The sequence below is a fragment of the Lepidochelys kempii genome, chromosome 5, assembly GCF_965140265.1.
Source record: "Lepidochelys kempii isolate rLepKem1 chromosome 5, rLepKem1.hap2, whole genome shotgun sequence".
NCBI lineage: Eukaryota > Metazoa > Chordata > Testudines > Cheloniidae > Lepidochelys > Lepidochelys kempii.
The window spans coordinates 32,785,626-32,857,714 of NC_133260.1; the positions used below are offsets into that span (position 1 = coordinate 32,785,626).

Sequence of the window (72,089 nt, forward strand, 5' to 3'; positions counted from 1 at the left end):
GGTGAGTATTTTTACCAAACCTTTCCCAGGAACTGGGGTGCAAGGGTTGGGAGGATTTGGGGGGGAAAGACGTGTCCAGACTACGTTTCCCAGTAAACCCAGTTTGAGTTTGGTGGTGGCAGTGGATATTCCAAGGACAAAGGATAAAATTAATTTGTACCTTGGGGAAGTTTTAACCTAAGCTGGTAAAAGTAAGCTTAGGAGGTTTTCATGCAGGTCCCCACATCTGTACCCTAGAGTTCAGAGTCGGGGATGAACCTTGACAAACCCAGTTATACTTTTGGCCTTCACCACATCCCTTAGCAATGAGTTCCGCAGGTTGATGGTGCATTGTGTGAAAAAGTACTCCCTTTTGTTTGTTTTAAACCTGCTGCACATTAATTTCTTCCGGTAACCCCTAGTTTTTGTGTCATGTAAAGGGGTAAATAACACTTTCACTTTCTCCACTTCATTCATGATTTTATAGACCTGTGTCATCCCTTTTGTAAGCCAAACAGCCCTGGTCTTTTTAATCTCTCCTCATACAGAAGATGCCCTATATCGCTATCTATCACTTTCCTAATGGTTCTTAAAATTCTTGTTATCTTTTTTGACTGCTGCTGCATATTGAGTGGATGTTTTCAGAGAACTGTCCATGATGACTCCAAGATTTCATTCTTGAGTGGTAACAGCTAATTTAGACCCCATCATTTTTTATGTGTATTTGGAATTATTTTTTCCAGTATGTATTAATTTGCACTTAAAAACACTGAATTTCATCTGCCATTTTGTTGCCCAGTCATCCTGTTCTTTGACATCCCTTTGTAATTTTTCACAAGCAGCTTTGGACTTAACGAACTTGAATAATTTTGTACTATCTGCAAATTTTTCCACCTCACTGTTTATCCCTTTCTCCATTTCATTTATGAATATGTTGAACAGCACAGGTCTCAATACAGATCATTGGGGGAACCTTGCTATTTAACTGTCATGACTGTGACAACTGACCGTTTCTTTCTACCCTTTGTTTTCTATCTTTTAACAAGTTACTGATCCATGAGAAGAACTTTCCTCTTATCATATGCCTGCTTACTTTGCTTAAGTTCCTTTGGAGATGGACCTTGTTAAAGGCTTTCTGAAAGTCCAAATACACAATATCCACTGGATCACCCTAATCCATGTGTTTGTTGACACACTCAATGAATTCAAATAGATTGGTGAGGCATGATTTCCCTTTACAAAAGCAGTGTTGATTCTTCCCCAACATATCATGTTAATCTATGTATCTGATAATTCTTTCCTTTACTATAGTTTCAACTAATTTTTCTGGTACTGAAGTTAGATTTACCAGCCTGTAGTTGCCAGGATTGCCCCTGGAGCCTTTTTTAATAATTACATTAGCTATCCTTCAGTCATCTGGTACAGAGGCTGATTCACATTTGGTAGTTCTGCAATTTCTGCAATATTTGAGTTCCTACAGAACTGGTCACCATCTGGTCCTGGTGACTTATTAATGTGTAATTTATCCATTTGTTCCAAAACCTTCTCTACTGACACCTCAATCTGGGACAGTTGCTCAGATTTGTCACCTAAAAAGAATGGCTCAGGTGTGGGAATCTCCCTCACATCCTCTGCCATGAAGACCAGTGACAAGAATTCATTTAGCTTCTCCACAACAGCCTTGTCTTCCTTGAGTGCTTGTTTGGAACCTTGATCCTCCAGTGGCCCCTCTGATTGTTTGGCAGGCTTCCTGTTTCTGATGTACTTAAAAAAAAATTCTATTAGTTTTTGTGTCTTTTGCTAGTTGCTCTTCACATTCTTTTTTGGCCTGCCTAATTATGTTTTTATGCTTGACTTGCCAGAGGTTTTGCTGCTTTCTGTTTTCCTCACTAGTATTTGACATCAAATTTTTAAAGGATGCCTTTTTGCCTCTGTCATAAATATAAAGGGAAGGGTAAACCCCTTTGAAATCCCTCCTGGCCAGGGGAAAGCTCCTCTCACCTGTAAAGGGTTAAGAAGCTAAAGGTAACCTCGCTGGCACCTGACCAAAATGACCAATGAGGAGACAAGATACTTTCAAAAGCTGGGAGGAGGGAGAGAAACAAAGGGTCTGGGTCTGTCTGTAGTCGTCTTGGCCGGGGACAGAACAGGAATGGAGTCTTAGAACTTTTAGTAAGTAATCTAGATAGGTATGTGTTAGATTATGATTTCTTTAAATGGCTGAGAAAAGAATTGTGCTGAATAGAATAACTATTTCTGTCTGTGTATCTTTTTTGTAACTTAAGGTTTTGCCTAGAGGGGTTCTCTATGTTTTGGAATCTAATTACCCTGTAAGATATCTACCATCCTGATTTTACAGGGGGGATTTCTTTATTTCTATTTACTTCTATTTTTTTATTAAAAGTCTTGTAAAAAACTGAATGCTTTTTCATTGTTCTCAGATCCAAGGGTTTGGGTCTGTGGTCACCTATGCAAATTGGTGAGGCTTTTTATCCAACATTTCCCAGGAAAGGGGGGGTGCAAGTGTTGGGAGGATTGTTCATTGTTCTTAAGATCCAAGGGTCTGGGTCTGTAGTCACCTAGGCAAATTGGTGAGGCTTTTTACCAAACCTTGTCCAGGAAGTGGGGTGCAAGGTTTTGGGAAGTATTTTGGGGGGAAGGACGCGTCCAAACAGCTCTTCCCCAGTAACCAGTATTAGTTTGGTGGTGGTAGCGGCCAGTCCAAGGACAACGGGTGTAATATTTTGTACCTTGGGGAAGTTTTGACCTAAGCTGGTAAAGATAAGCTTAGGAGGTTTTTCATGCAGGTCCCCACATCTGTACCCTAGAGTTCAGAGTGGGGGAGGGGTACAGATGTGGGGACCATTTAAAGAAATGGTCATTTAAAGAAATCATAATCTAACACATACCTAGCTAGATTACTTACTAAAAGTTCTAAGGCTCCATTCCTGGTCTATCCCTGGCAAAGACAGCATATAGACAGACCCAGACCCTTTGTTTCTCTCCCTCCTCCCAGCTTTTGAAAGTATCTTGTCTCCTCATTGGTCATTTTGGTCAGGTGCCAGCGAGGTTACCTTTAGCTTCTTAACCCTTTACAGGTGAGAGGAGCTTTCCCCTGGCCAGGAGGGATTTCAAAGGGGTTTACCCTTCCCTTTATATTTATGACAGCCTCTAACCACCTCTTTTACTCTCTTTTGCCATGGTGGCATTTTTTAGGTTTTCTTGATGTTGTTATTTATTTATTTGTAGTATACATTTCATTTGAGCCTCCATTATAGTGTTTTAAATAATCTCCATGTAGTTTGCAGGCATTTTATCCTGGTGACTATTCCTTTCCTTTCCATTTAACTAGCTTCTTCATTTTTGCATAATTTCCATTTTTAAGTGAAATGCTACTGTGACAGGTTTCTTTGGCATTTTTCCCCCTCCAAGGATGTTAAATTCAATTATATTATGGTCACTATTACCAAGCAGTTCAGCTGTGTTCACCTGTGCTGCATTTAGGAAGACTTGCCTCTTCACTTGTGGGTTCTAGGACAAGCTGCTTCAAGAAGCAATCATCTATGGTGTCTAGAAATTTTATCTCTGCATCCCTTGCTGAGGTGACATATACTCAGTCAGCATGAGGATAGTTGAAATTCCCCATTACTATTGCGTTTTCTACCTTTGTAGCCTCTCTAATTCCCTTACCGTTTTACAATCATGTCGCCATTCTGGTCAGGTGGAGAGTAATATATTTTTACTGCTGTACTCTTATTATTCAACTATGGAATTTCTATCCATATAGATTCTATACATTCATTTAAAACTTTTACTATATTTGACTCTATGCTTTCTTTCACATATAGTGCATGACCTACTCTCTGTCATTCCTGTATATTTTGTACCCTGATATTACCGTGTCTCAGTGATTTTTCTAATCCCACCAAGTTTCCATGATGCCTATTATATCAATATATTTAATATCCTTGTGCATAGCAGACCCAAACTTACAAACTGTTATTCACATGAATAAGGATTTGCAGGCTCAGGCCCACAAAGCCAATACCCACTACTCTTCTCAAATTTCGGAATACTGTAAATGTCAAGGATAATCTTAGCTTTCATTTAATAGGGAGGTCCCGTTTCTTTGCAGTGATAGCCTTGAAAATGTAAGCCAGTGAAAATCAATGTAAACTGATAGCTGAGGCTAGAAGTTTGTCACTGTGATTTTTCCAATAACTCATGTGTTACAGGGTTACTCTTTGTTGCCCTGTGAAGATCACAACATCTCCATTTTTGGAGGGAGAGGGAATGGAGAGGAGTGCCAGACTAACTGGTGGCTAGAGTGGACTCAGGGCTGCCTAGGCAGCCATTAATGGTGCTAAGGTCAACAGTCTCCCTCACGGCTATCAGGCCACAGTTGAACTACACCTCTGCTGAGCAGTGAGTGATCCTCTGATCAAATAAGGCACTGCTCAATAATGTCAGAAGCAGTGTAGACTAGGAGTTTGGAAACAAGGGACACCTGAATTCTAGTTTTGGCTCTGCCACAGACTCCCCCAGTTGCCTGGACCTAACTTCTCTGTCCCAATTGTTCCATCTATATATTGGAACTAATAATTTGTATCTACCTGACAATAGTGATATGGCTAGTGAGTGTTAAATACATCTGAGTAAAGTATTAGTATATTGGGGGGGAGGGAAGTGATTCAAGAAGACTTTGAAAGACAATGGTGACCTAAAGACAGCAGCTGCTCTAAAGTTGGCATAAAGGGAACTTAGGTCAAGCGTGAGGCCACTACAGTGAATATCGATACTGCACTCCCCTTGCAGTGACACCCCCAGTGCAAGGGGCATTCAAGGGCGGAGTTAAGGGATGGGCAGGGAGTGGAGGGAGATGCAGTCCGGTTATCCCTCCCCCTCATCTATTCCCTGTTGCCTCAGTATCCATTCAGATGATAGCAGCAGGGGTTGCAATTGAAGGTGGTCATTAAGGCTGCCCAAACCTGCATCAGGGACTGAGCCAGGAGGCCACCTCTTCTCTAATCCTGCGTAGTGCCCTGCAAAACCCATACCTAGTCCAAGAGTGAATTTAGCTGAGAGAAAATAGTACAAAAAGTGAAAAGAAAGAAAATAGTTTAGAGATGGACTGAACAGGCAGGATTCCATTAAGATGATCCAGGGCCATAGTCAGATCCCACACAGAGACCCTTGAACCTCTCTCCCTTCCCCCATCATGGCCACATGCTCCGCTTTAGGGTGTTGGTGATAAGGGCCTTTAACTAAAAAATCATTGAGGTGGTGAGGGGATCCCACATCTCTTCTTCAGGCAAGCTGGGGGCTCCCACTTCCTCAAGCCCTGGCTCCTTGTCTTTGGGCAAGCTGAAGGATGGAAGCAGAGGACTTTATGTGGGGGGAAGGTGTTGGGGGTGGTTCTACTGTCATCCCAGCAGAGGACTCTGTTTTGTGAAAAAGGACAAAGAAAATCTGAAAAATGTAACTACACATAAACTACACACACACACAGTTACTGCATATAACTGCCTATATAGGTCCATATTGGTTCCCAATGCAATTACAGAATATCATTATATATACTTAAATTAGTTACATGGTCATCCTTCGTTGTAACACCAAAACAGAGATGCTGTGGCTTGTTTAGGATGTCTTTTAACACCTTTCCAGTTCCTGTCCCACCCCTACTGCTTTTCCATCTTTTTTTAGTGCCATCATAGCTTGAATGAAGATGACATTAAAGAATTCATGAAATTATACTTCATCTTTGTGATATATTTTAAGCCTAAGAATTCCATTCTCAACAGTATTTTGACTGTATCTGAGTCATTTCCAGTCCTCATTTTCTTTTCTGAAAAACCACTTTTGTTAATTGTCAGAACAAATTGGGTTTGTCTTAAGTACAATTTTAAGTAGCTATTATAAATTTTGTTTCTGAAACCAGACACAGTTTAAAAATACACTCAACTAATGCTGGAGAGAAATGCTAATGATAGCATTGTGCTTTGGTTTGTGACTTCTTGAAAAAGATTTACATTTGTAGCGTATATATGAAAAAGAAAAATATACATATCAAGGGCTTTGTCTTACAACCTTTCTTCACATAAACCTTTACAACAAATGGCTCAGTCCCATGTGAATATACCATACATACCATTAGCCCCATCAACATCAATAGGACCACTCACATGAATATGTGTTAGCCATCAGAATAAGGATCTCCAAGCTAAGGCCCAAAACTAGGTCTCAGTACAAACCTGGACCTGGCACAACCTTACTCATCCAAGTACTCCATAGTCATGCTTTTGACACAGTCCTACATTATAAGCAAACAAGGGAAATGTGGTCTAGATGAAATTACTCTAATGTGGGTGCATAACTGGTTAAAAGACCACACTCAAAGAGTAGTTACCAATGGTTCACTGTCAAACTGGGAGAGTGTATCTGCTGGAGCCTCACAGGAGTCAGTCTTGGATTAGGTATTATTCAATATTTTCATTCGTGACTTGGATAATAGAGTAGAGAGTATGCTTTTAAGAGTAGAGGGTGATCCCAGGATGCGAGGGGTTGCTAATACTTTGGAGGACAAGATTAGAATTCAAAAGGACCTTGACAAATTAGAGAACTGGTTTGAAATCAACAAGACGAAATTCAATAAAGACAAGTACAAAGTACTTCACTTAGGAACAAAAAATCAAACGCGTGACTACAAAATGGGGAATAACTGTGTAGGCGGTAGTAGTGCTGAAAAGGATCTGGGGGTTATAGTGGATCACAAATTGAATATGAGTCAACCACCTGTTGCAATTGTGATAAAGGCTAATATTATTCTGGGGCATATTAAAAGGACTGTTGTGTGTAAGACATGGGAGGCATTGTCCTGCTCTACTCAACACTGGTGAGGTCTCAACTGGAGTTCCTTGTCCCTTTCTGGGTGCCACACTTCAGGAAAGATGTGGATAAAATGAAGAGAATCCAGAGGAGAGCAACAAAAATAATAAAAAAAAAAGTTTAGAAAATGTGACCTATGAGGAAAGGTTAAAGAAATGAGCATGTTATATTTGAGAAAAAGAAGACTGAGGGGGGACCTGATAACAGTCTTCAAATATGGTAAGGGCTGTTATAAAGAGGATAGTGATCAATTGTTCTCCATGTTCCTGAAAGTAAACAAGAATGCGTTTAATCTGAAATGAAGGAGATTTAAATTAAGGAAAACTGTAAAGGTAGCTAAACTCCGGAATAGGCTTCCCAGAGGGGGGTAGTGGAATCCCCATCATTGGAGATTTTTAAGACCAAGTTGGATGAACACCTATTAGAGATGGTCTAGGTTTACTCGGTACTGCCTCAACACAGGAGACTGGATTTGATGACCTCTTGAGGTCCTTTCCTGACCTACATTTCTGTGCAACTGGGCCCTGAAATCTGTTTGAATATGAATTATCCACACAGGGAAAGGTTTGCAGGGCCAGGTTTACAAACAAGGGCCAACATCCAAAAGAACCTTGTCTGATTTCTGATTAATATTTTATGAAGACCATGCAACGTTCAGCTGTTTTACAGTTATTCCCCTGAAACCAGGCCAAATTTGCCAGTTCCAGAAACTCTTTGAGTTCTGGAGTTCACATGAGCCTCCAAATTCAAAATGAACTTAAGTACTGCAGAACCACACAAACCAACTGCCTCGTTTCAAAAACTGAAAGCAAAAATTCACACAGATCCCAGCAAATTGATATCAAACAGATTCAAACAGCCCTGTTAGACTTTGTTCTTATTGTCTCATTGCTTAGACTCTTTGAGCCTGATTCTCCACTCATGTACACTAAGGTAAACCCGGAGTAACTCCAAGGAAAGCAGTGAAGTTATTCTGGAGTAAAATCATTGTAAATCAGGATACTCAGATAATCTGGATAATCAGTGCCCTTCCTCTTCATGTGTGGTAAGAGGTTACCTAGTCCAAATGTGCTTTCTCTTGGACAGTAGAGGAAGTCTACTGTTGAAACAGTATTCTATTGTCTATTCGACATTGGTGAGGCCTCATCTGGAGTACTGTGTCCAGTTTTGGGCCCCACACTTCAAGAAGGATGTGGATAAATTGGAGAGAGTCCAGCGAAGGGCAACAAAAATGATTAGGGGACTGGAACACATGAGTTATGAGGAGAGGCTGAGGGAGCTGGGATTGTTTAGCCTGCAGAAGAGAAGAATGAGGGGGGATTTGATAGCTGCTTTCAACTACCTGAAAGGGGGTTCCAAAGAGGATGGCTCTAGACTGTTCTCAATGGTAGCAGATGACAGAACGAGGAGTAATGGTCTCAAGTTGCAGTGGGGGAGGTTTAGATTGGATATTAGGAAAAACTTTTTCACTAAGAGGGTGGTGAAACACTGGAATGCGTTACCTAGGGAGGTGGTAGAATCTCCTTCCTTAGAGGTTTTTAAGGTCAGGCTTGACAAAGCCCTGGCTGGGATGATTTAACTGGGAATTGGTCCTGCTTTGAGCAGGGGGTTGGACTAGATGACCTTCTGGGGTCCCTTCCAACCCTGATATTCTATGATTCTATGATTCTATGAAACAACGATGGTCAATGGGATTCCCTATTAGAACGTTTCCAAAAACTGCATGTTGTTACAGGGACATACCAATTCAGCTCATCAGTGAAATAAAAATAATGGCTGCTAAAAACACAGGTCCAAATTCTGCCCTCACTGGCCTGAATTGTGCTTTTTGAGGATAGTGACAGAGAGAAGCAGGGAAGGGTCCAAATCAAGGACTCAAGTGGACATGATCTGCTGCTACTGTGGATATTCACACTGCTTCTTTTCTAAAGAGCAGCAGGGTGGCTCTCGCTTTTCATTAACACGCAGCTGGTTATGCTCTGTTCTCCCTGCTTCTTTCCCCAGTGTGGGTCCTAGGAGTAAGGGCAGGATTTCACCCAAAGTCACCCAATAATATGTAAGCAACCTTGTAAACATGTAAAGATGATAGATGCCTGGGTTCAGAAAGGTACTTAAACATTCACCCTAACTTTAAACTTGAATGTAATCCCATTGACTTCATGGAGACATGACCTTAAAGTTGGGCACATGCTTAAGTGACTTGCTGAATTGTGATCTAACTGCACAAGAGTCCACTGGCACAATAACCACAGAGTCACAGGTTATTTTTTACACTGTAAAGAAATGGGGAAAAATCAGAAGCAGGAAGCCTGCTAAACAATCAGTGGGGCCAGGAGACGACAGAGGTGCTTATGGAGCACCCAGCGAAGACAAGGTCATTGCGGAGTAGCTAAATGAATTCTTTGCATCAGTTTTCACTGCAGAGGATGTGAGGGAGGTTCCCACACCTAAGCCATTCTTTTTAGGTGACAAATCTGAGGAACTGTCCCAGATTGAGGTGTCATTAGAGGATGTTTTGGAACAAATGGATAACTTACACAGTAATAAGTCACCAGGACCAGATGGGATTCACCCAAGAGTTCTGAAAGAATTCAAATATGAAATTGCAGAACTAACAATATGTGGTATGTAACCTATCACTTAAACCAGCCTCTGTACCAGGTGACTGGAGGATAGCTAATGTGATGCCAATTTTTTTTAAAAGGCTCCAGAGGCTATCCTGGCAATTACAGGCTGGTAAGTCTAACTTCAGTACCAGCAAATTAGTTGAATCGATAGTAAAGGACAGAATTATCAGATACATAGATTAACACAATATGTGGGGAAGAGTCAACATGGCTTTTGCAAAGGGAAATCATGCCTCACCAATCTATTTGAATTCTCTGAGGATGTCAACAAGCACGTGGATAAAGGTGATCCCATAGATATAAAGTACTTGGACTTTCAGAAAGCCTTTGACAAGTCCCTCTCCAAATGATGTTAAACAAAGTAAGCTGTCATGGGATAAGAGGGAAGGTCTTCTCTTGGATCAGTAACTGATTAAAAGACAGGAAACAAAGGGTAGGAATAAATGGTCAGTTTTCACAGTGGTGACAGATAAATAGCAAGGTGCTCCAAGGATCTGTGCTGGGACCTGTACTGTTCAACATATTCATAAATGAGTTGGGGGAAAGGGTAAACAGTGATGTGGCAAAATTTGTAAATGATACTCAAGATAGTTAAGTTCAAAGCTGCCTATGAAGAGCTATGTCGAAAAGTGCAAAATAATGCACACTGGAAAACATAATCCCAACTAAACATACAAAATGACAGGGTCTAAATTAGCTATTACCACTCAAGAAAGAGATCTTGGAGTCAGTGTGCACAGTCACTCAGTGTGCAGCGGCAGGCAAAAAAGCTAACAGAATGTTAGGAACCATTAGTAAAGGGATAGATAATTAGATAAAAAATATCATAATGCCACAATAAATCCATGGTACGCCCACACCTTGAATACTGTGTGCAGTTATGGTTGCCCCATCTCAAAACAAATATATTCGAATTGGGAAAAGTACAGAAAAGGGCAACAAAAATAATTAGGAGTAAGAACAGCTTCCATATAAGGAGAGATTAAAAAGGCTGGGACTGTTGAGATTAGAGAAGAGATGACTAAGGGGGAATATGATAGAGGTCTACAAAATCATGAATGGTGTGGAGAAAGTGAATAAGGAAGTGTTATTTACTCACTCACATAAAACAAGAGCCGGGGTCACCCAGTGAAATTAAGAGGCAGAAGGTTTAAAACAAAATAAAGAAGTATTTCTTCACACAGTGCACAGTCAACCTGTGGAACTCATTGCCAGGGGATGTGGTGAAGGCCAAAAGTATAACTGGGTTCAAAAAGAATTAAATAAGTTCATGGAGGACAGATCCATCAATGGGTGTTAGACAAGATGATCAGCAAGGCAGCCCCATCCCCTGGGTGTCTCTAAGTCTCCAACTGCCAGAAGCTGGGGCTAGACAACTAGGGATGGATCATTTGATAATTGTCCAGTTCCTTCCCTCTGAAGCATCTGGCACAGGCCACTGCCAGAAGACAGAAGAACCATTAGTCTGATCCAGCATGGCCATTCTTATGTTCTTATTTTCTTAAATAGAGCCAAGATTTTTGTTTATACCTACCTGTTGATCAACATATACATAAATTCAATATCCTGTGAAGTTCATATTTACAGATGTTGATGAATCTCAGCAAAAAATGTTTGTACAATAGCTTTGCTTTTATTAGTGCTCAATTGTTGAAGCTCATATGAAAGCATAACATTGTAACAAGTTCTAATGCATATATATAAGTTCAATGCGGGTATTTATTTTCTAGAATTTATCCAATGTCATATTTAGCAATAGTGGAAAAGCAGTACTGTTTAGTTATGAAAGGTGAGGAATCTGCCACTGATTAACTGTGTGACAGTAGTCAGTACACAACCTTGTTCCATTTCAATCTGTGGCAAAACTCCCATTGACTACAATTGCAGTAGAACTGGGCCCTTAACTTTTTGTGATTTTACCCATCTGTAAAATGGGCATAATAATAATTTCCTGCCTCACAGAACTGTTGTGATGACTAATCTAATGTGTCCCAGTCCTGCAATCCTTATTTGCGTGAAGGCCCAGTCCTGAGCACCTTCCATTCCTAACCCAGTATTAAGGACTGGGGCCTTTAATATTTAATTAAGGTAATAAATGTTTAAAGTACTTTAAGATAATCTGTTGAAAGGCAATGTGTGAGTGCAACGTATTGTTATCGTTAATGCCAATAATTACACCATTGTTAAAAAGTGAATGTTGATTTTTAAAATCCTTCTTCAGTGATTCCTATAAATGAATGTTTTCACTATATTTAAGCTTTGTGCATATCAAATACATGATTTTTTTTGAAATTTCTGGGCATAACCTTTTGCTAGATTTATGGACTGAGAGGGCCAGATCCGCAGGTGGTATGAAGAGCCATATATCCATTGACATCAGTGAAGCTACATTGATTGACCCCAGCTGAAGATCATAGATTTTAAGGCCACGAGAGACCACTGTGTTCATCTATTCTGACCTCTGGCCATTGAATTTCACCCAGTAATTCCTGCAGTGAAGAGATTTCTGCCCCCCCTCCCCCTTTATAAGTGAACACTATCAAAACCCCTAGTTTCAATGTCCGTAGAATAACATTTATACTGCAGCCTAATTAGACGTACAGGAGGCTTATAATAAATGAGGCTGACCCCAATTATCTTTGAAAATCCAAGTATTACAAAATATAGCAACAAATAAAACCATTCATATCTTGCCACACGTGGATGGGAGATGGTGCAGTGCAACATGTGGTGCCAGTCTTAGGGTTTCTGGTGTCATACAGCAAATCAATTTCTAAATTAAAAAAGAAAAGTAATTTCAGGTTTTAAAAAATCTGATAAGAATTCTCCATCTGCCATGTGCCACAGTTGACAGCTGCTTCCTTTTACATAGCTAAGATCAACCTGACCTTAGCCAATCAGTCTGTGTGGGATGTATGTTCATTGTTGAACATATTAGTAGAGAAGTATTAAAGCTTGGCAGAATTTTCTGTTCTGTTCCTTCTGTCTTTTACACTGATTAATACTTATCCCCCTCTATATTGTTCCTGTCTGTCTCATATTTCTTCTCCATGGTAGATGCCTTTTAAAACTAGCTTGATTCTGGCTGTCGTTGACCTTTTATGGGGTAGTGCTGATTCACATCAAGCTTTTATAGGCCTGTTAGTTTCTGCACATGTGCAAACCAGGGATACTCTCTGACCTACAGAGAAGTTTTCTGAAACAAGAGTATTTTATTTTATTTATTTTAAATCCATGTTTAGGAAAAGAGAAAATGCTATGCAAATCCAAGCTTGACAAATAAATGTTTATACTTAGGTTTTGTCATTTGTATTAGGAGTGTTTGTTGAAAAGAATCTAAACAGACAAATGCTTTCTGTTAGAAGGGAAATGGGGAAACTTTTGCTGTCTAATGCAAAAAAAAAAAAATCAGATTTGGCACAGCCTCAGATGCCAAACCTAAACATAAACACTATCTCCCATTCCCTGCCCTTCCCTCCCTCTTTAATCCCTTGATCTCTCCCCATCTCTTCTCTCTCCATTTCTTATTCTGTCATCCTCATTCCTTTATTTCACCCCTCACCATCTGTTTCTTTCTTTTCTGTTCCCTTTGGCACTGGGATCAGTTTAAGATCTTAGTTCACCTTTTCGCCTTTCTGGTTCTACTTATTCCACTCCACCCCTTCCTCTCTTGTTTTCCCTACTTCATTCATCCCTTTTCCTTTCCTAGTTCCTCTTTCTTAAATCCTTATTCTCTATACCTTTTTACTTCTCCATGCACACAAGCTTCTTCCCACCACACAGCACACACACATAGGTGTGGCCTTCTGATCATTACCACCTTTCTTACCTCCCTTCAATTAAGCACTCCCGACTACAGTGAGGATGAGACACATTTTACCCCTGCCCACATCAGCAGCCCCTTTGCTGGTTCTACTTGCACCACTGTCTAGAACTGGATTAGAGCTACACACTGTAGGGAATATCATCAAGTACCATTTGGCGCATATCTTCCTGAGGTTTGCCATTTACTGACCAAGCTTATGAAACACATCTTGTCTTTTTGTGCCACTCTGGAGACCATTTCTTCTTGTTGTGGGGCTAACGATTCATACTGGATAATGTCCAATACACTATTAAATCAGTTCCGAAAATAGAGGTGGTGAAAATAGCACAGTGACCCAAATCTGAAATTCAGACATATGATAAATTCTCATATTAACATCATAGAATGTAATTATATACAGTTTCCTGGTTTGCAAAACACTATGATCCCATAACATATTTCACGCTTAAAGTTTCCTCAGATGCGGAGTTCATCCTTTAATGTTTGTTTACATGGAAAACAGAAGCTGTATGCAATAGAAATTGATGAATCTCTAGATATGTATGCAAATAACCATACACATACAAATGTACATCATATACAGACAGAACAAATGATGACAGGCAGCTTGAGATCTTCCTGCACTTATCTCTCATACATTTATTTTCATGAGGTTGGGCGGAGCACAGAATTACAAAGAAACAAAGCCACAAGTGGCTCTGATAATGGTTATACATTCCACATTAATGTTATAAATGTGCAACATATGTATCAGCTGTATCTGTTGCCCTAATGTTCATTCCCTTTCTATATATATACATATCCATATAGAACACAATATGGTGATATGATATACCTTTCATCTTCATAAGTAATGGATGGCATATGTCCCACTAGTGGGGAAAAATGCTAAGCCATACGTATGTTGTGCATGGCCATTCCTAATGTATGATTTATGATTTATTGAAGGCTTTTATTTGCCGCTGTTCCGAACAAAGACCACAGAACAGTGGACAGTACATAAAACTACACTTTTTATTTTCATGAATCAGAGATGGTTGCATGAGTAGCCATTGTTCATCTCTAGTTCATAAAGATAACATGTTGATTACACTTCTCACTCTCAGGATTCTTCTTTACCTCTTCATTTTGTGTTTAGCTATTGTAGCAAGTTTGTGTTTTCCAGATGTACAGTTTAGAAGCTTCTAATGCTGGCATTAGGTAATTTTGTCTTCTCATCAGAATATAATAAACTTATGTAATGCTGTTGTGTGTGAGCTTGTTTGTGCCTAACCTACACCAATATATACAAATATATATACACACACATGCACCCTTTGTATGTACAATATTGGTGTAGGTTAGGCACAAACAAGCTCTAACTGTTCCAAGTCCAAACCTTAAGATTCTCACTAACACTTACTTGGTCTCTGATTTTGCAAGATTTATGTTTCCAAGCTGTAAATCAACAGTAGCCAATTTAAAGGGGCAACATTTCATGATTTTATACATATTTTTATTGCATGAACTCAAATAATTAATTTTAACCTATCTGTCTAAACTGTGAGGATAAATGTGTGTTTGTTTGAAATAGGTAAATCAAATAATTCAGAAAGAATTAGAAGGCTACAGATGCTAATTTTATTTTATTTTATTTTATTTTTATGCAATAAAATATACCTGTATAAGGACCAAATCCCAGTGACTTATGTGATATAAGGTTTAAGGCAGTATAACAGATCAACACCTGTCAATCAAAGATCCCATAACCAATTATCAAACTGCTTGTCTTGTTTCATATACAGATATATTCCTTTACTTATAATGTCCTTTCTGCCTTTTTTTGTTTCCCCAGCTTTAAAATGTATTAAGAAAAGACAACTAATGCATTGAATAGGAGAACGATCATTTGGAAAGCAAAACTGGGAGTGCTGCTTTCAATAGGGATGGTTTAACAAAGATTTTGGAAGCTCCAAAAATCGGTGTCTAATTGCTTAAAGTAAAAGCATCATTTGTTTAACTAAAGAAGCTCTTTGTAATGCAACAGGCATAGATATGAATCAGATAGTTTATACACTTTCAAAATATACTCTCCACTTTGATAAAATCAGAAACTATCTCCCTTTTCCATCAAAAATTCTGTTATGCGGGATGTGGAAATTATAAGTACTAATAAGGTATTAAGTTTAGCTTTCAAATTCCCACCCCTGTAAATTATGGCTCATTGTCTAAGAACTGAGATATTTTCCTATCAACTTCATCCCCGATCTTCTCTGCACTCTCCCTAAAGCTCCCCAATTCCCTCCCCATACACACTTGTGTGCAATGACTTATTGCACACCACAGTGGACAAAGTATACACCAATGTTCCAAGATGCAATAATTGCAATATGCTGTTATCCTGGAAGGGCTTCTTAAAGCTGGCTTTCCCGAGCCTATGGTCACGCTTGTTTCTGAGAAAGCAGAGATCATTATTTAGCAAATATATAAGGACGCAGAATTATCATACGTTTCCCTTTAAAAATTAAAGATTATATTTTATCTTAAAACAATGAGTTCCTTTTCTTTTGTTAATTGACTGATTCAAAGCCCCGTTTTGGAAATTGTTTCGGTCCTTGCGCGTCCAGCATCTACAAAGATCTCAAAACAAACTTCTTTGGTCATCGACTCAATAACAGTGGGTCGGGATCTAGAATTCACCTTTTGTACCTAAAGCCATTCTCAAGTGCTTGAGTTCTCACGGTTTTAAAGGAAGGAGAGAGATGGCTCATGTACTTGAAAAAGTGACCATTTTATAAACAGCACTTAGCTAGGGATTGTGCGTGGGGCTGTTATGATGAAGCATGTTTCAAATATAACTGTACATGTTTACAGACCCCACCCCACCCTTCAACCCACAGGAAAATGGATGAGACTAGCTTTTCGCGTTTTGATCCTTCCCTCTGTTCCTTAGGAGTTTCTCCCTACCTATCTGTACATCAGTTGTTTTACAAGCAGGGATGTGGTTTCAAAGGATTTTTGTCTAGTTATTAAGCAAAGAGTTCATCAGTTCGAGTTGATGTATGTCTTTGTGCCAGGGACTAAGATGACAAACACCCATGCTTCTCTCCCTCTCTCTCTCGCTGGTATATTTAAGCCACAAAAGGGCCCGATCCCGCGGTCCTTAGTTCCCTTGGAGTCACTGGGAATCTGTCCTAAGTAAGGACTGCAAATCAGACGCTAACATCTCACACACACGCTCTTTCCACGTATTTCTAGGCAAGGTCCCCGATTTATTTCCTTTACTCGTACACTTCCTGACGTGGAGAAGGATAACAAAGGGGAAAGTTAAAAGCAATCAATATCAAAGCTACGTCCCCACGTCCCTTATTTTTGGCTCTAGCCCTGCTTTTCGATCGCGTTCAGTGGATACTAAGGTATAGGTAACGCTTAACTGACCAAATCTTTGTTTTTAAACCTTTCCAGGAGATTATCTAATTTTAAAGCCTTCACTTCTGAACCGGTCTCTTCTTGTAAAGGCACATTTTTGGATGAGGGCTTGCTGAATTTTCTTGCCCGAGTGCAAGATGTTGCTTTCCTCCATGTATTTTTGTTTATAGATTTCCCGTTTCTGCCTGAATTAAACCTAGGGACGCTTTAGCTGCCCTGTTTAGTGATAGATCTAATGCTGTCAGATATGGCAGGGAAGGGATGTTACTTCTTTAAGTGGTTGGACGATTTAATAAACCGTATTGTATTATTAACTCGAGAAGGCTCTAAGCTTCCAGAAAGCCACTGACAGTTTTTCTTGTGTTTTGATAGATTTAGTACTGATATGGTACATTTCTTCTGAACGTTCAGCAGCCAGGACTGGAAGATTAAAGATCGCACCCCTCTGGAGAATCAAGCCCTATTCTCCGGAGAATCTAATACATTTCAGGATTGATTTCCCCGCGACATTGTTTTGTATTTCAATATTACAAAAACCCTTCCTCAGCATATTTCATTGGCACAAACCTGATTCCCATGCCGGATTCCGTGATGCAATTAAAATAAATTTGAATCTTCAGGAGTCCAAAGCCGCTGGACAGATTCAATCCGCTCTATTTTAGAATCGTCTGTCTGGTCCGAAGCGTTACAGAAAAGTTTTAAACTGACCTTAGTCCACCCTGTCAATTCTTAAGGCTTGAATAAACTGTCGGATAACTCTCTCCGCGTGTGTATTTTACGGGAGTGTTGTAGTGGAATACAAATATACCCCACCAGTATCTAATCTATAGAGAAGAATCAAACGTTGTCTCTGCGGAGACTTTCCTCTACTATCTGAATAAAATAGAATGTCAACAGAAACTTTAGTCTCGTAAATTTACGCCGAAAGACTGAATTAGATCCGGTGATTGGTCTAGCCTTTTAAAAGGCAAGTCTCATTCATTAAAAATATAACAAGGATGCAACGCAGTGCCTGCACAATTCAAGTTCATGCTCAAAGTCCAGTTGTGATCTAAATTACCGCATCCCTTTACTAAAATCAAAATGACTGGCTGCTTTTACATTCGTGGATATATATAAAATATATATATTAAAAACAATAATTTTGTCTTAGGAGACAGTGCTGTAATTATTTTGTTCAGTGGATGAATCTTCTGCAGTTTTACCGCTATCAAAATACATACCTGTGCCTTTGTATTATCAATAGAGAAATAGTCTTTATGGAATGGAAAGGGTTAATCACTGCTTCTTTTAAATGCACATAATCTCAACGGAGTCCCTGACCGTGGCGAAAGCTATTGATTGCTTGTATTGCCATACACTTGTCAGAAGACGACCCCTCTTCCCCCCCCCCCCCCCAAAGTAAATAAATAAGGAAAGAAAAGTACAAGGAACAAATAGAAATACAGATTTTCGGAAGTGTCTACAATACGTACAAATCCCGTTTTATGTCTTCCCCATCACATGTCTATTGATATCATAAAAGAGATCCTGCTGCAGTCTTTTTCTCTAAATACCTTACTCATTGAAACTGGCAGTTCCACTCATTATTCCACTCCCTTAAACCCGATTCTGATGCTGGCTAAATATAGAGCTTTGCCTTCACAGGAACGCGAATCGAATACACAGTAAGCAAATCAGTAGCTGGGGGGGGGGGGGGGGGGGGAGGAAGAGAGAGAGAGAGAGAAGCTTGATCAAAGCCTCAAATCCCTCCTTTCCTTCCCAATCCTGGTTTGTTGGGGCGGAGACAGGTTTCTCGCTTACTGCACTGCACATCATTTGCAAAGATCAAGCTTAAAATTCAGTCACCTCCGCCAGAAGTATATACAAAAAGGGGGGGGGGGGTTGTAATAGAATTAAAATCAGATTGAGTTATTTTCAAACAAACAATGGTGGTCCAATGGAAAACAGAGGCAGTCTTTCAGAAATGGACTCCTGATTGTAATCCTCCTCGTGTTTAGGCAAATGGAGAAGAATACAGACCATCTCTGGGAAAAGAACACATGGGCCTGGAACAGAAAAGACCCCTCTCTATTAAAGTCACTTGTAACCCCCCTCGATGTTTATAATTAAGATCGGGCACATTTTTAAAGTTACACGTATTTGTGGGGGGGTCCATCGGGGTCTTCCATTCATTTGCTCCTGGAGGAGGTTCATTAGTATGCCACGTTCAATAAGGAATTATTTTTGACCCGACGTAGAAATTCACAAAAGGTCAAAAAATGTGCCGGCGTTTGTGACATTAGGGGGGATAAATGCCTTTTTTGAACACAAGAGGTCGCTGCTGCGAGCGTGTATTGAAAATGTCTAAACTGCTAATCGCAGCTAGATTTAATCTGCCACAGCCACCTTTACAAAGTGTGTGAGTGGGTTTTCTTGGTTCGTTCGTTTCTTGGCTTTGGTTGGTTTGTTCATAGGTGATGGTAGAAATGCCATAAGGATGGAGAAAGAGAGAGGTCTGAAAAGGAGAATAAATCAGTGATGAGACAAAATGTGAGCGTAATGGTTATCAGATGAACGTGTTAGTATTTTTAGTGCGATATTTCCATGCTATACTTTTTTATTTTACAGTGGCTAACTGTGCAATGGCCTGATATCTCCCCAAAAGTGTCCCGGACAAAACTCTCACAAACATTCCTCCGTGAGGATGACTCTCTCCACCTTGAACTGACTATCGGTTTGAGGTATATATTTAATATTCAGTTATGCAATGTCTCCTACCAGATCTCACAGTGGATGATCTTTGCTTGCAATATGTGTGAGACTTGTGCACAATATACGTATTTAAGTGTATTAATGTGAAATTGCCCATTATTAAAAGTTTGCCCCAGCCACATGCCAGCTTGTTTCTTTGGAATTGCTATCATCAGCAATAATTCTTGGTCATTGCTTATTGGGTTGCAGAGCGAAAACACCGCAACGTGTGTGTGTGAGAGTGAGAGAGAGAGACTTAAAATAAGTAAGTAAATAAATAAATAAAACCTCGCCGGTTTCAAGAAGAATTAAATGGTCACCTAGTTGCAACTTCTACTGTCCATGTAAATGTTAAATATGTAAGGTGTGTGTACTTGCAACATCTTTGTCTCCTGACATCTTGAATTCGTATCAAGACCGGCATCTTAATATCTTTACAGGAACCTCCGATTCCCTTTTTATTAGATATATCTACACCCCTGCACATTGCAAATGAAAACATCTTTCAGACTGTAGTTAGGAGTGCTACTAGATCTTTTGCTTTGCAGTAGCATAATAATTATCACATTTAAATTTAATAACTTTTTGGCCATTCCAGCGCAACACAATTTCCGTGTGTATATATAGTCTAGTTGGACTGTTTTTTTTTTTCTTTTATCCAAACTCTTGCCTTGTCAGTTTCCTTTAAAAGAAAGGGACACTGGGAAAAAAAAAACATTTTACTGATAAACATTGTTTAGAAGCCTCCAGCTGGAAGGCGCTAAAATAATAAGGTGATGACGGCGGTATAAGAACCCATATAGAACGAGACAGAAGCGGGTTCCAAAGAAACCCTAAAAGAATTATGCAAGGTATTGTTTCATTTTGCTTAGCGGAGTTATAACGGTATGTGGAGGATACAGCTTCACATATTTAACAGCTAAGAGAGGTTCAGGTCATAGTGTGATCAAAGCCTGAATGTTGCAAAGATATAAAGAAATGGGTACCTTAAACTTTAAAAATGTGCATGTGTTTTACTAGATTGGAAAGCTTTCAACAATTGAGAGTCAAATTATTAAGCCAGCAGCCCCTTAAGGGGTCACTGAAATTGCCTGTGCAAGGTTTCATGGCCCTAAAGTTACAAGGACTTTAGTTTTAGGAGTACCCGTGTACCGAAATGCATAACTGAAAAATCACAAACAATATTATTGGGGACCAGCTACACAATATTTTCTTATATTTTAGTTCTCTGGAGTAGCTGAATGAAATTCTCCACATTTCTCAAAAAAGAGGTACACGCAAAGACGTATATTACCTCCAGCATTTGCATTGCTGTAAATTCAGACAAAATATAGTAAAAAAGAGGGTAGAATTACGTTGGGGGTGTGTGTATAAATAAATTAGTACGTTTGCCATAAAGAGAGACTCTTTGAGCTTTACTGTACGTGTATATCCATTATTGTCGAACCGATGAAAGTTGATAGACCTCAACTTCGGCTTAAACTAAAGGAGACGTAAAAAGGGTTAGAAAAAAAGGGGGGGAATAGAATGGAGAGATTTTGAGGGGCAGTTTAAGGTAAATATTTGTATCTTCTTCGATCTCGTGTTTAGCAGAAATCCATAAAGCCGTTATTCAGTTTCAAGAAGGAAAAAAAAAAAGGAGAATCGGAAAGACAAACAATTAAACCTTGTATCTGTGACTTTATACAGCGAGTATTTCTTTTTATCTTTTTAAAAGTAGGTTACCCCCTCATCTAACCGGGGCAAATTCTGCTGCCTAGCAAAGACAGATACCAAGGAAGGAAATAGCTGAAGCCACCCCAAAACATGGAATTATAAATACCGAAATGTAAATAGCCAGAACTCCACCCCCCCCCCAAAAAAGAAAAGTTCAGTGGGGAGGGGGATCTGACAAGCGCCCAGCAAGAAATGGAGCAAAGACAGTAAAGTGGACGGTGCCAGGGGCGCTCGGAAGGAGCCCTGCAGAAGAGTGGCAAGAATAAAGTCGAGAGGGGTACACAAATGAGGAGTGGGGAAGTTGCCCCTGAACCCCAGAGCCGCCGCCGCAGCCTTGCAAGGCTGCGGCGACTGAAATATGATAATCAGAACAGCTGCTCTGCGCTCCCTTCCACCAATCGGCGCGGGACAGGCTTGACGTCCCCGCGCGTTACGTCAGGCCAATGGAGATCTAGCCGAGTTGGAGCAGAGAAGTTTGAGTAAGAGATAAGGAAGAGCCTAGCGCCCGATCAGCGCTGAGTCCGGCTCCGCAGCGCCTCTTCCAGTCCCAGCACACGGGCAAAACTGGACTGCCCGGCAGCGCGAGAGAGGGCAGTGCCGCCCGGCCAGCAGCGCCTCTGCAGCCCGGCTGCTGCCCGTATCTCACCCTCTGCTTTTTTTTTTAGCAACCGCTTAAAAACCTACTTTGGGGTCTTAAAACGAAAGCGCACACCACCATTCCACTGTGGACAATACCCCCTCTTACAGATATGGGAGACATGGGAGACCCACCAAAAAGTAAGGAGGATTTTTTTTATTTTTATTTTTATTTTTTTTTACCGTTTTGTTGGAATCAATGTGCTGTCTGTTGAAACCGTGTGAGGCAGGGAGCTGCTAGGAGCTGCTCATCTGAACTTCACTGGAATGGTAGAGAAGGTGCCTTTGTTGCCATGCTTGCATGCTTGCTGTGTTTTAACCTCTTATCCTTAGCCTTGGGTCCTGGGTGCCTTTAAAGTTTGGGGCGCAGGCAGGATTTTAATGGTATCTCCAGGCTGCCCTGGGGATTTAGCTGTCTTCGCGTTAGACTCCAGTGGGTCTTCCTGAATATACAGCACCTAGCCCATGTAGGCGAATTAGCATTAGGCGTGCGAAGGAGAGCCAGTGACAACTGTAATGCTGTCTATGCTTGCTCACAATATCGAGCCCAGTGTTATACGGGAGAGGGGTTTAAACATCCACTCGTTCAGTTCCCAACGTTTCCAGCCAAACCCATATATATATATATATATCTCCCCTGGAGCGAAGAAAAAATGCAAAACGAGGGAGTTTGGGTTGCGTGCAAGGCTTGCAAAATTAGAAGCTTCACACCGAAGGCTGTTCACATCTGCATTTTAACATACGTTCCGCCTCCTTTCTAAATGAGGCAAGGTTTTGATGGCACACTTCAATTACCATCCGAAAGTGCAATGCTCTTTTTAAAAAAATCTAAACCTCCCAGAGTATGCCCTATAAGGGATCGACACTAAAAGTGTGTTTATCTCTGTAGGAGAGTAAACGGTTAGTCAATCATGTATTTATTTTCATTTCAGAAAAACGTCTGATTTCCCTATGTGTTGGTTGCGGCAATCAAATTCACGATCAGTATATTCTGAGGGTTTCTCCGGATTTGGAATGGCATGCGGCGTGTTTGAAGTGTGCAGAGTGTAATCAGTATTTGGACGAGACCTGTACGTGCTTTGTTAGGGATGGCAAAACCTACTGTAAAAGAGATTATATCAGGTACGCCATTTACGCTGTTTGATTATTTGGTTAGATTTTACTGTATATAGAGACAGACAGAGGGAGAGGGTTTTTGTTTGTTTGTTTGTTTGTTTGTTGTTTACAAAAAAACAAGTTAATTCTCCAAAGGTATAAGGGGAAAAGTTCTAGTCAAGTTTATTCCATAAATTAAAAGGAAAAATATAAAGCACTCAAACTCAGGAATAGCTAGAGTTTGTAAGGACTTCTCCTGGTAAAGCACAATTCCTGCAATATGTGCTGTGATCCTAACAAAGCAGGATAGCATATAAATATATTTTAATAGTATAGCTATTCTGGCACAGAGCTGGTCGCTTTTAAACACATACCTGAAAAATGCAGCTCTGTGTGTTTGTTGTACGAGTTACAGGAAGGCAAAATCAGATACAGAATGAAGACACTTCAAACATGTATGCAGTAAAAAAAGAAAAAACAGAGCGGACAAATAAACCTATTTACAGTAGGGCCTATTATAAAAAAAAATAAGATGAAGTTTACAGTTCAGTTCTGAAGGAAGAGCCGTTTATTATAAGGGTAAAAGATAGACTACAATGTTTCTTTGCTAAAATAACTGGCATGTACTCTTTTTAAATATTAACCCCTTCGTGATACCTGACTGCCTTTTCTTTCTTATCTTATCTGTGCTGATGAATTAGACAGAGCAGATCAAATTGCCCATCATCTGTTCGCGAACAATTGGGTATATTTAGATAATGGAACTGCTTCCTTCCTCACATTAAAATCTGGTAACTGATAAAATGTGAGAGTTGCCAATCCTAACACTATAGCGAAACCAAAGCAGAACTCTGGGGATGTTTATTATTTGTGCTCTTGGGTCATGTTTATCTATTGCTAGCCTTTGGTGTCATCTGCTAGGTTTGTGTATAGCAGAATTTTGGATATTAGCTATGCTGAATGGCCAAAACATAGTTACAGAAAGTTTTAGGAATAAATATCACCCATTTAAGATACCTTTGTAGATTCATTTTATTTCCGAATCAGAATAAAGCACTTGAGTTCCTCTAATGCAAATATCATAAATAGTTTGTTCCTTAAAGCCACGTTGTGAAATTATCCTCAAAGTTTTGCAATGTTGAGAACAATCCGCTCCGTTCTTAGCTTTACCTTTAAACGCATCCGGGAGCGGTGTTTTTATTTGATTTTATTTTTTAACGTTCTTCTTTGACTCTTTCCCCGTTTCAAAAGAGAGAAAATATTTGGGAGTGTGATCTGGTCATTCCGTTCCTGTGTGAATTTCATTGAGTAGGGGAAATGAGCAAATAATTGCAACTTTGAAAAGTTTCTGCAAAACAAATTTCATTTGTTCAAATTATTTAAAATAAAAGGTGTACAATTTGTGCTAGGCGACCTTGCACTAGACTCTGAGCAAATATAAAATTGTCAAGCATATGCCCAAAAATAATTCGTACCTATTAAGCTATAATATTTGGAGATCTTTCGTTATTTTTCCTGAGATCTTATTATTCAGAAGTTTTAGATCTGAGTAGAAATTGAATACATTGTGTGTGACACACACCCTGCTATACATACACACACAAATACGGTGTAAATATGTGTGTGCGTATAGACATACACACAACACAGAGACTGTGTGCATTACAAAGGGTATTTGGGAGAACATATGTGTATATGCATGTGGTAAACTATTTAAGAGTGTGTGAGTGAATACGTATATACCTATGTGTGCATATATGTTTAGAATTAGAAAGAATACTAACTTGCCTTGTTAATCAAAGAGGTTAGCTAAATAATATTCAGTCTGAGCCGATACACCGTGGAGCTGTGAAATATGACTCCGAACTACAGCTAATAGAAATGTATCTCTGTCTATGTAGATAAATATTGCTACCTGAAATATCTTTCCTCTTTCCGTATCGAAGAGGACTCAAGCTCCAACACAGTAGCTATTAAAGATGTATAAAACAAAGAGGCGAATTATTTGCTCTGTTGAGATACCAGTAAGGAAGTTTTTCCTTTCGTTTGTTTGAAGGCTTAGCGTTCAGCTTAAGGTGGTGCTGTTGGGGGGGGGGGAGGGGGGAGTGGAAAGGTTGAATTAGGAGAAGGGCTGGAACGCCGCATCCTTTAAAACGCACTTTAATAGAAAAGTTACGCTACAGAAAGAAGGCGGAAGGTAGAAAGAATCTTGAGACCTGTAGTTCCTAGAAAAGTTCCTCCTTCGGTGTCCTGAGAAGGGAGAAGTAAAACTTTAGCTACTGGAAGCCCTAGTGTGCAGGAGGCGGCAAAACTCCTGAAGGTTTCATTCCAAAAAAAAAAAAAAAAGAAAGAAAAAAAAAAAAAAGGAGGCTAATAGGTTTGTGTTTGTGCAATGGATGTCACTCTCTGTCATCGGAGCCAGCCTTTATTTTACATATTATACACAAGCGGCTTGCTATAGCTCTGGAGCAGCGTGGGGGCAGCCAACGTGCCCTGAGCCCAGTGTGAGAGCGCCCGGTGGGCCCCCCGCCGCCCCCTTTGCTGGGCGACTCAGGCTGTAGGGCAGGAGAGGGGTTAGGAAAATCCTCCCGGAGGTTTTGTGTTTGTTTCCCCCCCCCCCCCCCTTCGCCCCCGTGGTGCTTGCGGGAGCCGGGGGGGGGGGGGTCGTCTGAGCTCTGCTGCCTTTTACAGCGGCGAGATCTGGGCATTGGCGGTAACTGAATCCGTTTTATTCCTTTCCCCTTCTGGCTTCTGTGCTGTAAAGGCTTGTTTAACTAGCGGGCGGCGTGTGGCGAGTGGAGCAGGGCCGGGGGGCTGCACACGACTGGGGGTGAAACCTCTTTTCTCCTTCTTGTCTCTGGGCCGGGCCCTGCTCAGGTTATACGGCATCAAGTGCGCCAAGTGCAGCATCGGCTTCAGCAAGAACGACTTCGTGATGCGAGCCCGCTCCAAGGTGTATCACATCGAGTGTTTCCGCTGCGTGGCCTGCAGCCGCCAGCTCATCCCAGGGGACGAGTTCGCGCTGCGGGAGGACGGCCTCTTCTGCCGAGCCGACCACGACGTGGTGGAAAGGGCCAGCCTGGGAGCGGGGGACCCGCTCAGCCCCCTTCATCCCGCCAGACCGCTGCAGATGGCAGGTACTCCTCCAGCCCACCGGGGAGGGGGGAGCGAGCTGCTGCGACTGCAGGCCACAGCCACTCTGTGCATCAATCGGCTCTGCAGCGAGAGCGGCCAGGGCTTTGTTCCAGTCTTTCCTTCATTCCTCTGCCTCTGTGTGTGTGTGTATTGTACAGCCCTGTAGACATATATGTGTATGCATGCGTATGGCGTGTTCTGCAGGACACGTGTGCTGTGCAGAGCCAGGCACAGCTATAGATCTCTCTCTCTCTCTACGGGTGAGCCTTCCTATGGAAATGCTATAACCACACACATACTATCATTATCCATATATACACCTATAGATGACAATATAACGGCAACACCTGGCACATATGACAATAGAAGACACACACCTGGCTATATGTATGTACACACATGTATATATCCGAAGGCATATCTTTAGATCTATCTCTAAAACATTATATGTGTGTATGTATTTATATAAACACACTAATACATTATAGCTGTATATAGATTTATATAAATACGATATATATATGTGTGTGTAATATAATATATGTGTAACACGCATATATAAGCCAGTATTAAAACCATGAAATCTAGTGGTGCACTGGAAGTACATACCTCAGGTATTGTATGTGCATTTGTCAAATGAGAGGCCTGGGAGAACCAGTGGACCCTTTGGGGCATACATTTCCTCCTTTGAAAGTGGGTTGGTTAGATAGATAGATAGATAGATAATCTAATGTGTATATATAGCACTTCAGTATTGAATCACAAATCCCTTTTCATTATTTTTTTTCCAAAACATTTGGAACAGGTTGTTTTAAAACATTGGTAGAAAGGGGGTCCAAAAAGAGATAGACTTAATAACTACAGGCGAGCACTTAGGCTGTAATTTAAAACTGTCAACAAGCTAATCTTCACTAATTGCCTTTTAAAGCGATTCTGCCTTCTTGAGACGTTTTATGTGATTTGATGAGAATTTCATCTTAAACTCTGCGTTGCAACTTTAGACTGGACCCAGCATACAGGTTTACTTATACTTCTAGTTTTCGACCTTTGCATTAGATAGTTATAGAAACTGAGCTTCAGGAAGGGGAGTATCTTTCACAGACAAATAAACGACACAAGATAGGAATGGAGAACTGCTATCCAGGTAACTAAGGTTAAGGGATATTTACAAACCCTGCCATGTTTATAGGGGCACAGATGCCTCGTCTGAGCAGTTTTCAAGTGACCTATGTATAAAAAGCAGAGAAACATATAGCTAATCAGTCCAGAATTTCGGGCAGATTATGCGCATCCCTTCGAGCATGTTTGTGCATGTTTTATAGGGAATATTGTGTCTGCAGTTACAAAATTACCGGTATTGGGGGAATCTTGTTCGGTCTTCATCGAATGTTTTTGCGATTTTGTTGTGACAACGGAGAAATAGAAACTCAATTTTACAGGACAAAATTGAACACTCCTTGGCCAGGCCTTTAGTAATGTTGCCCCTTTATTTCTGGTCAAGTAACATTTAGGGTATTCTAATCAATTTAATTTCTGAAGAACAAAAAAATATATGCACATCCGTAAAACGATGTATTTCTAACTTTCGATATGACAATATCTGTCCATTTGGTTGCATTTCCCGTCGGTTTCCATTAAAATAATCAACTGCCATGCTTTTCCCTTCCCCTTTTATGATTTTGTAATATCTTCATAAGACATAACTTCACCTTGATCCTCCACTTTCCCAAACAGCCCCTTCTCTTGGGCTCTCGGGATGCGCCTTTCACAGACAAGGTTTTCTACAATGGATGCGTTTGCTTTGTTTTGGAGCAGCGGCGTTGGTAGCCGGTGCGTGTAACTGTGCTCAAGGTCTCAGGCCATGTTGTGATAGTGACTACATACAAGAGGCAGACACGCAAATTATGCGAAGTGCTCCCTTTTGAAACTTTTAAGCTATCTGCTTTTGTGGCTTCTCCATAAATAAATACTTCCCTGCCCTTGCCTATTATGAAGTAGAATATTCCTTGTCTGTCAAAGATAATACAGGGTTGATCTTCAGTTTGTTTCTTGTCGTCCGCCCCTCTCTCCCCCCCCCCCAAAAAAAATTATTTGTCTGTACAGTAAAAAATACCAATTGTGGTGTGATTCCCTTAGCTGGTAGAGGAGAGAGAAGGACAAGACTTCAGAGCTGAATGCCTTTATGGCCTTTTCAATAAGGATCTGCCCCAGAAAGCTCTGACTCTCTCTAGATTCTCTGCCTCTTACTTATGGGGATCCTGTTCGTTCCTCCCCCTTTCCCTTGCAGCAGAACCTATCTCTGCCAGGCAGCCCGCTCTTCGACCCCACGTCCACAAGCAGCCCGAGAAGACCACCCGAGTCCGGACTGTGCTTAACGAGAAACAGCTTCACACCTTGAGGACCTGCTACGCTGCCAACCCCAGACCCGACGCGCTTATGAAGGAGCAACTGGTGGAAATGACTGGCCTCAGCCCGAGGGTCATCCGGGTCTGGTTTCAAAACAAGCGATGCAAGGACAAAAAAAGGAGCATCATGATGAAGCAGCTTCAGCAACAGCAGCCCAATGACAAAACTGTAAGTGGCTGCAGGCTGGGACCCTAATGGAACGGTCCTTCCGGAAGTGGAAACGATCCTTTGATCTTGAAATTGTACCAAGAGAGAGAGCCCACCTCTCCCCAGCCTTCTTTGGGGTGTGGTTTTGTCTGGGCAGATAACTGCCGCTGATTATGTGAGAGCTCCATTTTTTAAAAAAAAAAGTACAGATGTGGTGCAAGTTGGTTTGCCTTCAGATTCCTGTAAATATGATTCCCCTATTCTGTTGCCAATGCAATTTAAAATAGACCGTAGCGAGAGGATTACACCGCCTGCTCAAGTGGACACGCCTTTCGGTGGGGCTCAGGATTCAGTGTGCATGAGAGTAAATGCGAATTGCGAGCCCTAGAGTTTAGGGGATGTCATGAAGCCAAGCATTGTGTGATATTTATTTTACAAACGCCATGGACTCTTAAGGGGGAAAGATGCACTCCCCCTCTTCAATGGGGGAGTCAAAACCACAAATCTGATGCATTTTCTTACCACTTTCTATATTACAACGTGCATATTGGTATAGGTGAGCAACTGAGCCCGGTGCAGCAAAAGACAAATGCAAGGGGAAGATCTTGATTTGTCATCTTAGACACAATATTTTCAGCATTATATATAGTTATGTACGCGTGCATATGCACACATGACGCAAACAAGCTGGCTCGCGTTTAAATTGCAGGATTTAGCCAAACAAGTTGCCTTGCTCCATTTTGCAACCTTCCTCCCACCCCCACCCCCCTTTGAGCCTTTCAAGAAGGGACAAGGTGGATGAGGTAATATTTTTTTTTTATTGGGCCAACTTCTGTTGGTGAAAGACACAAGCGGCTACTCATTCCCTCTGTATTTCGTATATTGACTGACCCGAAAAAGACTATGAATTCATAAGGCTGCCTAGTTAAGTGGCATTTAAGGAGATTCATTTTACTCTGTTAGAATGCAATAAAACACAATGTTATCAGCACACTGTTCCTGAAGGCTCCAAGTCCTTTTGTACATAACAGCCCTAGCGTTTATTTTCAAAAGCTCCTCAGGCACCCGAGGTGGGTAGCGTAGAGGTTATACGATCCAGTTAAGGGCACACAGAAAGCCAGCATGGACGCAAAATATAAACCCAAGGTTGTTAACTGTTTCTTGTTCCTTACCATGCATCGCCAGGCAGTGGTATTTGGTGTAAGTAGTTAATAACCTTTTAGGCAACCGGGCATGAAGAAATACAAGGATTAGGGAGAAAGAAAGTAACTTCCAGTGTGATAAATGCAGAAATAGGCTGACCTATAGTAGAATAGGGTAAGACGTTCACAGCAGATTAACTATGTAAATAAAGGCGACTGTATAGATAAGATAGAATAGCAGTTTATTGACTCAGTGCTTATATACAATAAAGTTAACAAAGCTCATTAACATCTTTTGGTCGGTTGTTTACAGAATATTCAAGGGATGACAGGAACTCCTATGGTGGCTGCTAGTCCTGAGAGACATGATGGGGGTTTACAGGCTAACCCAGTGGAAGTGCAGAGTTACCAGCCTCCTTGGAAAGTACTGAGTGACTTCGCATTGCAGAGTGACATAGATCAACCTGCTTTTCAGCAGCTAGTAAGTGTTAGTTCCCAGACTGAATATGCTAATGTGTACAAGGGGCAGAATATTGGGTATTCTCTAAACTTGGTGTATATGTGCTGTGAGATATGAACCAGAGACTATAAATGCATTCCTGATATTCGCATTATTGCAATATGTCAGTACTTTGAATAATATGGATTTTATGTTGTTTGATGGAAAGCCCACTTGAAGTCAGTAGAAAGGAGCCTATTGATTTCAATGGGCTTTGGATCAGGCCCATAAACCAGTCTGAAATAGTAATTAAGATAATTATAGTCATTACATTTTAAAGCAAATCTATGGAGGAGACTAGCATTAAAAACTATAAGCAATTCATCATTTTACTCTTTGTAAACTTACAACAGCAATTACTAACATTGGGTCCACCTTTTTCTTGTTGCCTATGTAGTACAGAATTGAGTTCAGCTGTATGAATATTATGTCAGCCAGACCGATGAGATTCTTAAAACAGAGAGGGTGGGAAAGTGTAAATCTTTCTTTAAGTATGTACCACTAGGCAGATATTTATATCTACCCCCTTTGAAATTATATCTTATATTTTATAAAGGGAATTGTTATTACATAGTCACATGCAAAAGCCAAACAATATTAATGGACTGGCTTAACCAACAAGAAGACAGAAATTTAAGACTAAATTCTGTTCTTAACTCACTTCCTTATGCCTACGTCATTTGGCAGCTCATATGGGACCATATCATCTGCAATACTTAGGCTCAACAAGGTGAATTAAGGACAGAAGTTCAACCTTAACTCAATTTCCTGGCCTAAGTGTGTTTAAACCAGATCTTTAAAATAATAAGGTACGTTGTGTATGGTTTTTCAGCGATTCACAGTGATAAATAATAACGAAATATTACTATAGAGGTTTTTGATTGATCAAGCAATTTTTCAAAACGATCCCTTGGAAAATAAAAATAAAGGTGTGAAGCACCAATGTATATTTCTAGACCTTTCCTTTTAGTGACCCACTCACTTTTATGATGTTTTTTTCTCTTATTCTGATGCTGAAGAATTAATTTGTTCCATTTGGAATGCTATGTTCATTTGGAATGCCCTGTAATTTAGCAGGCTGTTCTGTGGATGCTATGATACAAATCATCTTGGTTCTAGAGCATCTTCTAGTTCCCCCTGCTTAAACCAAGCCATCCGGTAGGCGTGAAAAAAAGAAAAAACAACGACAAAATATACCAAAACACTGACCTGGTTTGTCTGTTTTACTTATTTTGGGCTAATTGAACAGAAGATCTTTGAGCCCTGGGATAGACTGGCCTTTGGTGGGTACTAGGTCTAGCAACAGAATTCAATATTTTGGGATGTAACCTGGAGGCAAAATTTGCCCTATATTTTTTCTATGACAGCTAGACCAAAAATAGAGCATATAGATTGAAAAATAGATGCCTCAGGAGCATTTTGTAGCATGGACCCAGTGTAGTGACTGTTCAAGTGGCTGGTGCAAATTTCTGCAATGTAGGAAGGGCCTTAATCACCGAATTTTCTAACCAAGAAAGAGCCAACTGAATTGTGGGTGTATTAGAAATGCTCAACTCTCCATACTATGGACATTGTAAGATTAAGATCTGATCTCCAACTCAGAGTGGCTTTGGTTACCCTTTTTACCCAATTGACTCATTTAATACAGGCCCATGGAGTCCACATCACCCTCAGGGAAGAAGATGGCTTGTTGAAAAGAAAACACATTATGCCCGTTTTTATTGTATTATGCACCATAAAGGAGAGTGGGAAGTAGCCTTGCAGTTTCATGTCAGAAAACACATAACGGTTCTTAAAGAATTGACTGCAACACACTGTTGGGAATTCCTGAACAATTAGAATGCAAAGATCTCTGAACGACCTGTGAAAACAGGTCTAATTAATAACAGTTTTTGTGTGCCCCCTCCCCTCCCCTCCCCCACAGCCCATTTTGTTCTGTGAATTGACTTAGGGGCTGATTCAAAAGTCATTCAAGTCAATGGAAAAAGTCCCATTGATTTAATTGAGATTCGGATGATGCCCTTTGTAGTGCATGTTGCTTATGTATTTATAAATCTTTTTCTTCTCCTCCTGCCTTTAATTGATAACTGTAACTACATTTGTAACCTCCCCTCTCCTTATTTTCTTTTGGGCAGGTTAATTTTTCAGAAGGAGGACCAGGTTCCAATTCCACCGGAAGTGAAGTAGCATCAATGTCCTCTCAGCTCCCAGATACACCTAACAGCATGGTAGCCAGTCCTATCGAGGCATGAGGAACAATTCGTTCAGATTTTTTATTATTATTTTCCCCCGTTGAAGAGAGTGGGAAAGTTATCATGTTGGGACTCTGAAACTTAAAAGTATTTAACAAACCTGTAATGAACCTAGCAAAGAACGCTCCATGAAATGCACGGAGTCTTGTTATAAATGACAAGGTGAAATGGTAGCAACACTGTGAAGACAATCATGGGATCTTACTAGAATAATAATAATAATTTAAAAGAGTAAATAAACACATGATATCCAGTGACCACAGGAGCATCGAAAAGACGTTTTTAAAACGTAGAGGATTTGTATGCGTGGATCTCAGACAAAGAAGAAGCATCTGTTCATTTGACTGAACATAGAAAGAAACCCAGATAGAGAGACTGTCTATAGTCATCCTAATCCGAATGGTGCTGTTTCTTATTGGTCATTGATTGCCAAAAAGGAGCTCCAATAGGTTTCACAACATCAGGAAAAGACAATCTAGCCCCGCATGGTTGAAAGATTCATTGCAGGAAGCAGGAGCTGCATTGGTTTGCAATTTTTTTTTTTTTTAGTTGACTCTTAAGGGGTTGTTTCCTGGGTCTCTTGTAGCATGTACTGTAGCTGGGGGTTTGGTTTTGCTGAGATCCATCCTCTATCAAGAAGTCTGAAGTGACTTTAAAAATAGGTTTTTGAATTCCTATTTAAAAACCGACTTATAAAGCATTGCAACAAGGTATACCTCTACTTTGCCACAAAGCGTCTCGGGATTGTGTTTGAATCGTGTCTGTCCAAGAACTTTCCCCCCCCCCCAAAGATGTGTATAGTTATGGGTTAAAACGACTCTCTCTCTCTCTCTCTCTCTCTCTCTCTCTCTCTCTTTCTCTCTCTCTGGAAATAAAGAGGAAAAAAGAGATTTTTTTTTTGTTTTTGGTTTACTCTTGCATTGCAAAAATTATAAAGTAATTTATTATTTATTATCAGAAGACTTGCCACTTTTCATGTCATTTGACTCTAGTTTTTGTTTTTGTTTGCTGAAGTAAAAGAAAAAAAAGAAGAAAAAGGTTGTATCGTGGTCTTTGAATTATATGTCTAATTCTATGTGATTTTGTCTTTTTTTCTTAAATATTATGTGAAATAAAAGCGCCATATGTAGAATTATTATATCTTCAGGACTATTTCACTAAATAAGCGTTTGGAACATAGAAAAACAAAAGTTCCCTCTTTTATATATTTACAAGTTCGCAGCTAAATACCTGAAATAAAATATTGCATGCAAAGTCGGTTGCTATTGAAAATACGGAATGTGATATTTTATTGCAAGTATTAACGACCAGCTTGTAAATTTCAATTTCAACAACTGTATCAGGGCTAGTTTGATGCCTTAGCTTTCAATTGATAACGTTACAAGCTTTCCCTTCCCCCTCCTCTCCTACCCTTTAAATGTGATATTACTCTAGGCATAACCAGACAATGTTGAGACACCTAAAGAACTGAGATAGCCAACAGAACTCAGCTTTTCTGAGTTGTATTATTTAAAAAAAAACAATAATAATAATAAGAAGAAAGTGCTGTATACCAAAGCATCCTTGTTAAGATTGCTGAAGTGACCTGTATTTGAAGTATAAGCTCCTGATAAAAGGGACATATTTTGCTTAGTAAGTCAAGTATGACTATTATTTATCAGTGTCTGCTGTCAAAACGATTGAAAAATGCTGCAGGAGGAATAGATTTGAAGGGATATTGCTGTGAAATCTCACGATTGGTGTTTCTCTTATTTTCTTTCGACTTCCTTTTCCCGCTCCCCCCCCCCCTTTTCTTCCTTTTTTTTAATCTGGGGGAGGGGTGGAAGGTGGTAGTGAAAGCTAGAAACTTGGGGGGGGGGGGAGAAAACCAGAGGAAAGGGTAGGGTGGGTTTTTTTTTCCTCTCTCCTTTTCAAGTATTCCCTCGTGCTCACAGCCATTACAGGACAAAGGCTCACATTAAAATAAATAAATAAATAAAAATCCTTAACAACTGGGATACACTGAGATTTTGAGTCTGACAAAGACAAGTTGGTTTGCATGACAGTTTCTCCAAAGCCTCATGTTTTCTTAACATAATCTTGTTTCCTCTCAGCCTCCCTCCACCCCACCCCCCCATCATCCCCACCCACCCCGAGCTAGGTAAGGTATATACAAACCATTTCTACAGTGGGCGGGGGGTTTAAAAGTCTAATATAAGAATAGAAACTGGATTCATTTTGTATGCTCAAGTGTAATACATTTTTGAATACTTGATAAATATTTAAATAAATATGAAATCTACCTTAAACCGTGTGAGGAGTAACACTTGTATTTTCATACAGGATCATAGGGTTGGTAACATTCTTGGGGGCGGGGGGAGGGAAGGGAGAGGTGAGGATGTCATTATGCCATTTGGTTCAATGCATGTTTAAATTGCTTCTACTGTTGAAAAGAGGGAATTCAGTTCCAGGGAGAGCGTCGCTGGCGGAGCACAAGCTGCGGTTAAGGGCAAGACTGGGCCCTTATATTTGGCTTTTCTTTCACTCTTTCTGCCAAACCCTGCTGCACACTCTTGTTGTGGACACAGGAAACAAAATAACTTCTCGTTGCAAATGCTGGGGGAATACCAGTGCACTAGACTTGCTTGTTGAGTGATATGTTTAATTTGTGGCAAATGCTCCGGTTCAGCCCTCCTTGAGCAAGGAAATCTCCCACTTAAATCAAAATTGGGCCACGCTGATCAGGGTTAGTCACAATATGGCTGAGAGTTAGAACGTACTGGCCTAGACAAGAAAAAAATCGCAAGTCTCTTATTGTTCCGGATTACAAGGCTTTGTTTTGATTTCCTCGTTTAACTGTTATTTGTACAGGATTCATGTTTGAATTTTACATTTCTAAGTAGCTATGTGTCTCCCAGCTATGCGTACAATAGTCCATTCCCCTTTGCTGTGGAATATAGAATACCCTGTTCCCCACTGCCCAGCTTCTGGGGCTTTGCGGCAATTTGACCCTTTGATGTGAAGTTAAAATGTATAATTATTTTCCCTCGTGAAAAACAATCCCGGACTTCTTTTATATCTTTTGTGAACTAATTTAAATGGAGCTGAAATGAAATTTGCCAATTTGGGGATTTTTTTTTTTAAACGCATTAAGGAGCTTAGTACATGGAGTTTTTGTATATCTCATTACAGTTATCTGGATCTTTTATCTAAATTGCTAAAGAGATGCCAGTGTATACGTCTGCATCTGTGTATGTGTGTGTATTGAATCCACAGTATGAAAGTATGTCACCTCTGCAGTTTGCAAATGTTTCACTCAGAGCTGATTGGACTGCAGTGAAATAGACTGATCGGTGTCATTCTACTTCTGTTCGTTGTAATTGTTGTAAAAACAAAAAATCAAAAATCAGATTCTTGTTTCTGTTCATAGTTCAAAACATTTTCTGAGCTCTTTAGCCTAGTTCTTGATTTTAAGTTTTACAGTTTTGCCTCAAGAAGAGGACTCCAATTTATATATATCCCGAGAGAGTGTGTCTAAAAATCTCTTCAAATCGTATGCCTTTAGATTGCCATTATGATTCCTGAGCCTTCCCCATCTCATTGCTCTGAGTTCTTCTTTCTGGAAAATATGACTTATTTTCTGCAGCATTTCTAAAAAGTATGGAACTCTTTTCCCGACACTAATGTCTCTCTTTATGTGTTTCATCCCAACTCTTCCCCCGGGATCAGAATTATCCTTCAAGTAGACTCAGTTTTACACGCTACCAGGCAAATCTGTGTTCCTAGCGCTCAGACCTTGGGGCAGGAGGGGTGTTAAAGGATGAATTAGTTATATTAAGAAGTGCTGATTTTTTAAAAATGAAGCTACAGATAATTTCAAACAAGTCTCGTGCTGTCTGAAGATTCCTGCATTCGTGTATTTTTCTTTGTATCCCTCCTCTTCAGGAGCTTGAGAGACATATACGGCGGGACAAATTCTGCCCTTACAAACGTATGTGAGTAGTTCACTGCTAGTGACTTCACAGAATACTCAGGTGAGCCAGGGCACCACGATTTATATGAGAGAGAGAGAGAGAGAGAGAGAATCATTGTTTGGATGTATTCATTTGTTCTATTCCATTCGCTAGTTTTTCCATGCACTTGAAGAAACGGAGGGTAATTAACAAAACCTACAGGCTCTCTTTCCTTGCTATTGTGTCTTGATAAGGAACAACCCGCACTACCAATGTTCAACTTCAGAGTGTTTTGTTCACATGAACATCTTGTTTTTGATCTTATTAAGTAATTGTTTAAGTTCACTCTGACTTTTGTCTGCACCAAGGTCATATTCAAAACTGTTCTCATTTCATTTTTTCTAGGTAAATTATCTCTGAACATCCCAAACCAACGTTTGGATGACACGCAGACGATCTGGAGTCTGAATTTCAATTTTAAGACAAGTCAAATAGCTCAACAGTAAGTACTCGATTTTATGTATATAGTTGTAAATTTCAATTTGGGTCACTTAATTGAAAAAAAAAAAACCCAAACCCAGTGACATTTAAGCGCTCTCTATGTGTGGAGGGGATGCTCATTAACACCCTTTTGCAAGATTTCCCTCTGGTCAGTTTTAGTCGAATAAAGCCAGGAACAGTTCAAAATAGCTTTCATGGGGAAGTAATACCAAGATTGTTTTTAACCATGAAAGTCACAAGTTGCAGCAGTTTCTACATGTTTAAAATCCTTAACATATTTTACAATATTAAGTCTCACTTCTGTGTGGTTTGTGTTTTTCAGCTGAGCTGTGAGTAGTTCAGAAAGGGGGCTGGAAAGAGATCCTGTTTACTGATTGTTTCTGATTGTTGTTTTCTTGATAACAGAGCAAGCCACTGAATGACTGTTTGAGCTCAGGCGCCACAAACATAAACTTAACGGCTAACAATGTCCCAGTCCGTGATGGAGGATCTGTCCGCTCCTCCCAGGGACTCCTGAAGTGTGGACAGAGAAGCTAGTTCATAAGGAGTCAGAAAGAAAGAGAGGCTGGAGTGGGGGCGGGGTGAGAGAGGCGACTCGCGGTATGACTGACCAGAATGCGGTAGCTTTGTATATTTCACTGGCTGCACTGTCATTAGAGAGGAAAGCTGATGCAAAGTTCATCTGCCTGTGCCTTGGGAAAGAGTTGTGTGATTTATTTTGCAGACATCTAGCCTTCCTGACCTGATTTGTTTGTTATGTTTGTATGTATTTTTCCCCCTTCCGTATATTTTCATTGTATCGTGACCAGATACGGGATTTTTTTTAAAAAAATCAAACTCTAACGTGACACTCAGCAATTTGGGCCCGATCCTGTTCTTATGGAAACTAAAATCAGTTTTTGCTAGTATGGACGCCAGGGCGACAAGGATCGGGTCCCCTAGGTTATAACCCAGCCGCGCGGCTGTATGTCCTTGCTGTTGCAATTGAATTGATTCCCGGTAGCTATGGAGCTCTACGAGGGAATTTGCAAAACTGGGATTTCAGCAGTACGTTTATTTATCTCCCCCCACCCCGCAGATTGTGACAAAGCAAGGCGAGGAGCCGTGAGAGAGAGATAAAAAGGGAGGTGGGGTGGGGGAGGTGTATGGGAAATAGAGACACCGGCCAAACCAAATCTCGGCTCCTATCTATGGGGCAGACCTTGAGAAGCAATAGGAAGAGGAAAATAAGGGTGTTACTGTGTCTTTTCTTTCGGAGGCTGTTCAGGTTGGTAGATCTCCAAGGCTAATCCAAACAACGAGCTTGACTTGTGAGGTCCGAAGTCTAGACAGAGCTGGTGGTTCGGCGGCTCCTTATCTGTCTTTGGAATCAGCCAAAAAAAGACTTTCTTAATGTCCACAGCAGCTCTAGGATCTGCCAGGCCAGGAGCCACCACACCTCGCAGACAGGACAACAAATACACCACCTGGAGGCTTTACAGCTCTCTTTATTGTTCTAATGGTGAATGTTTCAAAACATTCAGCTGCCTGTCTCTCCCTCTCCACCTCGCTTCCTCTCCCCACCCACAGACGAAGGGTGTAAACAAGATCGCACGAGGAGTTTACGAAATTGTCGGTTTCTTTTAAAAACCTCTGCATTATACTATTCATTTGGGGGTAAGCCTCCACCTGACTGCCAGAAAAGGGAATGTTCTAATAGGGACCCCGAATCGTGTCATGAGAGCCAGGGTCAAAAATCGTGTTTAGATCGTGTTGCTTAAGTTCAAGTTTTGTGTGTGTGTGTGTGTGTGTGAGAAGCTAAACTCCCTCTTACTCCTCATCATTAGGGAGCGATCGAACCAATTCAATTAAAGAAGAGGAAGTCAGCTCAGATCCCAGATCTTTGGGAACTGGAAATTTAACCTCTTTATGCTAGGTTTGTGGGTACTGCAGGCAATTAAAATGGTTTGGTGCAGTTGAGATGAATGAACATTTAACTCAATAGTAAACTTCGTTTGGACAACCAGGGAAAAGGGAATCCTTTGGTTGTATGTCACCCCGATTTTTTTGATCTTTCAAATTTTTTTGGTTCCTTGTTTGTCTGGACGATTTGTATAGGGTTTTTTGTATAGGGTGTTTTCTTCTCGTACTGTGAATGGGTCTATAGGAATTCTATTTCTATCTATCCAGCAGAGACAGGAGCAGATTCGCATCGCGGCAGTTACAGCGGTGTAAATCCGTAGTATCCCTTTCGGAGTCGTTTCTCGGGGTTTACACCGGTGTAATTGAGATCAGGGCTATAATCATGCTAGTCTATTTTGAGAGAAGGAAGTTGATTGCTATAACCATAGAGCATTGCATACTATTTTCAGTAGATATTGTAATTGAGGGTACTAACCTGAAATTAGGAAATTTGTCTGTAGCCAGCAACTCAATTCCTATACAATTTGGAAGGCTGCAGTTTGTGGATGACCAGTGTTTCTATGTTTAGACTTCATAGTTATAAACACCTTTGTGTTTGGAGCACAACAATTACAACTTATAACTTCCCTAATAATTTCTCATCAAAGACATGTAAACAAAATAGGAGGATCCAATGTTTCAGGGAATTCAGGACTACATTTTCCCCAGAAAAGGATTCTTAACAGTAATCCTGGCACTATTTTTTTCCCTCATGGGTAAAACTTGCTGTTTATTTTGATCTGTCACAAATACAAGGTGTTGTTTGAATTGTGTTAAACTTAGCAGGTATATAGAGATAATGTTAGACGGGTCACTGGGCATGATTAAGTAAAATATGGTGGGAATTAACTTGAAAAGTTTATGAAGGTTTTTACTACAGCTCATAAGTTATCCTTCCTATAGAAATGTGATGCGATGAATAAGTTCTTATAATTAATATGGCACTTTTAAAATAAACCAGGGTTTGGAGTCCAAATATTTTATCCCAACATTAATATCAGGATACAAACTATGGGTCCGATCCTGCAAATGCAGAGCAGAATTCTCCTCATTGGTGTACCTAGTCCCATGTAATTCATTGGACTACTCCTGGGAGTAAGGAATTGCAGGATCAGGCCCTATATATTAGTTCATATAGGGCCTTCTGCTTCTGTTAAAGCCAGTGGAAGATTTACCATTTACTTGTATGGATGCTTGAGCACATAGCTCCTAAGGTAAATAATTATCTCTGGACACTGTCCTACTACCACTGAAGTCAATAGCAAAAGCCCACAGACTTCAATGGGTGGAAAATCAGTGCCTAATTTCATAGTTGAAAATACCAATTTTTCCCAGTCGTTTTTCTCTACTTTGCATTAAATATCTATTTTACCATATATAGCCACACAGTATTTACCATCCAAAACTATTAACCCATCAATACATCACTAAAAAGCACCTTGTTTGGTAATAATTAGAAATCTGAGCCAATATACTTACAGAGCCCAGTGGGCAAAATGTTGTGGAACCAAACAGCCCCTCCTTTACTCAAGTGTAGCACCCTAGAAGACACAATTGTAGGAATTCCTATTTCAGGGACCACTGGCAGGAAAGTATATTTTATGCAAATTGTCTAGACATTATTTTACAGAACTTAGCAAAACTAACAAAACAAAACAAACAATCCTTCCCAAAACAAACAAACAAAACTAATTTAACCTAAATATTTCTGACGTTCTAATTTCAATGCACTACCCCTTTGCAAAATGAAGTGGATAAGGTTTTGCAGAAGTGGGCTCTATCTGTGTGCATTTAAGAGTTTACATATAGAGAATTATCCAGAATTCCTTTCACACCCATTGAAGCCAGTGGCAGTTTGGGGTGTACAAGAAATCTAGGATTCAGTCCAATAAAAGTGAACTGAAAAGCTTTTTAATTTCCCCCCTGTCTAAATCACTATCACTGAAACAGTAGAGTAATTTTACTCACTTGAGTAAGGGCTTTCAGGATCAGGTTCTTCTTGTTTTGCCCATCACCACTGAAGTCAATTAGGTTTTGCTAAGGAATTCAGTGGGAGCAGGATTGAGCCCCTAATGGCTTGTGAGTTCACCTAGTTGTATCAGTTTTGCTTAAAGAAGGTTTCAGTTCAGTTGTCATTTTGCATCTCCTTGCCTCTCAGTGCAATGTAACTGGGGGAGAGGGGGACAAAACAATATTCATACGGAAGCAGTATATTAAAGTTAGTTGGATACTTATACTTCACAATTTTTTAAACAGCAGTTTTGTAAATTCTTATTTATGGGCTTTATAAATTGCAGCACTTTGAACTGGTAAACTTTCAATGCCGTTTGTGTCTACCATGTAAATATATGCACTGATGTATTTTACAACACAGATTGTAGGGCACAGTCTTCAAGCTCTCCATGAATCAAACACTCATTGACTTCAATGGAGCTGTGCCTCTTTTCTTAAATTCGGCCCATTGACTTTCATTACTTTTCAAAGTCAAATATCTCTGCTGATTAAATGTAGGTAATGCCAGAAACAATTAGGCTATATCATGGACCGATCACATGCCAATTTTTTTTTTTCATATACTGTATTAATATCATTTTGGGGTACTAGGAGTTGAAGAATTAGCCATTAAAATTGTCCTGGAAGGAAACATGTCACCTAAATTCTCAGCTCAGCGGTTTGTAGATTTTTTTTTTAAGATTGATTATGTCATTTGGAAATGTCTGAGTTTGCTCTCTCCAGCTAACTTCCCAACACATAGCACCCAAAACACATGAGAAAACAAAGAGACAACAGAAAATCTATTAATGTTTTAACTACCATGAACATTAGTTTTATAACTATTCTGTTATTAATTTTCAATTTTATATAACTTTTTCCAGTAAATATTTTGTCTATTAAAATATTTTTCTTGTTTGAATCAGCTCATTTATTTAGAGATTTATTTTACTATTCTTTACTGCTACCCTGTGTTTGTGCAGTGCTTGATGAAATCTTAGGCACTCTCATAATAAACATGAACAATAATCATGATAATTAGAAGCATAAAAAGCCTGCTTGGTGACTTTAGCACATGAAGACAATAATAATTTGCCTTTATGGACACAAAGCCAGCTCTTCTAAGCATTTAATTTATTCACTCACGCACAGGTTCAAATTCGGGTCTGCTCCTGCTCCCACCCTCATTGCAAAACTCCTGACAAGTTAATGGGAGAAGAACTGGGCCCCAGAGTTCACTGTGCTTCTCCAGGAAAAATGGGAAATAAGAATGAAAGGCGTGAGAAAAAACAGCTTAATCACTGACAGTACATTTGTTTTATGCTGCAAAAAGTGAGACTTTCTAAAACAAAAGGCATGATCAAATGTTGGGCTGAACAATAGGTTCATACAAACAATACACTTATTTAGTAGGTTTTTTATTTTGTTACAATCAGGAATAAGTTGAGTGTGTTATGCCTTTCTTTCTTTCTTAATTTTTTTTTTTTTTTTAAATCTTGCTTTAGGATCAGAGGTAGTGACTGGGCCAAAGAGAACAGGGTACCATTGAAAGCAACTGTTAAACAATTCAAAGCACAAAAGTTCATCAAAAGTTAATAGTATGGTCTGCTGTTTCACCTGTTTTAATGACATTGCTAATTGAGCTGTCTCTAACTAGTGCTTGGTGTGAGTTTCTTTGTGTTGTACAATATTTCTTTTTGTTCGTTTTGTTTGGGGTAAAAATGAGTGAAATCAGGCTGAGCTACATGTAGCTGTGGATGTGGGACAGGATCTGGAGAGCACAAATGCTAAGTCTTGTCTTGCAGAGTTTAGGCCAGTGATGCTAGCAGAGGTGCTGGGAGCCCTTCATACTACAATCTGCTTCAGATCAATATCCTTTTTGGCTAATTAAGGCTATGGGGGGGGGGGGGGGAAAGAGTGTCAGCTGCTGTTGGAGCACATCAGTGTTTCTCTGAGGGAGGGCATATTTCTGGCTTCACTTATGGATGATGTGGTGCGGCCTTTACTGAAGCAATCATCAGCTGATACTGACAGCCTGGTATCTGTTACCATTCCTAGTTATAATCCTGTGCAGAGTTGTGGCAAGACAAACAACTCCCAAAGTATGTGGGTGCCTCAGATCTTCATCGGTCTAGGTATAGATCTAAGAAGAACATTGAGGTTAGAATTAGAAGACCTCCTAATGATGGATGAAGATCAGGAGTCCAGGCTGCTATTGTTTATCTATTGCATGCTTTTGATATGGCTGAGGTGAGGTACTGTTGACAGGTCTGTGAACCCTACTGGGAGTAGACAGGTCTGTAATTCAGTGGGGCTGTTAGAGTGTAGTTCTGGGCAATTGTTCTTCTGCCCCAAGATTTCTGTCATGTGGAGTCTGCAGGACTCAGCTCTCCTCCCCCACCTCCCACTGCTGCTCCTCTTGTTCAATGTACATTTGGGTCTATAGGTATTGCTAGTGAGAGGACAGTCTATGGTGTTTACAGTATGGTAATGGCACCAAGCATAGAGGGCCCAGATTCTCTGCTGCACCAAAGATCTAGCCAGCCTTAGCAGTGTGGAGGGGACAGAACAAGGGAGAACCTGGTCCTAGATATCTGTCTAACCTAGAGTGACCAGATATACCGATTTTTATAGGGACAGTCCTGATATTTGGGACTTTGTTTCATATAGGTGCCTATTACCCTCTGCCCCCTGTCCTGATTTTTCACACTTGTTCTCTGGTCACCCTAGTCTCATCTGACTCACTCATTGCTCTGAAGTGCCACCCACTGTTTGGGTGAGATTGAGGAATAGACGAGAACCGGCTGGCTGAGCGTAATCTGGGTAAGACTTGAGGTGATGCTGGTAGGTTGAGGGAAGCTGCCAGCAGATATGGCAAAGATTGTATCTGCCCTTCTTCCTGAGGATGTGTTTCTGCCAGTTCACAATCCGGAGGTATTACTGAATTCTCAGCTATTAGTTGATCATATTGCAGCAGGTTGAAGGATGGCCTTTCCCCCATCATTTTCTGTCATCTGAAGGCTGTTATTGCTTCTTTTGAATGTATACCTCATCCTTATGATCCCGGGCCTTGCCACTTAGATTGCTGCAATGCAGTCTATATTGCATCAAATAAATCACTCTGAACTGAAGCTTGGGCAGAATGCTGCAGCTGCTCATTAAGTTGTGTATCTTGCTGGGAGCACATGACACCAGTGCTCCTGGATCGACACTGGCTGCCTATTAGTTTCCAGGTGGAGTTTAAAGTGTTATTTTTGACCTACAAAGCTCTAAGTGGTCTGCGACCTGCCTACTCGAGAGAATGATTCTCTCCCCATGTGATATGGTCACAGCTGCAGTCAGTGGGAGGTGCTGAAGTTGAAGCCCCTTCAGTATGAAAGAAAGGCAGCTGCCAGCAGTGTGTTTTCTACAAGGGTTCCTCTCTTTTTGAACCTTCCCTTTCCCCTTTGGTCTGCAATAGTTTGAATATGTTGACCTTCAGGGCATACTTCAAGGTCGGTCTATTCACCCAGACTTCTGGGGGGAGGGAAGGGCACAAGAAGGTTTGGTAGCTGTGCTGAAAGAGGATATCAGTTAGGGATTTGATTCTTTCTCTGGATAGTTATTTTCTAGTTTGGGGTTGAGGATTAGCTGCTTAATTTTTTTCAATCTGATTTTATTTTTAATTTGTGGCAAAGGTGCCTTATGCCTCCACTTCAGTTCTGGCCCCTTCCATGCAGGAAAGGGGATATCCATCTACACAAGGGCCCCTTCACACACAGATCTGGGCGGGGGGATGGGGGACGACAATTCCCTTCCTCCCCATCCCCCCGCCCAGATCTGTGTGTGAAGTGCAATGAAATGAAATTTCAAAAGACAGGATCACCTTTCTAGAGTTTGTCTGAACTATGCTGTATGATTCAATGGCAGGGATATAATTCTATACTGAATTCCATAGGATGGTCCAAACAACTTATAGAAAGGTTATCATTTTCTATGGGACTTGTTCAAAATGATTAAGTAAATATAACCAGTGACAATTGATTTAAATCATAAAGAGATCATTTTGGCTTGAGTAGCAGGAAACAGCATCTTCACAGTGAAACTGGGATAGAGAGTCGAAGAATTTCCCCAGGGAAAGAAATGGAAACTCTGTGGGTTGGGACATTTAAAATTAGCCTGGACAAAAAAGTAAATGGCCACAGGGATAATCCTACATTGGGAGGGAAATATTTTATTATCATAAACATTTATTCAAAGCTAAAATGGTGCTAGGTATTTTACAGACAAGTAAATTAGACACAGTCCCTGCCCCAGAGATCTTAAAAATCTAGATCTAATGGTAGACATGACACAAGTGAAAGTAACAACAAAATGGGAACAGTGGGGTAAGAACAACAATAATATTGGATGGTTTCTCACAACCAAGAATTTATAAGGAGACTCCAAATAAGCTTGATTCTTAATTCTGGTTGTCACTACAGTATCTAGCAAAACAGACTGTGACAAAATAATTTATTAAAAAATATAATGTAATTAATTTTAAAACAGATTATTTAACAATAAATTAATCTCTTAAGTGGACAGCATGGTTACAAGTGGAAAACTATGGATATAATTTTATTGCTGACTCTGTGGAATGCTTATATTTCAGACTGCAAACAGTATTCTAAAACTGAGGGCCACATATTCAAAAGGTGGGCCCTTACTTTTGTGGATGCAAATTTACAAAATACCTGGAGATAGATTCCTATGTTTTTATCCTCAATAGTATAAACAATGTGGCACTACAAAACAAAACAAACAGAGTAAAGGTATTCAAAGTAGTAGCTCAGATCATGAGGTCTAGCTGGATCTTGGTGTGGGAGGCTTGGGTAGGGACAACCGTGTCTTTAGTTTAAATCTCCTTTGTGCTCCTATGATCCTGGAGCCAGTCAGGTGCCAATTCAACCTAAGGTTCAAATTAGGTCAGCCTCAGGGCTGCTCTAATTTATGAAGGCTGGCAATAGCTCCCTAGGGGTCATTGTACAGCTGAGGCTCACTGGAGCATAGCATCATCTGTCCACACTTCATTCCATCCTGAATGTATCCCCCTCCCACTCCTGACACATCCTATGTGCAGGAGGGTTTGGCAGAGAGTCCTACTCCTGTCCCTTTTGCCCCACTCCCACAACACAGGGCGGCCAGAGTACGCATTGAGGAACTGACCCAGGATGTTTAAAAATGCCATATGTCTACTGAATAAGCTAACCCTCCCCAAAGATGTTTTGAAAGAACTAGTTCTACACTTAATCATCCAAATGTTCACTCTGTTTGCCCCTAGAGAGTTTCAAGGTCATAATGAAAAAGTTAGGGATTTTCCCACAGCAAGCTCAGTCTCTGTGTGAGGATTGGAGATTCTGCTTGGTTCAGCCTTTTATATCAGAATACAGGGGCAATGTATTGTCATTTAGGGACTGACTGAAAACCACCCAAGCTGCCTGTCTGTTGGCTTAGTTATGTTTTACCTACTCTAATATTCAATAAAGTTGTGGGCTTTTCTTCTTCCAGCCAACATATGTGTGTCTTCATTTGAGCATGCTTTTTGCAACCTTGATTCTGTATTTCTCTTTCTAAAATATTTACAGCTTCTCTTTCATTTGTCTCTGTCCTGGCTCTGTTAATTCTCTGTCATGATGTGTTAGAGTCTAAATTGAACTAATTGTGGAAAGTAAATGTGGCATAGTGATATTTTAAACAGAACCTCACAAAGCAGGTAAATCCCACTTTCTCAATATCTGGTAATTTACACAGTCCAATGGTCACATTCTGCCTCAGATTATATATTGGTCAATTCCAATGACTTGAGGGCAGTTTCCTGATGGATAAGTCAGGACAGAATTTGACCCTTACAGTTTGCCTTGGTGGTCTGATGCAATCATATTTATAAAGTCATACATTTTTAAAAGTCAGAATAAAATGAAAGGGTCTATTTGGAAATCTTTATTCTTTCACTAGTCAAAAAATGCATGTGTTTGTTTTGATATACATCACATATGATGCTGTTTGCTATACATCATTAAATGCTGTGCCCATCAGTAGTTTTATTCTTATACCATTGTGCTGAGCAGGAAGTGATGCTAATACATAACGCTTAGGGTGACCAATGGGACACCACCCGGGGCTGGCCCGAGCCCTCCTCCCAACCCCCAGCCTTCACAGGGCTGGCCTGAGCTGCTCATCTGATCCCCACACAGGGCTGGCCTGAGCCACTCTCCCAAGCTCCCCTCCATCCTCTCCACGGGGCTGGCCCCAGCTGCTCGCTCTAGCCCCCCTCCCCGCGGGTGGGGCAGGCAGGGTTCAAACGAGCAGCAATGTACAGACTAGATCATGGAGTGACCATATATTCCAAAGGCTGGGGCTGCTTGTTCAAGCTCTGCCTGCCCTGCACCTGAGCCCTGCCTCCCCGCTGCGTGGGGCTGGCATTGCTTCTGCTCCTCCCCCGCCCCGCGCACATTCCAACTTTTTTTGACAACTAAGCAAGAGCAAACGGGACAAATGGCCACTTTTGCCAAAAAAGTCAGGGCAGAGCTTAAAAAAGGGACTGTCCTGGCCAAAACTGGACATATGGTCACCCTAATAATGCTTCAACTATACAGGAACATGAGAGAAAATCCTACTTCTCTTTCAAAAGTCCGCTCCTGTTGAGTTACAAAGCTGCATATATTGATGAGGGAAGGATGTGAAACTCCAGGAGGTGAGGGCTATTGCATATGGGAGTGGCCAGCTGCTGCTGCATATGCTACAGAATCAACCAATCACCTTTGCCCCTGTCTCTGCAGGCAACTTGAAACCGAGCCCTCCACAAACTGCAGCCATTAGCATCAGACTTGTGTACAGATTTGTTAAGGTCCAAGCTATCAACACCTGAGTCCCCAGAGTGGTGGAGACTCAAACTGCAGCCAGCCCTGGGCTGCCATGAATGGTTATGATCAATAATAGGCTGAAGTGGTGTATCATGGGAAACTGGACCCACTAGATGCCATTGAGGGGAAAAAACAAACAATGAACACCAATGCAACCTTCCTCCTGTTCCTCCCCCGGCACGTCCTACTTCTGGGCATAGTGCCCAAGGAAATGGCTGCACTCTTAGGCCAGTGCTGTCCCTGACCATGGCTGTCAAAGTGTATACATGCCTATGGATGTTGGACTGGTCTGACCAGCTACACTTCTCTGCAACATACTGAGATGCCTCTGTAAGGTCATATGTGTTAGCCACCTATTTTTGCTTGTCCCTTGAGTGGTTGTTTAAAATAGGTTTCATTGTAATAGCTGTCATAGTTCCTGGGCTAGCTATACCTCTGCCCCCTTCCTGGTCTCTCTGTGTGCACTCCCGCAGATCACAGAACTTGTGCCTTACCTCTCCTGGGGTGAAATTTCACAATTTTCCTGCCCTTAGAGCAGGCCCCAGGCTACAATACTCTGTGTATCAACCCTGCTTATCCAGCAGGTCTGACCAGCGGTTCTTCCTGCTGGGAGTCTGTGACCATTGGTGTGTAAAGTTACAGCTGGTGAAACAATTTTTGTGGAAACAGTGTTTGGTTTTTGTTCAGAAAATGCCTTTTTGATTAAATTTCATTGAGAAAACAATGGAAGAATCTATTTTGAAAATGTTACTGTTCCATTTCAAGACTTTTGGAATAGAACATGTTGATTTTTCATTTTGAAGCATCTTTTGGTTTAGAAATTTACTTAATTTTATATAAAAATTGTAGAAATCAGAGCAAAATGTTTTGAATTTATTGAAACAAAACATTTTGACTGACCTGAAATAAATGTTTTTTTGGAATTTTATTTAGCAAAATAGTTTCAAGAATTTTGGCTTTGGATCTCAATGTGGAACAATTTTTTTAAAAAATCTTTATTTTGCTTTTTTTACAGGAAGGAATATTCTTTTCCCAATCAGCTCTAGTCCAGCCTACTTAAAACCAAAGTATTATTTTGCAAAATGAACAAAGCATAAGAGAAAAAGGATTTTAAAACAACAAACAGTCCACACACATATATATCTTACCTAGAGGCTTGCCATCCCTTCATGATACCTACACAGGCTTAACTTCTTTAGACACCCTAGCGGGATGTCTTGTGTCTCAGTCTAATTCCCCTGGACAATTCTCCGTTCTCTCAAGAGTATTTCTTTATTTTGTGTTTCTGTGATTGTGGGATTTGGCTCTTCTGGACAAAACCAGCTGTTCAGGTTGGCGGTAAAAATTGTCAAAGCTGTCATTGTCCTGTAACAACCCTCAAGTGTTTGGTGAGATGTGGCTTACCTCAGGTCATTCTTTCCTTACCTGCTTGCAGCCCCCAATTAAACTAAACTAATATATTCATACACTAAACATCACAATAATCAGCTCAACGCAGCAGCCATACATTGTTACAGAAAAACTCAAACTCCATCACAACATCCTATATCAAGTCAAAACCACAGAGCCAAATTCTGAACTGGTGAGGATTCCAACAGGAGTGACCTATGCACATCTAAGGATAGAATTTAGACCAAAGCATGAATCTGCCTGAAGACATTGCAGAGTATTTTCTCCTCAGACACTCTTCACATATTTGTTTTTCTTAAGGTACTACAGTCTTTTCTTTTTTGTTTTTCTTGTGAATAGATGAGGACCATAGCAGTGTCCTAAGGAACCGTGCCTTAGATTTCTGCTGTGAAACAATGTGATTAAAGTTACGCTTTATTTGGAAATCACTGTATAGAATTCCCTATCACTGGCCTGTGCTGTGGACAAAATAGGTTCCCAAGAAGGAAGTATGGATGAAATGGCCTGATCCTGCAAGGTGCTAAGCACTCACATCTCTCACTAACTTCAGTGGGAATTGAGAGTATTCAGCACCTCACCTACGCAGCTCTGAACCTTTCAGGGTTTGGCCCTAAGAGCCCCAACCTATTCTCATGTAAATCAATGACAAAACTCTCATTGAATTCCATGGTGCAGGATCAGGGCCTAAGTGAGCAGAACTGAAGAAAGAGTGCTTGAAGGTGTATCAGAAACAGTAATTCATCAATAATATTTATGAGTCTAAGTCAGCCTTGCAAATTTTTACTCACCTACTTGCCTTGGGCAATTTTTTTTAAACAGGGTAATAAAATATCATTAGTTTTTTTCATTATTAATCACCATGGTAAAGGGCAGACAGGTATGGTAAATTTTAATGACAGCCATTCAAGCTGGGTTAATATTAGAGCTAGTCGAATAATATTTGCAAATGATTTATTTGATGATTTATCCCAACATTTCATGAATACATTATTTGTGAATACATTTTTCGTCTAGCTCCATGGACAATTAATAAATATTATTCAGATACCCTGCCCATGCTATTTTTTTCTATCAACTAACAGATTGGTTATTCACTAATAAATTTGCTTTGTTATTCAGTCAGCTCTAGTTGATGTACTAGCCTTTTGCTTCTGGAGAATGGAGTTCAAATACATTTCAGGCCACAGCTAAAATGTATTTCCTATGTGGAGCGGCAGTTTAAGGAGGCTCTAGCATCCATCACAGTGGCTCAGTAGCAGCACCTGCCAACACCATGGCCAGTTTATAGAGGGCTAGCTGAGCGCCTCTGTTTTCCCTTGGGGAGTTTCATGGGGGTCCATGATCTCAGAAGTCCTCCGCTCCTGGGTCATGTAGGTTGGGGCCTTCCATGTATTTCCCCAGAAGGCGTTACCCTTTAACAAGGCTCCGGCATCCTCAAGGAAGAAGGGAGACTTAGCACCAGTACTAGGCAGCTGGGAGAGAGGGACAGTGAAACCCTCCCCCAACCCAGAGTCAGGATGTTAGGGTCCCATGGTCCAGAAGAACATCTTCTCTCAGCAATGCCAGGAGGCAGTGTCCCTATAGCCTTGGAAGCCCCAAATATATCAGCAGTTCCAGACTCTGAGTTTTGTAGGGTTGAGAGATTCACAGAAGGATGTGGACAAGCTGGGTTGCTGAGCAGGAAAGTTAGCTAATGGGCAGCCCTGTCACGACCCTGAAACACAGAGGCACCAGGGTGTATGCTGCATAACTGATCAATGGACCGTCCTCCCCGTTGCAGCTGATGCCTGCTAGGGACTCACCCTGGCCAGCAGCTGTAGGGCCATGGTTGTTTCCCTTTTCCTCAAGGAATGGGGAGCTTGTGTGGAGGGACGGGCACATCCTCTGAGGGAAAAGCTTATATTTAAATCACACACAAAAAACCTACACTAAAAGAACATTGTTAAGGATGCAAAGTCAAACACTCAAAAGTCAGGAAATGCCAGACTTAAGCTTGTCCAGAAAACCTCAGTTCACTCCTCTTGTATGTACGCACTATGGTTAAGGCTAAGATTATGTCATGGACGTCACGGAATTCGTGACTTCCAGCAACCTCTGTGAGAGTGGCAGCCCTGCAGCTGACCAGCCACTGCAGGCAGAGGGACCCTGGAGCTGATCAGCAGCCGCAGCCATGGGCGGGGGAGGGAGGGAGCTCCCCGCAGCTCCCAGCTGGCAACAGCAGGTGACCCAGAGCTGCTCAATACTGGCAGGAGCCCCCCTGCAGCTCCACTGCCACCACGGACAGACGGTGACCTCCCCCTGCAGCTCCCAGCCCACAGGGCAGTGGGGGGACCCCTCCCAGTCTCTGGGCAATGGGGTCCCTGCAGCTCCCAGCCATTGTGGGAAGGGGGAGCAGAGTGCTGGACCCTCCTCCTTCCCCATTTTGTCAGCGATGCTTTTAGCGAAAGTCAGGGACAGGTCACGGCTTCCATGATATTTTGTGTATTGCACGTGACTTGTTCTATGACAAAATCATAGCCTTACTTATGGTACCGTCTTTAGTTATATGACGACATTATTTTTTTCCACAGAACCTTCACCTTAATGAGCGGCTATTCAGTATTTTGTGTTTTCTTTATTGTTCAGTGGGTGGCCCCATGCTTTATTTACTGCACACTCTTTGAAAATTGCTGTGAAGGCAGAGTTATTAATTTCCTCATGGGCTCTTCACTACAGTATCTGAATTCTTCACAAATAGTTGATGGGGGAAGCAGGAGATGTGATATATCTTGATTTTAGTAAGGCTTTTGACACTGTGCCACATGACATTCTCATAAGCAAATTAAGGAAATATGAGCTACATGAAATTACTAAAAGGTTGATGCACCACTGGTGAAAGACTGTATTGAAAGAGTAGTTATCAATGGTTCACTGTCAAACTGGGAAGGTATACCTAGAAGGGGCCCACAGAGGTCAGCCCTGAGTCCAAATTTCAATAATTTCATTAATGACTTGGATAATTGAGTAGAGAGTATGCTTATAACATTTTTGGATGACACCAAGCAGGGAGGGGGTGAAAACACTTTGGAGGACAGGATTAGAATTCAAAATAACCTTGACAAATTAGAGATGAAATTCAATAAAGGTAGGTTCAAAGTACTACACTTAGGAAGGAAAAATCAAATGCACAACTACAAATGGGGAATAACTGGCTAGGCGGTAGTACTGCAGAAAAAGATCTGGGGGGTATAGTGGAACACAAATTGAATATGAGCTAACAATGTGATGCAGTTGCAAAAAAGGCTAATATCCTGGGGTGTATTAACAGGAGTGTTATCTGTAAGATACAGGAGCTAACTGTTCTGCTGTGTTCGGGACAGGTCAGGCCTCAACTGAATATTGTGTTCAGTTCTGGGTGCCACACTTTAAGAAAGATGTGGATAACTTGGAGACCGCCTGGAGGAGCACAACAAAAATGATAAAAATCTTATATAACCTGACTTATGAGGAAAAATTAAAAAAAAACAAACCTGGGAATATTTAGTCTTGAGAAAAGAAGACTGAGTGGGGGACTTGATAGCGGTTTTCAACTATGATAAGAGCGGTTACAGAGAGGACAGTGACCAATTGTTCCTTATGTCTATTGAAAATAGGAGAAGTAATTGGCTTAAACTGCAGCAAGGGAGATTTAAGTTAGATATTAGGAAAAACATACCCTAATATGGAGCTTGGTTAGAAAGTATGTGTATACGAAACAGGGGAATCACACCCCTAACTTGTAGTGTAGACATAGGCTATCAGGTTAGTTAAGCTCTGGAATAGGCTTCTAAGGCTGGTTCTGAAACAGCCAGCATTGGAGGTTTTTAAGAACAGGTTGGAGAAACACTTGTCAAGGATGGTGTAGGTTTACTTTGTCCTGCGGCAGAGCAGGGGACTGGGCTTGGTGTCCTCCTGAGGTCCCTTCCAGTCCTACATTTCTATGATTCTATATTCATGAATTTGTTTTCACAGCGCTCCTGTGAGGTGAAGGGATGGTATTTTTCCCATTTTGCAGATGAGGAACTGAGGCACAGAGAGATTAAGGTCAAATAGTCCATTAATTTTGAGTTGCTACTTTGAAACACCTACAACCAGATTTTTCAGAGAATGTAGCATTATATAGCACTCAAAGTACAGCTCCTATTGACTTTAGTTGCACCCTTTAAGTATTCAGCACTTCAGCAAATCAGTCCCCAGGGTCTCAAGTCAGGCATCCAGAAAACGAGGAACACACAATTAGTGACCACCTGTGAAAAGTTTGGTTTCATTGACTTCCCTAGCAGCACACAAGAATTCTATGGCAGAGGTAGGAATAGAAATCAGTAATCCAGGGCAGCATTCAATTATCTTAACCATGAGACCCTTTTTTCTCTTCCTACAACCCCTGCCTCATTCACTACATACCTTTCATCTCCTGCAACACATGAAGCAGACCCCTACAAGGCTCCTGTGGAAAAAATAGCATGTGATCATATAACTAATGATTATCATAATACATTGCACAATGTTGAGGTGGTGGTGGTGGTTGCGGGGGGGGGGGGGGGGGGAGAGGAGAATTAAGGTTGCACAGGCATTCTGGCATTTCCTAACTTTTGAGTGTTTGACTTTGCAACCTCAGTAATGTTCTTTTAATGTAATGTTTTCATGTGTGATAGATTAATAGATCGATTTGTATAGTGCTAGGGAGAGGACGGTCACTATGGAAGGAAAAAACAAGCAAATAGATATATTGGATAGAATGATAAAAGGCAGTGAGGCTAGGGTCACCTTTTCTTGGGGAGGGGAAGGAGGTGAAGAAAGGCCAAATGTGAATGAGATATAAGATGTTACGGTCTGAGAAGGACTTTTAAAAATGTAAATGCCCCCATCCCCCCATCACCATGTAAATAATTTATAACACTCTAGCTGTGCACATTGTTAGCCCATGCTACCTCACAATAGTTACTCCTTTCACCCTCCTCCTCCCTCCCCCTTTCTCTCCGATTGTTAGGGAGCAGTGACTGTTTACCTCTATGTTTATACAGTGCCCAGCATAATGGGGCCCCAGTCCTGACTGGTGTCTGTGGGCACTGCTGTACACACTTTTATATATAATTTCATGGGTAAAATTTTCAAAAATGATTAAATGATTTAGGAGTCCAAGTCCCATTTTCAAAAGTGATTTAGACAATTAGGTGTCTAAATCACATAGGTGATTTTGAAAATTGTATCCCATGTACCAACAGTTTGATTTACCTCTTGTGACTGTTTAAGAATTTAACAGATGTTGACCCTCTAATCCACAAGTGGTTTACCCTATCCTAGAACCCACATGACCTGAGGCCTTAGTCTTGGTTTCCAGTCCCCATCTGATCTTCTCATGCTGTGGCGCCAGGGCCTGGAAGTGAAGCTTACTCTGAAACAAAGCAGCAAAATCAGTCTACTAAGATCTACAAAAATTGTGCTTAAAAAGTGTAACAGGATTCCTGACTTTATTGTGCAATCACTGTAAATATAGGTTGACACAGATTATCTACATTTACACTGTCCATTTAGACCAAATCCCTCTTTTATTGATAAACTCTTTAAAATTAAAGTGCATGGTAGACTGAAACACTGCTTAGGAGCGAGGGTCTTCGGAGTTCCCGGCAGCTCCAGGTTCTCAGATAACAGGCATCCATACCACTGATCATGTGCTTCTTCCAAGCAGCACTGCATGCATGATTGTGTAATGAAAGCTATATAGAGAGAAACTGGTCACATGCTGTTATATCTTTTGTCAAGGTTCCTCCCCCACTCTGAACTCTAGGGTACAGATGTGGGGACCTGCATGAAAAACCTCCTAAGCTTATCTTTACCAGCTTAGGTCAAAAACTTCCCCAAGGTACAAAATATTACCCCCGTTATCCTTGGACTGGCCGCTACCACCACCAAACTAATACTGGTTACTGGGGAAGAGCTGTTTGGACGCGTCCTTCCCCCCAAAATACTTCCCAAAACCTTGCACCCCACTTCCTGGACAAGGTTTGGTAAAAAGCCTCACCAATTTGCCTAGGTGACTACAGACCCAGACCCTTGGATCTTAAGAACAATGAACAATCCTCCCAACACTTGCACCCCCCCTTTCCTGGGAAATGTTGGATAAAAAGCCTCACCAATTTGCATAGGTGACCACAGACCCAAACCCTTGGATCTGAGAACAATGAAAAAGCATTCAGTGTTTTACAAGAAGACTTTTAATAAAAAATAGAAGTAAATAGAAATAAAGAAATCCCCCCTGTAAAATCAGGATGGTAGATATCTTACAGGGTAATTAGATTCAAAAACATAGAGAACCCCTCTAGGCAAAACCTTAAGTTACAAAAAAGATACACAGACAGAAATAGTTATTCTATTCAGCACAATTCTTTTCTCAGCCATTTAAAGAAATCATAATCTAACACATACCTAGCTAGATTACTTACTAAAAGTTCTAAGGCTCCATTCCTGTTCTGTCCCTGGCAAGAGCAGCATACAGACAGACACAGACCCTTTGTTTCTCTCCCTCCTCCCAGCTTTTGAAAGTATCTTGTCTCCTCATTGGTCATTTTGGTCAGGTGCCAGCGAGGTTACCTTTAGCTTCTTAACCCTTTACAGGTGAGAGGAGCTTTCCCCTGGCCAGGAGGGATTTCAAAGGGGTTTACCCTTCCCTTTATATTTATGACATCTTTCAACTACACAGAGCTGGTCCTAGAAGGAATACCTCTAGACAGACATTCCACCCATCCATCTACTTTTCTATTGTACATTCATATGAGATTGCATCATAGCCACTCATGGGACATTTATTAGCACTCTGATAAATTGCTGAGGTAAATGACTATATCATTAGACAGTGTATCTGTGCTACACAGTCTCTACGCTATCCCCATACAAACACTAGCTTTGCTAATATTTACTGTAAAATCTGTATTGTCTATTTTGAATGAGAAAATGCATCATCATATTGTCTATATTGAAAGCCACACTTAGTTTTCCTTTATTTACTATAAGAATCTTTTGACAGGTTTCAGAGTAACAGCCATGTTAGTCTGTATTCGCAAAAAGAAAAGGAGTACTTGTGACACCTTAGAGACTAACCAATTTATTAGAGCATAAGCTTTCGTGAGCTACAGCTCACTTCATCAGATGCATATCGTGGAAACTGCAGCAGACTTTATATATACACAGAGAATATGAACCAATACCTCCTCCCACCCCACTGTCCTGCTGGTAATAGCTTATCTAAAGTGATCATCAGGTGGGCCATTTCCAGCACAAATCCAGGTTTTCTCACCCTCCACCCCCCCACACAAATTCACTCTCCTGCTGGTGATAGCCCATCCAAAGTGACAACTCTTTACACAATGTGCATGACAATCAAGTTGGGCTATTTCCTGCACAAATCCAGGTTTTCTCACATCCCCCCCACCCCCATACACACACAAACTCTCTCTCCTGCTGGTAATAGCTCATCCAAACTGACCACTCTCCAAGTTTAAATCCAAGTTAAACCAGAACATCTGGGGGGGGGGGGGTAGGAAAAAACAAGAGGAAACAGGCTACCTTGCATAATGACTTAGCCACTCCCAGTCTCTATTTAAGCCTAAATTAATAGTATCCAATTTGCAAATGAATTCCAATTCAGCAGTTTCTCGCTGGAGTCTGGATTTGAAGTTTTTTTGTTTTAAGATAGCGACCTTCATGTCTGTGATTGCGTGACCAGAGAGATTGAAGTGTTCTCCAACTGGTTTATGAATGTTATAATTCTTGACATCTGATTTGTGTCCATTTATTCTTTTACGTAGAGACTGTCCAGTTTGACCAATGTACATGGCAGAGGGGCATTGCTGGCACATGATGGCATATATCACATTGGTGGATGTGCAGGTGAACGAGCCTCTGATAGTGTGGCTGATGTTATTAGGCCCTGTGATGGTGTCCCCTGAATAGATATGTGGGCACAATTGGCAACGGGCTTTGTTGCAAGGATAAGTTCCTGGGTTAGTGGTTCTGTTGTGTGGTATGTGGTTGTTGGTGAGTATTTGCTTCAGGTTGCGGGGCTGTCTGTAGGCAAGGACTGGCCTGTCTCCCAAGATTTGTGAGAGTGTTGGGTCATCCTTTAGGATAGGTTGTAGATCCTTAATAATGCGTTGGAGGGGTTTTAGTTGGGGGCTGAAGGTGACGGCTAGTGGCGTTCTGTTATTTTCTTTGTTAGGCCTGTCCTGTAGTAGGTAACTTCTGGGAACTCTTCTGGCTCTATCAATCTGTTTCTTTACTTCTGCAGGTGGGTATTGTAGTTGTAAGAAAGCTTGACAGAGATCTTGTAGGTGTTTGTCTCTGTCTGAGGGGTTGGAGCAAATGCGGTTGTATCGCAGAGCTTGGCTGTAGACGATGGATCGTGTGGTGTGGTCAGGGTGAAAGCTGGAGGCATGCAGGTAGGAATAGCGGTCAGTAGGTTTCCGGTATAGGGTGGTGTTTATGTGACCATTGTTTATTAGCACTGTAGTGTCCAGGAAGTGGTCTCTTGTGTGGACTGGACCAGGCTGAGGTTGGTGGTGGGATGGAAATTGTTGAAATCATGGTGGAATTCCTCAAGGGCTTCTTTTCCATGGGTCCAGATGATGAAGATGTCATCAATATAGCGCAAGTAGAGTAGGGGCTTTAGGGGACGAGAGCTGAGGAAGCGTTGTTCTAAATCAGCCATAAAAATGTTGGCATACTGTGGGGCCATGCGGGTACCCATAGCAGTGCCGCTGATCTGAAGGTATATAAGAATCTTCTGTATTTAAATTTCTTAAGACAGTTGGTGTAATAAAACTGTAATGACTGCATAAAGGTGTAGATAATAAGGGCAGCTCTCCAACCCCACAGGTTAAAGGTGGGACACTGGCCTTTAATATATGTAAAAAGAAAAGGAGTACTTGTGGCACCTTAGAGACTAACAAATTTATTTGATCATAAGCTTTCGTGAGCTACAACTCACTTCATCGGATGCATACTGTAGCTCACGAAAGCTCATGCTCAAATACATTTGTTAGTCTCTAGGGTGCCACAAGTCCTCCTTTTCTTTTTGTGGATACAGACTAACACGGCTGCTACTCTGAAACCTTCAATATTTGTGTAAAGCTTAAAATCGAGGGACATAAAGTAGTATAGGAGAAAGCCTGACACTGCTCAGATACTATTGCAGACAAATACTTAGATGGGAAGATAGGTTCAGAGGTCATTAAGAATGTTTGCAGAATCTCAATTTCACTTTTCAGTGTCTCTCATATTTGTGGTTTTACCGTATTTTACAGTAATTATAGGGAGGTGAAAGTAGGTCCATGTGAGATAAAGGTATATTTGAATAAATTATAGTGGCTTCCCCTCCTATTTGAAATATGTCGTTGCTATGAACAATAGAGTAGCTGTTTAAAAGTGATAGAGTAGAGCTGCTCCACACTTGAATTTTTCACATCTGCACCTTTTAACAATGAAGAGTGTGGGACCCACTCTGCTCTCAGTTACACCTGAGTATCCCCATTGAAGTTATTGTGGCGGCAGCATCTGTGTAATTGAGAGTAGAATTTGGCCCACTTTGTTGAAGTTCCTCCATTGAAAGCTGTTCCACCCCTTTTGGCTTAATCTGCGCGCCTTCAGTGGAATGTAATCCCACTCTTGTGTAAGTGTAATGTGACTCGAGTTGCAGCCGATAACTGGATGGGGGAACACAGAGTTTGCATAGCTTAAGTGCAAAGCCTCATTATATGTCTCTCTTGTGTAAATTACATGAACAGTTGAGTCAGATAAGGATCACATTCTCCTCTCATTTTGCTTGCACATATCCCATTGACAATAATGTGAGTTCAGCACATGGACTGACAAACTAATATATGTACCATGCCATATGCACCATTTTCTTTATCATGTAATTTAATTTTGGTAATAATATAATACTTTTTATGAGCTTTTTCTGCAATCTAACACTGTGTACAGCACCATTCACAAAATATTTCGGGTGTTTCATTATTCAAACCCAATTTAAAAGCAGCATCAAGTATCTCATTAATTTAACATATTTCTTTCAAAATACTGAAAGTCATGAAAAATGATATATGTGGGTAGTGTTTTTATTTATTCATATATTTTTATAGATTTGGATTACAAAATTGGGCAAAATTGCACAGAGTTTGTTTTTAAGTTCGAGACTATTTAGAATTACAGCGTTCAGACTTTCAATAAAGGTTGAAGCAGAGTATTTCATCAATGAGCTGAAAAAAACAAAAACCTGTTTTTCACTCCAATGTGTTGACTTCCATTGTCAGTTATGTTGCAATGCACATTCTGCCAGGCTCTTCGCTTACACCTGATGCTGTAATGTGATGTGCATAAATGGAATGGACCCCTGAGCCTGTGTAGCCCTTGAAACAAATGGGGGGAGTTTGTCTACACAGCAATCCTTTCAGTATCAGGACCTGAGAGTCTACATTTACTTTTAAATTCCAATGGATAGTCCAATGTAGAGGTTGATGGTATATTGGTAGTGGCCAGTGTTTCTAGCAGCAAATTTGGTGATAATTTTTGCTAGGTGGCAGCTCTTGGTGCTTTCAATGGCCAGTTGAAAACCTTTGATTTGTAAACAGACTAACAGCAAGGGATGAAAATCTGACCCACTGATTTCACTGGCTTCTGGTCAGAATAACTTGTCCAGGTAAGACAGTGTCTGCCAACAATGTGGGAACTTTTTTTCCTCTCCAGATTCTTTGGAAAGTTGAAATTGCTGAGGGAATTAATCTCCTCCTTCCGCCCAACCCAAGTTAAAGTAACGCTGTAATTAATAATTAATGGCTAATGACTTTCAGTGGGACCTAGGGGTGACCAGAGAGACCCTGGATATGAGGTCTGATTTTCATGTAAACAGGATGCTTCAGGATATGAAAATAATTTCTATTGCTCTCATATTTTTCATATGAAGAGCTGAATTTCCTATCCATGTACTTAATGCAGAGTCAAAAATCATCCTTCCCATCTGCTTCTTAGGGTTTGACTTTACAAAAAAATGGACAATACAATGTCTAGTGCAAGTCTTTTCATTGTTTTCCTATCTCAGGGCTACTCTTGCTGTGTAGCCCAATAGATAAGGTACTAAACTGGGAGTCATGGAACCCAGGCTCTTTTTGTAGCTTTGCTACTGACCTGCTCTGTACCCTTTGGCAAGTCACTTCAGGAATTTGGTGCCCTTCTGAATATTTAGGCTCCTAAATATCTTTAAAAATCTGGCCCTTCACTGCTCTCTGATTCTGTTTTCCCTCCCACCTTTTGTCTGTCCTGTCTATTTAGAATGTAAGCTGTTTGTGGCAGGGTCTCTCTGTTGCTGTGTGTACGTAAAGCACCTAACTTAGTTGAGGCATCTAGCTGCTGTAATACAATTAATAATAATGGTGTGTCTCAGACTTGAGAGATCTAGAAATTATTTACTTTCTGACAACATATGTTGATGGAAAAACATTTTCCCTCTCATTTTCACTGAAAAATTTGTTCATGGATATTTGGGTTTTCATTAAGAAACGGAAAGCACAGAAAACAATTATGTTTCAGTTTTTGGCAACTGAACACCAAATATGTTTGGTTTAAGACAAATGTTCAGTTTTTCAATGACAACCCAAACTTTTTTTTAATAAAAAGGACATTTTTCATGAAAATTTCTGCTGTCATAAAAGCTGCTTAAAAAAAAATCCCTGAAAGGAACTCACTTGGTATTTATTCTGGCATGCAAACTGTCTACAAAAATAACATTGTGTATATGTATATATTGACTAACGTTAGCTATTCTGAGGACTGGAAACCCTTTTCAAGTGAAGATAGCCACTACAATTTAGGATTGCGAGCACTGATGAGCCTACAAACTAAATAATCTTACATCATGGGATGAAAGATTACATATTACATCTTACATATGGGAGAAGCAGAGAACTTCAGATCCTACTCGTTTCCTTCATTTCTATGATGAATTAAAAAAAAAAAGAACACATTTGTGAGGAGAATTAAGCAACCAACACTTTTTATAAAAACCTGTCAAGATTAATTGCTGTTTTCATTCATGAGTGGTAGAATGTTTTTGAAGATTCTCATCTTATTAGATTCAGTATTTCATATTCACTTGTTTTTCCATTGCTCATATCCTCATCAGTAATGTGCATAATGATGGGGTTTTGATGACAATATTTATATCACTAAGAAAATCAGACTAGAAAAGTATGGCAGTCTCTACTGGAAGAAATTAGAATTATTTTTTTTCCCTTTGGTTGCTGCCTTTTTCAAGAAAATTGACTTATTGATGTAACTCAGCTTGTTATTTTTTATGGATAGATTTATCTCTGTGCAAAGGGCAAACACAAAGTTTGAAATTTACCCCTCTGCGTAGGGCAACAGCTGACCTCTATGCACCCATAAGTAATCAAAATGGGGCTTATAGGGTTTGTAATACATACTCATGCTGGTTTTCTGCCCTAAAGAGACTTTGACCAAGGCCTTTAACATGGAGCCTACATCATGTACTGGGTTTCAGAGTAGCAGCCGTGTTAGTCTGTATTCTCAAAAAGAAAAGGAGTACTTGTGGCACCTTAGAGACTAACAAATTTGGGAGCTGAAGCTCACGAAAGCTTATGCTCAAATAAATTTGTTAGTCTCTAAGGTGCCACAAGTACTCCTTTTCTTTTTTCATGTACTGGGTCTTCTTTCAGCCTCTATGAATAATAAATGAAATTCATCCTATGTTAATAAACTGTAGACTGGCATGTTCATCATCATCTAATAAACTAAAATTATTGATGGTCAAATTTTAATAGAATGTGTTATCAATCCATGACAACAAATCATTACACCTAAAGTTATGGAATTTTTAGGATTCTAATTTTAGGATTAGAATTTTTACTCCAAAAATGCAGTATTGCCAATTCTAGTGATTTTATCTCAAGTCTTGCAATATTTGGTGTTTTTCTTAAAGCTCCAGCTGCCTCCACCAGGTTATTATCTGAGAATTTCAGTATTCATTACAAAATTAAGCATCTAGCACTCATAGTTGCAGAGACAACCTTAAAAATGTGAAGTGAGTGCAACCTAAAGTGTCTGAAACCAGAAGCTGAATAAACCAAACTGCATTCATTTAAAAAATACTCAGGATTTGTAAGCCAATCTCATGATTTCTGAGGCTTGACTCAGGATTTTTGAACACGTGGAGTTGGCAATACTAACAAATGTTTGGATTAACTTAAATGTGATCATGTTCTGGATGAAACTTTAGACAAATGGAAGAGCTGAGCTCATTACTTGATGTTCTATGTGTCTTAGTTCTTGAGATTGACATACATAAGTTAAAAACTCTATTATTTATGCAGTGAACTTTCAACAGGTTGTACTTGTTTTATAGACTGTCCTTGAAATAACCTATATATACATGCACTGCCTTATTGTTGATGGTGTTTTTTCTTCCATTTTTGATCTTTGTTCTATATACAGAATTCCCATTGATATCAATAGGAACTTTGTGCAAAATATTGTCCATTAGTTTAAAAAAACTATTCTAACTTAAAACCTTCATCTTGAGTACAAGGAACTACTTACATACTTAACTTTAAGGATGGGAATACTTGTGGCACCTTAGAGACTGAAGTGAGCTGTAGCTCACGAAAGCTTATGCTCAAATAAATTGGTTAGTCTCTAAGGTGCCACAAGTACTCCTTTTCTTTTTGCGAATACAGACTAACAGACTAACACGGCTGTTACTCTGAAACTTTAAGGATGTGCAAGTTCTTTGCTGAGTTGGGGCCTTAAGCTTGAGTATATATTTCACTACTCCAAAGTAAGTAATTTAGCCATCCCAGGATCAGAGCAGCACATATGTACCAAAATAGAAGACAGTCGCATGAAATTTTAAAAAGATCTGATGATGTCATAAAGTGTTAGAGGGGAAACTAAAATGAAGAACCTCTGACAGAAGCTCTAAATATCTTTTCATTTCCCTTTTTTTTCCTGAGAAGGCAAACAGCATTCTAGCTTCTGATTGCTTTGCTTGAGACAGTCTTTAGAGTATTCATTGTCTCCTACTGTTCACATGTATGTACTGAACAGTAGGAAGCTCATTCATTTCCAATGCACACTTTACAGTAAAAAGACAATTTTGTTCCATTTCTGTATTCTCATTCTCCTAATTTATTGTTCCTATGATTTCAGAAATGTTGAAGCAAACGTTAGAGGGACATTAGTTTTTGTAGTACAGACAAAAAGCAAGCAGTTTTGATGGAAATCATTCTGTCTCTTCAGATCACTTCCCTACTCTTATGAACCATAAAATTAGGTTTCAGAGTAGCAGCTGTGTTAGTCTGTATTCACAAAAAGAAAAGGAGTACTTGTGGCACCTTAGAGATGAACAAATTTATTTGAGCATAAGCTTTCGTGAGCTACAGCTCACATTAGGAAAAATCTTCAAAAAGGAGAATGTACAAAATAACTAAATGGAGATTAAGACCTGTGTGAACAATACCATCATGTCTTATGCTGTGGATCACCAAATTTTCAACTATGTTATATTTGAGTTATCAATAGGGAAAGTGAAACAAACAAACTAGCTGTTACTAAGTGGTGATGGGTGAACCTTAAAGCAGGGGGCACCAATAAACATATTGGGAGGAAAAGGGGATGAAACTCTATGTTTAATTATGGTCTATGGGCCAGATTATAAATTCGGGTCTATACACTTCCCAGAGTGCCCAAAAGATGCCCACTAAGAGGTTTGCACAGAGATCAAGGGCTGAATATCCAGCCTTGGCATAGTAATTGGATATACAGTTTTTATTTATTCCATGCCTTAATGTCATATTTATCACTTGGTGAGAAAATCTGCTCCATTTTAGGCCCACCACTATTCCAGCCCTTTGCTTCTCTTCCTCGCCCAGACTTCTTTCTGTTTTTCTGTCCCTTCCCTGTCTTTGTGAGTCTTCTCAGTTCTTTTCCTTGCATTTCCTTCCCTGAAGCAACTCCCAGTTCGCAAACCAGCAGGCTTTACTCCCTTCCTATTCCATCCTCTACAGTGATTCAATAGTTGACATTGAAGTGTAATCACTGGGCTTTAAAGATGACACTCCCATCAGATTAACAGAGGAAAAGGAGTTCACACCTCTGATTCATTGTTTCAGACTGTCTGCAGACTCAGAAAGATAGCACAGCATTGGTTACAATCTGTTCATATGTGGAGGGTTATTTCTACAATCAGAAGGACTAGAAACATTTTTTTAAATGAAAACTTAGATTTTATAGAATCTCACTATGTCAAACAGACAATATAAATATATCATGTAGGTCAGATCCAGCCCATAGGCCACCATATTTTATATCCCTTCTTTAAAGGGTTTAGAGATTTGGTTAGATTTGTATAAACATCTGAAAGTTTATATGTCTGTCTGAACCTGTCAGGTATAGATATTGATACGGTAATCTGATGAGAACAGGTAGATGAGATTTACAGTTTGTTTTGGCTCTGGCTGGATTAGAAATGCCAAGAGTAAACTCTGTCATCCTCTTTTGATACTTGCATTTCTAGTCCCAGGAACAGGATGCAAAGAGGTATGCTAAAAAAAAATGCAAACACCCAGATTCTTCTAGCCATAAAGCTTACAGTAAGAACATATGGCTTCTCTGTATTCTGAACAGCAGCATTTTAACCTGTCATCACACAAGTTAGGCGTAATAATTGTATCCATCTGTTAACATGGTGGTGAGAGTCTATATAGCAGACCTGGAATAGGAAGAATAGACGGGGGGGGGTGGGGAGGTGATACTATGCTAACATTGTTTAATAACTAGATCTTATATAACACTCCTCATCTGACAATTTCAAAGCACTTTACAAGTGAGCAAAGATCCATTACCCCATTTTATAAATAGGGAAACTGAGGCACAGAACAGTGAAGAGATTTGCCCAAGGTCACCTAGCTGGCCAGACCTGGGATTGAACCCAAGTCTCCTGGGTCCCGGTTCAGTGCACTACCCACGCACTTTGCCTCCCTGTTAGATAGTTGCATAGTGAAATACAATTTAATAATGAAGTGAGTTTCAGTGAAATACTCTGAACATATTAACATATAATGAAAAACAAAGGAGAAACAGCAGGGAACATCTGCTATAGATGAAAACTTTCTTCAATTAACCGTCAAGATGTTTACAACTAACAGAGGCTATATGTAAGGGAGACCATAAGAGCCCTGTTACTAGGTCTCCTTCAGAAGCATAAAGCAGCTTGAAATTCAGATTAACTGGTTCCTTCAGGACTGCCTGTGTAAGAGCAATCTGTGGTGGCACAGAGCTGGTAGTAGTTCTATGCCTCTATGACCAAAAAACCCTTACTGCCAGCTGGCAAGGGGATTACAGGAATATCCTCGTACGTACATTCTGGTTCACCAAAGAATGTCACGGGCAGTCTTAAATGAAAGATGGGGTCACAGTTGTCATTAATATCTTTGTGAAATGTACGTACAAATACTATGGAAGGAATTGTGTATATACACTGACAGTAGAAGTCTGTACCAAGGTATCAGTCACAAGCAGAGATGAAAACAGATTTTCTGTCAGATGAGACACCTTATTCACCTCTCTCTGTCATGATATAAATTAAACATTGCAAGCTAACTCAGTGGATGCTCATTTACATACAAAATCAACAAAAGATGTGAAGTCAACAGGGAATCAGCATACAGTAAAAAGGAAGACATAGGTGGTTATCCTGGCGGTGTGTGAAGACAATGAACTTTGGTGGTTATATCTATGAGGCAAAGAGGACACCTCATCACCCTGCCCCTAGGAGGTAAATAGTGCATTTGAATACATGAAAAACATGATCACAACCCATTTTTGTTGAAAATACTGCAGAAGACTTTGGGGAGATTAAACAGGAGGTCAACCTGTAAGTTAAGATTAGTCTCTAGAAAGCATGCTATGATTTTGTTTTCTATGTAACCATTTGTTTCATATATCCTTACTCACTGTCACTTGAATCTTGAATAAATGTATTATTGTTATCACAATAAATAAATATATCTCAGTTAAGTGATGTACTGGTCCTAAGCTGAATCTTACAAGCTGGTGTGTGTGCTGTTCCTTTGGGGGCGGCAGAGCTGGCATTTCTGTGGGTGTTCAGCAGATCAAGGGCTGGACACCACAAAAGGACTCGGGGACTGAGGTGCACCTATTGTTAACCTGCAAGGCAAAGTAAGGTGTGGCATAGCCCAGAGGAGAGTGGAACAAGGCTGGCGGTGTCAGAAAGATGACACCCAGCTAAGCACAAGCAAGACTCATTCTTGCTGGTGGCAGAGGGTAACAAGGTGACTCACAGTCATGGATACCTTAAGAACGGTCAAAGTCACCCACTGTTTCCCTAGCATAGGAGGTGTCTTAGACTCAGGCCTCCCTATTCCCCAACAGTTGCATACTGTCAGACGGCCATGGGCAGGCAGGTAAGTAGGAATAACTTGGAGCATGCACTAAGGACCATCCCATCCCCCATCTGGACCAGAGGAACATAAAGGTAACAGAGATCCTCTCCTTAACTGTGTTCAGCACATCTTTTGGCTGCAGCTGAGGATCTTTCCCCTTGTATGCAATATAATAAAGAAGCTACTTTCATATGAGTGAATATTTTCACATTAGTCCAATATGTAAAGTATACATGCTACTTGTGTAGTATTCACACATAAATTGCCTGTGCTTTGTTTCTTTAGGGAGGTCCATTGAAAAAGAATACAATCCATACATGAATATTAGATTGGGCTGGAACACAAGATCTGAAATCCTCCTCTCTTAAACTTTGGGGAATCCAGATCCAAATTTCTCAGTTCAGGCCTATCTCCATTACATGCCCAAACACTAAATCTAATCCTCACTGAACTTTAGAAACATTTGAGTTGAGATCTAATGCTAGATCCAAATTTCATGGCTCAGGCTCTACCTTATACTGATCCTATCCTCCCACCACTAGTGACAGCAGTTTCCCCACAATCCTATTAAAAATTAAGTTCCCTCCCCCAAGCTCATATTACCTTCCTGAACTCAGCATCTACCCTACCAGACTGCCTCTGCTAGCTTCCTTCTGCTTTTATACCAAGCACCTGAGTTTGATAGGCTATTGTGACCAGCTGTATGTACTTCACACCATTTAGCCTTTCTGTATCTCCTTCTACACCACTGCAGAGCTGCCTGAGAAACAGAGCTGCCTAGGTCTCAGCCAACCATGGGCCTCTCAAGACCCAGCTGGGTAGGACATCCTATCACAATGAGGAAGGGCTGGGGAATCTTAAAAGGTGCCATAATTAATGTACAGCAGATTACAGTTCCCATTGATAAGTAACAAGAAGTGGCTAGTACAGCTTCATAAGGAACAGCTTGAAGGTCTAAGAGGGGAAAACAACAGTCTGCACTTGGAATGGAAAACCAGGGCAGGAACTATCAATTTTCTATGAAAAAACAACATAATTACTAGTACGTTTATATGTTTGTATTATAGTAACAACCAGAGACCCCAGCCAAGATCTGATCTACCCTCGGCTAGGGGCTATGTCACATATGTTCATTTGCTACTGTTTGGCTCTCTATTCATTAAAAAACAAAATAAAATAAAATAAAAACCAGAGGTTCTTCACCTTTTCTCAAAGCATGGCGTACATTTTAAAGCAGCACTGTCTCGCTGGATTATTTCCTCTCTCATTCATAATCAAACAGACTTGTTCTCCTCCCTGCATGATTATATAACGTTTTTTTGTTACCAGAGCTGGGTGAATAATTGATTTGTTAGTTCACTGCAGTTCTGAATAATCAAAACAAAAATTGGCTCAGGTCAAGACTGTAAATCTGAAGATTCCAAAAACATTTGGTGAATCAAAACATTGAGAAAATTTTTGTTTTGGGTTGAACAAACTGTTTTGTTTCTGGGCATTTTTTTTTCTCACAAAATGAAAGGAAATGAAGGCCTAAATTCACAAAATAGCCAGAGGAGGAGCTGGCCACCTTATAACTTTTAACCCAATGGTTAAGGCATTCATCTGGGATGTAGTAGACTCAGTGTCTCATTAGCAAACAGTGAGGCTGAATGAAGGTTTCATTGAACAAATGGAACTTAATTAAACCCCATGCAATGCTCTGTGTTCCTTCCAACCCAACTCCTTGTGTCCCCTCAATAACATTTCTTCCAGGTAACACAGGCCCTCTGACTCCAGTTCTACTGATCATGATACTCCCAGGTTCAATTCTCCCCTCTGCTTGATGCAGAGATGCAATTTGAACTTGAGTTTTCCACATTACAGGATAATGACTTAGCCACTGGCTCATGGAATATTCCAGTGTGGGAACTCGCTCAGTCTCTTCTGTTGAAGCTGTTCTACTGACTACAAATAATTAAATAGCCACTAGAGCGGGGATTGAGTCTCCCATATCTGAGGTGAATGCTCTGACAATCAGGCTATGAAATCATTCTCACTTGCTCTCTGCCCCAATGACAATTCAAATATTTATACAAAGTGGAACAGCTTCAACAGGTGAGACTGAGAAACTGCTGCCCCGGACGACCCTATAGGCCAATGGCTAAGTGATTCTTCTTCAGCATGGGAGAGCCAAGTTCAAATCCATTTTCCACTTGAGGCAGAGGTGGGAATTGAACCTCAGTCTTCCACTCTGCGGGATCATGGGCCTCAAACCTGGGCCCTCAGGCAGTACTGAGACCATGGCTGCCACCCAGTAGGAACCCAACTGTAGAGAAGGGGGCCGGTGAAGCTGTAGTTTCCAAAGGGCCCCACCTATGAAGCTCCTGATTTGGGGAGGTGTCCAGCCTCACTGATTGGCCGGGACTCATTCCTTAAACCAGAAAGAGGTACAGGAAGTTGTCTGAGTGCAGTTAGGTGAATCCCTAACTGGCTGTTATTATGGACCCTGCCTACTTGCCTGACTCCTACTTTCTCTCCTGTTCCTGCCTTTCTTATCCCAAACCTCTGCTTTCCTGCCTCACTCCAGGTCAGTGCTGCTATGCCCTACCCCTGACATTGACTTTGGTTTCAACACCTGGCTTGACTTCTGACTCTGGATCTGACTTTTAGCTTGGCATCTGACTCTGATCCCAGCTCTGGTTTCAGGCTCCTGTCTCTCACCATTAGACATGACCACCATAGAATCATAGAATATCAGGGTTGGAAGGGACCTCAGGAGGTCATCTAGTCCAACCCCCTGCTCAAAGCAGGACCGATCCCCAATTAAATCATCCCAGCCAGGGCTTTGTCAAGCCTGACCTTAAAAACTTCTAAAAAAGGAGATTCCACCACCTCCCTAGGTAACGCATTCCAGTGTTTTACCACCCTCCTAGTGAAAAAGTTTTTCCTAATATCCAACCTAAATCTCCCCCACTGCAACTTGAGACCATTACTCCTTGTTCTGTCATCTGCTACCACTGAGGAAAGTCTAGAGCCATCCTCTTTGGAACCCCCTTTCAGGTAGTTGTAAGCAGCTATCAAATCCCCCCTCATTCTTCTCTTCCGTAGACTAAACATCCCCAGTTCCCTCAGCCTCTCCTCATAAGTCATGTGTTCCAGTCCCCTAATCATTTTTGTTGCCCTCCGCTGGACTCTTTCCAATTTTTCCACATCCTTCTTGTGGTGTGGGGCCCAAAACTGGACACAGTACTCCAGATGAGGCCTCACCAATGTCGAATAGAGGGGAACGATCATGTCCCTCGATCTGCTGGCAATGTCCCTACTTATACAGCCCAAAATGCCATTGGCCTTCTTGGCAACAAGGGTACACTGTTGACTCATATCCAGCTTCTCATCCACTGTAACCCCTAGGTCCTTTTCTGCAGAACAGCTGCCAAGCCATTCGGTCCCTAGTCTGTAGCTGTGCATGGGATTCTTCCATCCTAAGTGCAAGACTCTGCACTTGTCCTTGTTGAACCTCATCAGATTTCTTTTGGCCCAATCCTCCAATTTGTCTATGTCCCTCTGTATGCTATCCCTACCCTCCAGCATATCTACCTCTCCTCCCAGTTTAGTGTCATCTGCAAACTTGCTGAGGGTGCAATCCACACCATCCTCCAGATCATTTATGAAGATATTGAACAAAACCGGCCCCAGGGCTGACCCTTGGGGCACTCCACTTGATACCGGCTGCCAGCGAGACATGGAACCATTGATCACTACCCGTTGAGCCTGACAATCTAGCCAACTTTCTATCCACCTTATAGTCCATTCATCCAGCCCATACTTCTTTAACTTGCTGGCAAGAAAACTGTGGGAGACCACGTCAAAAGCTTTGCTAAAGTCAAGGAACAACACATCCACTGCTTTCCCCTCATCCACAGAGCCAGTTATCTTATCATAGAAGGCAATTAGATTAGTCAGGCATGACTTGCCCTTGGTGAATCCATGCTGACTGTTTCTGATCACTTTCCTCTCCTCTAAGTGCTTCAGAATTGAGTCCTTGAGGACCTGCTCCATGATTTTTCCAGGGACTGAGGTGAGGCTGACTGTCCTGTAGTTCCCACGATCCTCCTTCTTCCCTTTTTTAAAGATGGGCACTACATTAGCCTTTTTCCAGTTGTCTGGGACTTCCCCCGAGCGCCATGAGTTTTCAAAGATAATGGCCAATGGCTCTGCAATCACATCCGCCAACTCCTTTAGCACTCTTGGATGCAATGCATCCGGCCCCGTGGACTTGTGCACGTCCAGCTTTTCTAAATAGTCCAGAACCACTTCTTTCTCCACAGAGGGCTGGTCACCTCCTCCCCATGATGTGCTGCCCAGTGCAGTAGTGTGGGAGCTGACCTTGTTTGTGAAGACAGAGGCAAAAAAAGCATTGAGGACATTAGCTTTTTCCACATCCTCTGTCACTAGGTTGCCTCCCTCATTCAGTAAGGGGCCCACACTTTCCTTGACTTTCTTCTTGTTGCTAACATATCTGAAGAAACCCTTCTTGTTACTCTTAACATCTCTTGCTAGCTGCAACTCCAGGTGTGATTTGGCCTTCCTGAGTTCACTCCTGCATGACCGAGCAATATTTTTATACTCATCCCTAGTCATTTGTCCAATCTTCCACTTCTTGTAAGCTTCTTTTTTGTGTTTAAGATCAGCAAGGATTTCACTGTTAAGCCAAGCTGGTCACCTACCATATTTACTATTCTTTCTACACATCGGGATGGTTTGTCCCTGTAAGCTCAATAAGGATTCTTTAAAATACAGCCAGTTCTCCTGGACTCCTTTCCCCCTCATGTTATTCTCCCAGGGGATCTTGCCCATCAGTTCCCTGAGGGAGTCAAAGTCTGTTTTTCTGAAGTCCAGGGTCCATATTCTGCTACTTTCCTTTCTTCCTTGGGTCAGGATCCTGAACTCGACCATCTCATGGTCACTGCCTCCAGGTTCCCATCCACTTTAGCTTCCCCTACTCATTCTTCTCGGTTTGTGAGCAGCAGGTCAAGAAGAGCTCTGCCCCTAGTTGGTTCCTCCAGCACTTGCATCAGGAAATTGTCCTCTACATTTTCCAAAAACTTCCTGGATTGTCTGTGCACTGCTGTATTGCTCTCCCAGCAGATATCAGGGTGATTGAAGTTTCCCATGAGAACCAGGGCGTGTGATCTAGTAACTTCTGCGAGTTGCCGGAAGAAAGCCTTGTCCACCTCATCCCCTTGGTCCGGTGGTCTATAGTAGACTCCCACCACGACATCACCCTTGTTGCTCACACTTCTAAACTTAATCCAGAGACTCTCAGGTTTTTCTGCAGTTTCATACTTGCGCTCTGAGCGGTCATACTGATCTCTTACATACAGTGCAACTCCCCCATCTTTTCTGCCCTGCCTGTCCTTCCTGAACAGCTTATATCCATCCATGACAGTACTCCAGTCATGTGAGTTATCCCAC

The 72,089-nt window shown here is 40.8% G+C and overlaps 1 protein-coding gene across 1 annotated transcript; it reads left to right on the forward strand.

Annotated features, from left to right (window-relative positions):
• Positions 1 to 21,926: 21,926 nt before the first annotated feature.
• ISL1 (ISL LIM homeobox 1) lies at positions 21,927 to 32,877 on the forward strand. The gene is made up of 6 exons (XM_073346170.1): positions 21,927 to 21,954; positions 22,746 to 22,935; positions 25,786 to 26,045; positions 28,331 to 28,617; positions 30,052 to 30,219; positions 32,373 to 32,877. Exons 1-6 carry the CDS (start codon positions 21,927 to 21,929, stop codon positions 32,487 to 32,489), a joined length of 1,050 nt encoding a protein of 349 aa, XP_073202271.1. The 3' UTR covers positions 32,490 to 32,877.
• The last annotated feature ends 39,212 nt before the right edge of the window (positions 32,878 to 72,089 follow it).

Coding starts and splice junctions, on each gene's coding strand:
- ISL1 (XM_073346170.1), top strand. CDS start 21,927: ATGGGAGACATGGGAGACCCACCAAAAA. Junction 22,936..25,785: donor TGTAAAAGAGATTATATCAG/GTACGCCATTTA, acceptor GGCCCTGCTCAG/GTTATACGGCATCAAGTGCG. Junction 30,220..32,372: donor AACCTGCTTTTCAGCAGCTA/GTAAGTGTTAGT, acceptor TCTTTTGGGCAG/GTTAATTTTTCAGAAGGAGG.